The sequence below is a fragment of the Amblyomma mixtum genome, chromosome 10, assembly GCF_055824585.1.
Source record: "Amblyomma mixtum isolate Tamu chromosome 10, ASM5582458v1, whole genome shotgun sequence".
In the NCBI taxonomy this organism is placed as follows: domain Eukaryota; kingdom Metazoa; phylum Arthropoda; class Arachnida; order Ixodida; family Ixodidae; genus Amblyomma; species Amblyomma mixtum.
The window spans coordinates 8,710,202-8,771,149 of record NC_143021.1 but is presented as its reverse complement, the minus strand read 5'-3'; the positions used below and the strand labels follow the sequence as shown (position 1 = coordinate 8,771,149).

Here is a 60,948-nt window from a genome sequence, read left to right as displayed (position 1 = left end):
TGCTAACAGAAGATAAATATTCATACGAAAATCGAACAGACAGGAATCGAACACTCGCGACAACCTCTCTAAAGTAACCAAAAATACGTCCCGAGAACCTTTCGGTTGTGACAACAAAGTCCGGCAGTGCATTTCCGAGCCTTAATTGGCACACAGTGCGCAAAAACGGATCGCTTACATCGCGCACAAAACAAAATCTGCTTACAATCTGCCGCAGAAATAAGTGCCCCAGACTCAGGCCGCCATCCTTCACCCGCCTAAACAAATTGGTCCGGCTGCAGCGTTCCCAGTCCGCAGCCCACACAAAAACGGCAAAGATCCGGTGCAGTCTCTGTACGTTCATCCTTGCACAATGCAACACTTGCATCACGTACCACACAAGGTTTGAGCATGAATAAAGGCGCATCTAGTGAATTCATGGCGCTCATAAATGAAATTAAAAGAATAGAAAAAACAAGACTAAGGAAAATGAAATAAAAACATTGAAATAGACCAAACAAGGAAAAATAAATAAAGAAGTCAATAAGAATAAGGAAACACAGAAATAAAAATGAAATAAGAAATATGAAAGATTAAAAAAAAAAAGAATCAATAAACAAAAAGGAGCAACACTAAATAAACAACAACAAAAATAAAAATAAATGCAGTGTAAAAGATAAAATATGCAAAATAAAAAAGCTAGCAATGTGCAAGGAAACGCTTTCGCCTTGCAGCAATTAAGAGAGCCAAAGTTCCCCCTGAATTTTAACCGCGTCGATTTCCGTCTCCTGCTCCGACACCGCACAGGCAGTGTGTGGACGGCCGAACGTTCCACCGTTATCGTGGTGCTCCCAGTACATTGTGCGCGAACTGCGACAGCCATGACGTCAAACCAAGCGTAACTGAAGATTTTCATGATGAAGTTAGCGCCAAAAACGAGGACTAAAGTAGGAGAGAAGACACAACACGAGCGCTTTTTCGCAACTAAAACTTCAATGGAAGAAAATTTTAGTTGTGAAAAAGCGCTCGTGTTGTGTCTTCTCTCCTACTTTAGTCCTCGTTTTTGGCGCTAACTTCATCATGAATAAGATTCAACTCGCCCAACTTTCCACCTTACTACTGAAGATTTTCGCTTGTACACCCAGGCTTAACCAGTGCTAAGCCACTGCCAAATCTTTTCCTCGATTGATTTAAAGTGCGGGTACTGGCAGATTGAGGTTGATGAACGCGGCCGGGTAAAAACTGCCTTTATTACTCCCGATGGCTTATATGAATTTAAGGTGTTGTCCTTCAGTCTCTGTTCAGCGCCGTCAACGTTTCAGCGCATGAGGGAGGCAGTCCTCGCTGACCTCGAATGGCAAACTTGTTTAGTTTACTTGGGTGATGTGGTCATGTTCTCTGAATCCGTTGAAGAACTTCTTGACCTCCAGCGGACTGTATTGGGTGCTCTGCGGTCGGCCAGTTTAACGCTCAAGCCCGAAATATGCCACTTCGGCTACGAACAACTCCGTTGCTCGGCCACGTGTTCAGCGCCGCCGGCGTCCAACCCGATCCCGACGAAACTGCCGCCGTGGCCGAATTTCCGGTTCCTGCCACAAAGAAAACGCTGACACACTTCCTGGGCCAGCGCGCCTACTACCGTCGCTTTAGCGCTGACTTCTTTTAAACTGCCGAACCTCTGACCCGCTTGACGCGTGACGATACCCCGTTCGTGTGTACTACCGAGCAACAGGAGGCTTTCACAGAGCTACGTAGACGCCTGCACACAGGCCCTGTTCTTGCTCACTTTGATGAGGAGGCTGCCACCGAGATCCACACCGACGCCAGGAACATCGGCTTGGGTGCTGTCCTACTCCAACACCAAGATGGCGTGGAACGCGTGATTGCATATGCGAGTCGCGTTTTGTCTCGCGCCAAAATTAACTACACTACATCGGAAAAGGAGTGTCTCGCGGTTGTTCGGGCCACGATGAAGTTTCGACCCTACCTCTACGGCCGCCATTTCAAAGTCGTGACAGACAACCATTCCTTGCGCTGGCTGGCCAATCTACAGGACCCATCAGGCCGCATAGGAAGGTGGAGCCTCCGCCTCCAGGAATTTGATTACACAATTGCATATAAATCTGGACGCACGCACGAAGATGCCGATACGCTCCCCCGCGCCCCGGTCGAGCTGCCTGATGATAGCAGAGAGGACGACAGTCGTTTCTTTGGAGTAGTTAGCGATTCCCATGTCATAGCGAGGCAGCGAGCTGACATCAGCTTACGATCTGTAATTGACCATTTGAAGGGCCGCACTGCTACCACTCCGTAACGATAGCTGTGAGATTATCGTTAAGAGTTTCAACATTAGGGTCGCCTTCTTCAGTAAAAGCGGAAAATCTGTTCTGCAGCGAAATCCTGAATTCCTTTTGAGACAGAAATGGTAATAGCGCTGCAATAAGACGTACACAAGAAAGACTGATACAGGACATGCGCTAACTTCACCTGATTTTATTTACTGCAAAGCCAGCAAATATATGGAAAATTCAAAGCATGCGCAAAAAACACCGATACAACAGGCATCAACAAAACCGTTCAAGATATTGCCACGTATCATTGTAGTGTTTGTTCGTTCACGCTGAAGGCTGCAGGAAAGGGCTGTTATCATTTTTGTTCGTGACGCGAGAAGCGACCAGTCTAATCTCGATTGATCGCAGCCATGAAAGGCTGCATCTAGGTTTTTCCAGATTACTGTAGATGATCTTGTCCTGCTATCTGGAAGTTTCCTTGCCGGCTTTAAATTGAACGATGCCGCGAGCAGCGGGCATTCATAGTTCGACGACCGACGAGCACGTTTGTTGCTTACGCCGCCGCCGAGTGATTCAGTTCTTTTGCGGGCGCAAGTCAGCCCACATAAAGAGCTTCGTTTCCAAGACTGGCTGGTGTCTTCCTGACCACTGGACTGCCGCCACTACAACGTGACATCTGCTGGAGGTGCTGGGTAGCCTTTCATGTTCCGGACACCCCCTACAAGCCGTGACGCCAGCCCTCTGAGTCATCAACCGCAGGACCTGAGTCCAGTCCACCACGATAGCCGACGCCTGCAAGGGGACGCACCAGAGTTCGGGAATCTGCCGGACCCTACCCGGAAGCGAAAGCCAGCAGCAACGTCCATCATGAGCTTGCCCCAGACGACGACTCCAATCATTCTGCAGCAGCCCCGGGTGCCACCAACCTTCGACGCTTCGCCTGGCGCCGACCCCGAAGAATGGCTGGAGCAGTTCGACCGAGTGGCTGTCTTTAACAAATGGGACGATGCCATGAAATTTAGGTACGTCTTCTTTGCCCTGGAGGGACCAGCAAGAGTCTGGTTTGAGAATGAGGAAGCCAGCCTCGCGAATTGGGCAACCTTCAAAGAGCAGCTTCTCAAGACTTTCACAAACGTCGTGAGAAAGGAGAGAGCCCAGCAGCTGCTACAGTCTCGCATACAACACCCAAACGAGACCGTTGCAGTGTACACTGAGGAGATGAAGCGTCTCTTCCGGCGTGCCGACTCGAACATGAAGGAAGAAGAAAAGGTCAAGCTGCTTATGCGAGGAGTTAAAGAACAACTCTTTGCCGGCCTCGTACGGAACCCACCGAAAACCGTGGCGGAATTCATAGAAGAGGCCTCCACGATGGAAAAAACACTTGACGCCCGAGCCCGCCAATATGAGCGCCAGCAGCGTGTTTTTTCAGCAAACTGCCTGGACGCCGCTAACAACGATAACCTGCGGGAGGTTATACGCCAAGTAGTACGAGAAGAGCTCCGACGATTGCTGCCAAATGGAACGCAGCCGCAGGTTTCACCACTTACTGACGTAATCCGGGACGAAGTTCAACAGGCCTTGGGTGTGACGCCGACACCTATGCAGCCTCTGCAGCCCCCAGCCATGACTTACGCCGCAGCTGTGCGCCGTCCTGCACCTCGACGACGGGACCCAAGCCCCTATCGCCATCAGTCAGCTGCGTTGGACCGCCGCCCACTCGCCCCAACCCGCCCGTCCTACGAGCGACGCGCGCAGCCGAGGAAATGCGACGAGTGGAGAACTCCCGACCAGCGCCGCCCACTATGCTTCCACTGTGGCGAAGCCGGTCACGTCCTCCGGCGCTGCCCATACAGAAGACTGGGCATCCGAGGGTTCTCTTACGACGCTCCACGACCCCGACCTGGCCAGCGACCAGCCGAAATCGAGGAGTTTTTGCGTCGGGAAGAATGCTCACCGCCCAGCCGCCTATCACGTTCCCCGTCACCATCGTCACCGCGCTTTGTATCTCCTAGCCGACGCTACGCAGTGCGTGGACGCTTCCCCAGCCCCCGAAGGTTAAACTGAATAAAGCAGCCTCTGGAGGTGAGGTTGCTTCTGAGCGCAAGAACTAAGATCCTCCATCGACGAAAACAGAAGACCATGCCCCCTACGACAACGACGACTCCTACGACAACGACGACCCCTACGACAACGACGACCCCTACGACAACGACGACCCCTACGAAGACGACGACCCCTACGACGACGACGACCCCTACGACGACGACGACCTCTACGAAGACGACGACCCCTACGAAGACGACGACCCCTACGACGACGACGACCTCTACGACGACGACGACCCCTACGACGACGACGACCCCTACGACGACGACGACCCCTACGAAGACGACGACCCCTACGACGACCCCTACGACGACGACGACTACTACGACGACTACTACGACGACTACTACGACGACTACTACGACGACTACTACGACGACAAATACGACGACAACACCGACGACAACACCGACGACGACACGGCCAGACTAGAAGCTTTTACCGCTGCCCTTACACCTTATTAGGAACGCTAAAGGACTCTAAGTTTTCGAAGCATTCTCCGTGTTTAATTTCATTTTAAAGCATCGAGACGATGCTTCTTTGGAAGGGGGGTAATGCCACGTATCATTGTAGTGTTTGTTCGTTCACGCTGAAGGCTGCAGGAAAGGGCTGTTATCATTTTTGTTCGTGACGCGAGAAGCGACCAGTCTAATCTCGATTGATCGCAGCCATGAAAGGCTGCATCTAGGTTTTTCCAGATTACTGTAGATGATCTTGTCCTGCTATCTGGAAGTTTTCTTGCCGGCTTTAAATTGAACGATGCCGCGAGCAGCGGGCATTCGTAGTTCGACGACCGACGAGCACGTTTGTTGCTTACGCCGCCGCCGAGTGATTCAGTTTTTTTGCGGGCGCAAGTCAGCCCACATAAAGAGCTTCGTTTCCAAGACTGGCTGGTGTCTTCCTGACCACTGGACTGCCGTCACTACAACGTGACAATATGATATCTCATTCTTGAAAAGGCGAACCGAGGTATCACTCACGAAATCTAATCCCCTCTTCCTAATGTGGAATGCTTCCAAAAGCTCCCTCGCCTTCGTATCTCCACTCCTGCCCAGAATCTTTATCTCCCGAAGCCGTGGCTCACACTTCTTGCATTGCTGGCATCTTTTTTTGCCCCGGCCCATGTTCTGCCGCACGATTACACACGAAGCACTCAGCGCAATGCTGCGAAAGATGTGCACCTTCTAGATTTGTTAGCGATCTTGCTTGCTCAGCCGCGCGGTCATTAACGCACCGCCACGTTTGGCCCACATAGGCTTTTCCGCAGGTCAGTGGTATTTCATACACCACACCTGTGCAGCACTTCACGTACTGCTTGTTATGCTTTTTGTTGCAGGAACTCTTTTTATCGCTCCCAATGCGCGCGCATAGCTGGCCAAGCTTTCGTGGGGCAGAAAACACGACCGGCACGCCATGTCGCTTTGCCACTTTCTTCACATTGTGCGCGACGATATGCACATAAGGCACCACTTCTGGTCTCACGGACTCTTTGTTCGACTCAGTCCACTTGTGAAACATCGCACACTTTACTTTTCTTAGGAGGGCTTAAGCAACTGCTGTGATAACCGTGCATAGGAACTCCGCCGAAACCAACCGATCAACTTGCGTATCAAAACTCATCTGCATAGCATGGTGACACGACTTCAAGAGAGCCGACTCAAGACAGAGGCGAGCAATGGCACGTTTTACAGTTTTTGAATGTTCTGATGTGTAAGGCAAAAGCTCCTTCCTGGCACGAGGGGAATAACGCCAACAAACATGATCCTCGCCCAGGGTAATATTAAGATCTAAAAACTGTAACCACCCCCCTTTGGGTAGCTCATGAGTGAACACCAACCCCCTCCCCTCTTTTTGGAAGTTGGCTAAAACTGTGCTTACAGAATCCGTGCAGGTGAAGTTTTTTGTTATTTAAAAACAACTAGAAAATCGTCAACATACCTAAATACTTTTAGTACTCCCTTCCCTGTTAAACTTAGTTCTAGGGCGCGGTCAATAAATGCTAGCAAAATGTTAGTATGAGCTGGAGCTACGCAGGATCCGATGCAAATCCCTTGTCTTTGGCGGTAAAATTTGTTGTCAAATGAGACAAACGTCACACTAAGACAAATTTAAAGGAACTTGATAAAATCACAAATTGACACGCCTGATGAGTTCTGGAATCCAACAGCACCGCTACTTTCTATGGCTTCCCTCACGCAAGTGAACAAGGCATCATGGGGCACCGAATAAAACAAGTCTTCTACATCCACTGAAGAAACATAACCAATAGAGGCATTTCCCTATAGAAACCTAACAACATCTTTTGAACTTTTTGTAACAAAAGGATCATGAACACTAAGTGAGCTCAGATGCTTCTGTAAGAATTTACTAAGAACCACCTGCCACGTACCATTCTCACTGACCACAGTTCTAAAAGGTATCGACGGTTTGTGCGTTTTTGCTGTAAAAAATACAGAAAGAGCATTGCATTTACTGTTACTGATGAAGTTTGCCAGCCTACCTAATTCTAAGTCCTTACACAACAAGATCGCCTTCCCTTTTACCCTCGTTGCGCTAGCTTTCAAAGGAACAAAGTTCTTGGCAATCGCTTCATCTCCTCTTGTTCGGAACTCTCCTTCGGGGAGCACCACGAAGCCACCATCCTTGTCGGCTTGGAGAAGCCGGAGGCTGTGCTGTCTGAAGTAGGACACAACTTTTGCCATGGGATACTTGCCTGGTCCAGTAAAGGAGCGACTTGTAGATCTGGTCAGTGCATCCACACCATCAAGGAGGCACCTTTCCTTGTTTTCTTCTGCAGCCTTTCCTGCGATGCGTCTGTTTAGGGCGAGGAACTCATATGCTTGAACCCATGGTTCATGGCTGAACTTCGGGCCATGGTTCAACGTGTTTCTTACGTCGCTGGGAAGCTCTACTTCCCCGATGACAGTCACACCTTTTGCCGTTGGCTTCTTAGTCTTCTGTAAGGCAGTAGACTGCAACACTTCGTTCAGAGTGTGAGCCCACCAAAACTCTGTCAATCTTCCTGTAAGGCGACCAATCGCACGAAGATTCTTCTCCGCCAGCCACCACGGATCCAGGTTGTAACATAGAGCCCGCACATGATCTTCACATCTTCTAATTTGTCTCCACAGCTGTTTTCAGAAACTTGCATATGCGCTTGAGTAGCCCTACTGGTGGTCGCAAATACCCGCAAATACCCGCAAATACCCGCAAATACAAATATTTCTATGGCCTATCCCATAGTCGCCTACCGCCTAGTCTCCAGCCAGCTTCTTGCCTACCTTCGCATTGAAGTCGGCCATCAGAACAGTGTACTGTGATTTTACCGCGGTCATTGCCGATCCCACATCTTCATAGAAGCATTCAAGGACCTGGTCATCATGCCTTGATGTAGGTGCGTAGTCCTACACCACCTTCAGCTAGTAGCTCTCATTATTTATTTATTTCATTACTATCAGGGCGGTTGAGGCGATACAGATAGGAGTGGTAAGTATATTTATACAAATACAAATTCAAAAAAGAGTTAATTAACACAGGTGATCAAAAAGCGGAGACTTGAAAGCTTCTGGGTCTGAAATGGAGACGGTGGAGGCGGGCAGGTGCTTCCAGTCTGAGCTGGTCTTTGGCAGGAAAGAACAAAAGTACCGGTTAGTTCTGCAACTTGGAACATTCACTTTGAGTCGGTGATCAATACGAGATGATACATAACTTGGAGCCGTGAAAAGACTTCAGTTTAGCCATTGATTTGTGTAATAATTTCTGTGGAAAGTGAAAAGCCTAAAAAGATGACGCCGCAGTGAAAGATCTGGAAGGTCTAGATTTCTCTTCATGAGTATGACGCTAGACGAACGCGAATAGTTAGTCAAGATAAAACGGGCCGAACGATTCTGAACTGATTCTAAAGTATTAATCAGTGACTTGATGTTAGGGTTCCACACGGAAGACGCATATTCTATTTTAGATCGGATTAGAGCCTAATTACGATAGCTGCCACCCTTTTGTTAATACTATAAATTCCTCGGTGGTTCCAGCTATATCCTGATTTATGAGGAATCCCACACCTAGTTCTCGTCTATCTGCTAATCCACAATAACACAGTACGTGCCCGCACTTTAGGACTGTATATGCCTCATCTGTCCTCCTAACCTAACGCAGCCCTATGACGTCCCTTTTAATACCCGCTATTTCCTGCAAAAGCACTGCTAGGCTAGCCTGATGTTACGGAGTGTGCCGCAGAGGTAGGGGGTAGGATGGTTCGACAGGGTACCGGCAAGCTATCTCAGGAGACTAAAAGATCTGATAAAGAAACACCAAAGCATAAGTGCGTCTAACTCCACAGACCGAATAGAACTACCAGGCCTATCAAAGTTAATAAATAAGCGCAAGGTAGCCGTCGTAAAGAAGTTAAAAATTAACGTGCCGGAAACCAAAGTAATGTTCAACAGCTTAGCAAGGGAACTGCAGTTCGCAATTGGTAGCCAGGTGCTGGAAGTAGTGAGAGAATATGTCTATTTAGGGCAGGTAGGGACATCTGATCCAGATCATGAGAGGGAAATAACTAGAAGAATAAGAATGGGGTGCAGCACATATAGCAGGTTATCTCAGATCATGAATGGCAGTTTACCAATAACCCTAAAGGGAAAAGTATACAACGGGTGTATCTACTCACCTATGGGGCAGAAACGTGGAGGCTAACAAAGAGGGTTCTGCTTAAGTTAAGGACAACGCAGCGAGCTATGGAAAGAAAAATGATAGGTGTAACGTTAAGAGATTGGAAGCGGGCGGAGTGGGTGAGAGAACAAACGCGCGTTAATGATATCCTAGTTGAAATCAAGAGGAAGAAATGGGCTTGGGCAGGGCATGTAATGCGAAGGCAAGATAACCGCTGGTTCTTAAGGGTAACGGAGTGGATTCCAAGAGAAGGCAAGCGTAGCAGGGGGCGGCAGAAAATTATGTGGGTGGATGAGATTAAGAAATTTGCGGGAATATGGTGGCCGCGGCTGGCGAAGGACAGGGTTAATTGGAGAGACATGGGAGACGCCTTTGCCCTGCAGTGGCCGTAGTCAGGCTGATGATGATTATGATGAAGCGGCTAAGGCTATCATGCGTCATGCTCAAGGTATGGAAAAATTGGTTTGAGCAAAGTTTTAAAATAAAGTGTATAAAAACGATGGTGTAAACGGCCTGAAAGTTAATTTTACTACCTGGTTGATGAAAGACAAAGATTTTAGAAATGTCTGTTTGCAGAAGCCTTTAAATGTTGGTTAACCTCCGTGGACATCCTTGGCTTGTCAAGGATCTCGAGGCTCCCAATAACTCGTATGAAGATCTCAGCCTCCTTCTTAGGACTGTGAAAGTGACTTAGGTGTATCGTTCGAAGTAGCGAAGCACAGGGTCAGAACATAACAGTTTTAAGCATGAACTGCTTTTAGCTCCCGTTGTCGGCAGTTTGTGACGTCACGCCGAGACCGAGAGCCAACATCCGGGCACTGAATTCCACTCATCCGGGCACTGAAAAGAGAGCATCCGGGCACCGTACGAGATTTAGCAAGACTCTCTAAGAGAGAGGGCCGCTTAGAGCAAGAGGGGAGCTCCAGAGCGAGAAGGGCTTAGGGCGGGAAAGCTGCTTCCGCGTCGTCCCCAAGGATGGCGCTGCGGTCCCACTCACGCACGTAAAAGACCGGCCGCTGAGCCTTCAGCTAATGACGTTGACCCTTTGGCAGGCAGATGTATACACGCTCGCGGAGTATTCGAACGCGCTGCATATACATTCTTGTCAGGCCTGCGTCTCGTCGTCTCCACGTACGCTTCTGCATCGCCCTGCATTTCCATGCCGCCACCGTCACAGCTGCTTAAGCCGAGCAATGGAGCCTGACAGAAACCGGATACAGCTGACGAGGCAGGGCGGAAGAGATTCCCCAGACACTCACAGGAAACGATTGCGTCCACATGGACCAGTGCACAGTATGTGTGGTGTGGTGTGGTGTGTTGAACACTAGACCCGTTTCAAGATTTTAACTAGCACCATCTACAATCAATGTGTTATGCCCGTAAACATTTCATGCTTACTCTACTCTCGGTTAAGGGAGAAGCAGAGATTTTTTTAAAGAATACCGGCCTGCCTTAAAAAGCCAAAAACATCGAGCATACCAAAAAGTGCATGTTCAGCTAAAATCAATGCTGGATGATATGGAATATGTTCTTTGTAAAATGTAGCAGAGTATTTTTTCCTTAGCGATTCAAGTTTTGTGCATGAGAGTAATATATGGTTTACGGTAAGTTCATGTCTGCATTTATCGCAAACAGGTTTGTCTTCCTTTGTGAGTAGGAAGTTGTGTGTGAGATGGGTGTGTCCAATACGGAGAGGACATAATATTGCCACGCGCCTAACGCGCCGCGCGGCCTCCGCGCTGAGTCGAAGACGACGACGAAGCGGCGGTGGGCTCTCGTGACGCGCTGTTCTGTTCTGTGTCGTGGAAGCTGGCTCCATAATTAAAAGAAGGCTCCCGGTCTTGGGTTCTTCCCGACGTCTACCTTCACGGCCCCACTGGTCGTGACACTGGTGGAGGTGCGGCCGATGCTCCCTACTCCTGAGGACGACTCGACGCGTCCGCCTCTTGTGACCACCCCTGTCCATCGTGCCAGCCGGAGGATCCGCGGCCTGTCCCCCGAGGCCCTTCCTATTGTCAGCGCGCCTATAACTACCACTCCATTCATGGCGACGCCACTGCCCGCCCTGCCTACGACTGTCCCTCCAGCCAGCCCCACCTATCTCAACCTTCAGACTCCACGCACGCCTAAGCCATTTCACGGCGACCTGTTTGAAGATGCTGAAGACTGGTTGGCTCACTACGAACGGGTCGCGACCTTTAACTGCTGGGACGACGCTACAAAGCTGCGTAACGTTTACTTCAGCCTTGAAGACTCTGCACGAACGTGGTTCGAAAACCATGAGACTACTTTCTCTACGTGGCCGGACTTTCGACGTCAGCTCCTGAGTACGTACGCCAACAGCGACCGCCGGGAGAGCGCAGAGCGTGCACTGTCCTCTCGAATTCAGCTTCCCAATGAGGGTGTTGCCATGTACGTCGAGGATGTGAAGCGTCTTTGCCATCTGCTGCGGCACATGATGCGCGGCGTAAAAGACCAGCTCTTTTCCGGCCTCGTGCGGAACCCGCCCAACACCGTCGCGGAGTTCCTGGCCGACGCCGTGCACATGGAGAAATTGCTGCAGCAAAGATCCCATCAGTACGACCGGCAACTGCGCCTAACGTCGACTCTAACAACGTTGGACCGGTTCGACAATGATCCCAGGACGAATCCGGACTCCCTTCACGAACTCATCCGTTCCGTGGTCCGCGAGGAGCTGCAGCACCTTCAAGCCACCTTTGCCCCTCGCGTCGATTCCGTCACCAGCGTCATCCGCGAGGAAGTCCGACAGGCACTCAGGGCACAAGACGCTGCAGCTGTGCCGGCGCCGCAACCGACCCCAAACGATCCCGCGCCGTATCCGACTCCTGTCCAGCCAGTCACGTACGCGGACGTCGTGCGCCGCGCGGCCCCATCTCCTGGGCCTTAGCCTTACACCGCACCATTGGTCGCGGTGCACTCTGCCCAGCCGACTCCTTACTGGGCGGATCGGCGCCAGGCACCACGGAAGACTTACCTCTGGCGCACTCCGGATCAACGCCCGCTCTGCTACCACTGTGGTGAGGCCGGCTATCTCTACCGGCGGTGCCCCTATCGCGAAATGGGACTACGCGGTTTTTCTGTCGACAGCCCCCGTCCACGCCCTGGAGAGCGCCCTCAAGACATCGTCGAGTATGTCACCCGCCAGCGTAGTTCACCATCTTCTCCGCGCCGCGAGTCGCGATCGCCCTCTCCACGCCGGTCTTCGCCCTCTGGGTCCCGTTTCGCCTCAGGACAACGTGGTTCCTCGAGCCCTCGTCGGTAAAACTAGCTCCGGCGGCCTTTGGAGGCGAGGCCGCCGAACGCCGTTCCGACACAAAGCTTCCACCGCCGCTGCAACTGAATCGCCCCGACGTCGCACGCCGCATCGCTGCACAGTTTTACCCCGACGCGCCTTTCGTATCGCCGCGATGCCGCAACCCCAATCGCCGACCCGCTTCCGCCGCCGCACCGACCCAATCGCCCTGACGCCGAACGCCGCATCGCCGAAGAGTTTCCGCCAACGCGCCGCTTGAATCGCTCCGACAGCGCAACCCCAGTCGCCGTCCAGGTTCCGCCGCCGCACCGACTGAATCCTCCACAACAGCCATCGACGGGCCGTGCTGAAGGCAGGGTCTCCTTGGATATCCCTGTTCTCGTCGACACAAAGAAGGTCAACGCGTTGGTTGATACGGGCGCAGATTACTCTATCCTTAGCGGACGGCTTGCGACGGCCCTGAAAAAAGTGACGACACCCTGGGACGGTCCCGACATACGCACGGCAGGCGGACATCTTGTCGCACCACTCGGCATGTGTGCGGCCCCGGTTACGGTTCGAGGCCGCACATTCGTTGCCACTTTTCTCGTTCTCCGCGAATGTTCTCGCGATGTCATCCTTGGCATCGACTTTCTTCGCGAGCACGGTGCGATCATAGACCTTCCGAACCGCTTGGTGACGTTTTCTACCGCAATGGCCACAGAAGAACCTGCGCACCAGGGTTCTCGGTCCGCCCTGCGAGTCGCCGACGATAACGTTATGGTGACACCACGTGCCAGCATTCTCACGAGAGTTACCTGCGACGAGCCACATAGGGGACTCCGGGTTGTCGAGCCTAATGTCTCCCTCGTACTCACTAAGGGGGTTGCGGTGGCACGGGGCCTTGGATCCTTTCATGACGGTTGTGCAGAGGTCCTTGTCACCAACTTCTGCAATGAACATCGACATCTGTTCGTGGCACAGCCGTCGCTTACGTCGACCATGTTCAGGAAGTGGCCGAATGCTTTGCTTGTGCGGAGGACACACCTGGAGCTGACGCCGAAGCGGTCAGCAGCGTAGACATAAATCCTGGCCTTCCACCCACTGAAAAGAGCCAACTCCAGGACCTCTTGCGGGAGTTTGGTGCGTGTTTCACGTCGTCGTCCAAAGTGCGCCAAACGTCGATAGTTAAACACCGCATTATCACGCATGAAGGAGCCCGACCCATCCATCAGCAGCCCTATCGTGTGTCCCCTCATGAGCGAGATGCTATTCAAACACAGGTCGAAGAGATGCTCACAGACGGCGTCATCCAACCGTCAAGCAGTCCGTGGTCGTCTCCTGTCGTCCTCGTGAAAAAGAAAGACGGGACACTACGGTTCTGCGTCGACTACAGGAAGCTGAACAGTGTGACCAAGAAAGACATGTACCCGCTCCCGCGTATCGACGACTCCCTCGACCGACTTCGTCAAGCCAAGTAATTCTCTTCGGTCGACCTCAGAAGTGGTTATTGGCAGATATAAGTTGATGAGAGGGACCGTGAGAAAACCGCCTTCATTACACCGGACGGGCTGTATGAATTTCGCGTCCTCCCATTCGGGCTCTGCTGTGCTCCTGCCACGTTCCAAAGAATGATGGACACCGTTCTCATCGGTTTGAAGTGGCAGACCTGTCTTGTTTATCTTGACGATGTCATCATTTTTTCCGCAACGTTCACGGAACATCTGCACCGCCTCAGGACTGTCCTCAAAGCCGTCCGATCCGCCAACCTCTCCCTCAAACCAGAAAAATGCCACTTTGGGTTCACCGAATTGAAGTTCCTCGGGCATGTCATTAGTGCTGACGGAATCCGCTCTGACCCAGAGAAGCTTGCTGCCGTTGCTGCCTTTTCGGTCCCCTCCCACAAAAAAGCAGTCCGACGTTTTCTGGGCCTGTGCTCCTATTATCACCGCTTCATTAGAAACTTCGCCCAGCTCGCCAGCCCTCTGACGCTCCTAACCCGTGATGACACGTCATTTTCCTGCGGCAACGAACAACAGACTGCCTTCGACGAGTTACGACGCCTACTCCAATCACCGCCCATCCTGGCACATTTCGACGAAGATTGTGACACGGAGGTGCACACGGATGCGAGCAACGTCGGTCTTGGCGCCGTTCTAGTTCAGCGGCAAAACGGTGTCGACAAAGTAATTGCCTACGCCAGCCGCGCACTGTCGCGTGCTGAGTTGAACTACTCTACCACGGAAAAAGAATGTTTAGCGGTACTCTGGGCCGCCGCCAAGTTTCGCCCATACCTCTATGGCAGACCGTTTCGTATCGTCACCGACCACCACTCGCTGTGCTGGCTGAAAAATTTAAAGGACACTTGCGGCCGCCTAGCACGTTGGGCATTACGCCTGCAGGAATTCGATTTCACCGTCACCTACAAGTCAGGCCGGAAACACACCGACGCTGATACCTTGTCACGCGCTCCCGTCGAACCTCCTCCGCAAGACACCACCGACGATGATAGCTTCCTTGGAGCGGTCAGCACATCTGAGCTCGTTTCCAGACAGCGTGCCGACGCCGAGCTCCGTCTGCTCATCGAACATCTCGAAGGTGGGTGCCCTGAAATACCACGAAACCTAGCTGGTGGACTATCGTCGTTCTGCCTGCGGAGAGGGGTGCTTTATAAAAAGAACTCCACTTCAAGTCCGACAACTTACCTGCTCGTCGTACCGTCTGATCTGCGGGATGAAGTCCTCCTTGCCTGCCATGATGAACCGACTTCCGGCCACCTTGGAGTTACCCGCACCTTATCCCGAATCCGGCAGAACTATTACTGGCCCAACCTAACTTCAAGTGTCAAGCATTATGTCCGGACATGCCGGCAATGCCAGCGGCGAAAAAAACCCGCGCTCAAGCCTCCTGGACTGCTTCAATGCATCGAGCCGCCACAAATACCATTCGACAAAGTCGGCATGGACCTTTTGGGGCCATTTCCTCTCTCGTCTTCCGGCCACAAGTGGATCGTAGTCGCCACAGACTACTTGACCCGCTACGCTGAAACGAAGGCCCTTGCGCGAGGTACTGCCGCCGAAGTTGCCCACTTCTTTATGCCCGACATCGTGCTTAGACACGGCGCCCCATCGGCCATCATTACTGACCGAGGCAAGGCGTTTACAGCCCGACTCCTACGCGACATCTTAGCACTTAGCCATACTGCTCATCGACCAACAACTGCGTATCATCCCCAAACCAATGGTCTAACGGAACGGCTCAACAAAACATTGGCGGACATGATCTCGATGTACGTCGACGTTGAACACAAAACCTGGGATGAGGTCTTGCCGTACGTCACCTTCGCATATAATACCGCGACGCACGAAACCACCCAGTTCACCCCGTTCCGTCTCGTGTATGGCAGAGAGGTCCGCATGATGCTAGACGCCATGCTGCCGTACGGCGACGCAGAGCTTCCCCCTGAAGCTGGCCACTTCGTGGAGCAAGCAGAGCAGGCCCGTCAGCTGGCCCGCTTGCACATCAAGGACCAGCAATCCGCCGATGCCCGACACTATAACCTTCGGCACAGGGACGTGCACTACGAGCCGGGCGACCACGTGTGGGTGTGGACACCAGTGCGCCGCAAGGGATTGTGCGAATAGCTTTTAAATAGGCATTTTGGCCCGTACAGAGTCCTGCGCCGCCTGAACAGCGTCAACTACGAAGTTGTCCCCCATGGAACTGTGGTCGTCGGCCCTCAGCGTCAACGGCCTGAAATCGTGCATGTAGTGCGCTTAAAGCCGTACTTTTCGCGTGACTGAGCGCTGTGTTCACGCTGTTTCGTACCTTTTCCCCTTACCCCACGTGTGAACTTGACTCTCCCTGCATGTCATCTAGCGCGCACTGTATAGTTCACCTCACCCCCAGTCTTTTTTTTTGTTCCTCCTACCCTCACTGTACATATTCCATTCCACATCGAGACGATGTTTGCTTTCGCGGGGGGGAATAATGCCACGCGCCTAACGCGCCGCGCGGCCTCCGCGCTGAGTCGAAGACGACGACGAAGCGGCGGTGGGCTCTCGTGACGCGCTGTTCTGTTCTGTGTCGTGGAAGCTGGCTCCATAATTAAAAGAAGGCTCCCGGTCTTGGGTTCTTCCCGACGTCTACCTTCACGGCTCCTCTGATCGTGACAATATAACTTCCGTGAAGCGTTCTTGGTGGGAGCATGACTTCCATTCTTCCATAGAGTTTTACTAAGTGGAACTTATTATTACCTTCAATATTCCATTCAGACTGCCATTTATCTCTGAGCTTGTGCTGTACTGACTTCATGACATCTTTGTAGGGAATGTTAACTTTCTTCCGAGCTTTCGCAGCGCATTCATCCGCTTTCTCATTTAAAGTGATTCCACTGTGGCTAGGGACCCAGCAAACTTTTATGTCTTGTCCCTGTATTGTGGCGCTTGTTATGCTGTGTATGATATCACCGATTAGTGGTGTCACTGCATTTCTATGATGAAGTGTGGTTAGTATGCTCAGAGAATCAGTGTAAATGATACTGAAGTAGAGGGTTGGACGGAAACCCGTCTGGTCGGGGGCGCACATGAAGAAGAAGAAGGCAGAACACCGACCGAAATAAAAATGAATACTTTAAACGACGTTTCGGCTCCCACACGGGAGCCTTGTTGACAAAAAAGTACAGACGTGAAAAGGCTGGCTATTTATGTCCTAGGCAGCCGGCGTATGCACTAGGAAGTGCACCGTCAGTGCGATTAAGAGTGTGTGCGATTGTCTGATTGATTAAGGATTCCAGATATAGACGGCTTTTGAGATTCTTTTCTGTTTTTAAAATGCGCGTTGCTCCAATCTATGTCATGCTGCCTGCTTTCAGAATGTTCGGCGAGTGCATTTGACGAAGCTTTCTTGTTTTCAACATCATACTGGTGTTGTTTCAACATTTTAACAAAGTTTTCACTTTCACCCACATACACATGGTGACAGTCTCTACACGGTATACTGTACACTACGCCCGGAAACTTTTCCTTTGGCAGGCAGTCTTTTACGTTGACGAGAGCTCGCCGCAACTTTTTCGACGGCACATGTGACACCTCGACGTCGTAAGATCGCAGGATGCACGACAAGGTTTCGCTGATCCCGGGCACATATGGCACAGGTGCACGTTTTTTGTCAGCTGGGCCACTGTCAGATCGTGGGGGTCGCAACAGTTTGCGTTCCACAGCGTTGACGAAAGGCAACGGGTAGCCACATCCGGAGAGGTCCTTGCGAACTCTTTGACGGTCGGCTTTGGCGTCCTCTGGCTCTGTGCAGATGCGGTCTGCTCGGCGAAAAAGCGAGGCAACCACTGATCTCTTGTGAGAGGCTGGGTGAAGGGAGTTAAAGTGAAGATAGCGGCCAGTATGAGTGCTCTTTCTGTAAACTTTGAATGACAGTGCGGATTGGCTTCGTTTCACTAAGACGTCCAAAAATGGAAGCTGTCCATTCTCTTCTTTTTCGACTGTGAACTGGATGGCTCTTTCGATGCTGTTAAGATGCGCTGTGAAATCAAGTAAAGCATCCTTCTTGATAATAGAAAAACAGTCATCGACGTACCGCACAAAACTCTTTGGTTGTGGGCTGAATGAATCTAGTGCCCGGCTTTCCAGCCATTCGATTGTTAGGTTTGCAGCGGTAACAGAAACTGAAACACCCATGGCTGTGCCGTGAACTTGTTTGTAAAACACATGGTCGAAAGTAAAATAAGTGTTACTCAGGCAGAAATGCAGGAGTCGCCTAAGATCCGGCACATCGATTGGAGACCTGCCTGGCAAAGTGGCATCAGGTTCCAGGGCTACCGCGCAAACCTCGACTGCTAAGTCAATTAGAACACTCGTGAAGAGCGACTTGACATCAAAAGAGACCATCATGTCACAGTCGTCAAGACGCACGTTTCGAACTTTTTTTATCTAAGTCAGCAGAATGACGGACATTGGTGGGGGTTCTTCCGACGAGCGGAGCCAGTATGCGATGCAGGAAGCCGGAGAGCTAATAGAGGGGTGAACGGATTAAATCTACGATAGGCCTCATTGGAACATCGGTTTTGTGTATCTTAGGAAGGCCATACAACGCCGGAGCTGAGCCATTGTGACATAGTAGCGCGAAGTAGAGGGACTTGTGCTGGGGTGGCACCACGCGAAAGACGCCCGATAGAAGCTTTTGCAACTGTGTCTGTATCTTTGCCGTTGGGTCCTTCTTGAGACGCACGTAAGTGCTCTGGTCATTCAGCAAGGCCAGCATTTTATTCTTGTAGTCGACCTTCTCAAGAAGAAAAGTGGAATTTCCTTTGTCAGCTGGTAGAATGACCAAATCGGTATTAGCCCGGATTAGCCCGGCATTAGCTTCGAAAAAGAAGAGAATGGACAGCTTCCATTTTTGGACGTCTTAGTGAAACGAAGCCAATCCGCACTGTCATTCAAAGTTTACAGAAAGAGCACTCATACTGGCCGCTATCTTCACTTTAACTCCCTTCACCCAGCCTCTCACAAGAGATCAGTGGTTGCCTCGCTTTTTCGCCGAGCAGACCGCATCTGCACAGAGCCAGAGGACGCCAAAGCCGACCGTCAAAGAGTTCGCAAGGACCTCTCCGAATGTGGCTACCCGTTGCCTTTCGTCAACGCTGTGGAACGCAAACTGTTGCGACCCCCCCGATCTGACAGTGGCCCAGCCGCCAAAAACGTGCACCTGTGCCATATGTGCCCGGGATCAGCAAAACCTTGGCGCATCCTGCGATCTTACGCCGTTGAGGGGTCACATGTGCCGGCGAAAAAGTTGCGGCAAGCTCTCGTCAACGTAAAAGTCTGCCTGCCAAAGGAAAAGTTTCCGGGCGTAGTGTACAGTATACCGTGTAGAGACTGTGACCATGTGTATGTGGGTGAAAGGGGAAACTTTGTTAAAATGTTGAAACAACACCAGTATGATGTTGAAAACAAGAAAGCTTCGTCAAATGCACTCGCCGAACATTCTGAAAGCAGGCAGCATGACATAGATTGGAGCAATTCGCGCATTTTAAAAACAGAAAAGGGTCTCAAAAGCCTTCTATATCTGGAATCCTTAATCATTCAGACAACCGCATGCACTCTTAATCGCACTGACGGTGCACTTCCTAGTGCATACGCCCGCTGCCTAGGACACATTTTAAAGCATAAATAGCCAGCCTTTTGACGTCTGTACTTTTTTGTGAACAAGGCTCCCGTGTGGGAGCCGAAACATCGTTTAAAGTATTCATTTTTATTTTGGCCGCGGTTCTGCCTTCTTCTTCATGTAAATGGTACTGTTCTGCATGTTCTCATTTATTATTTTTTCTGCAGCCACCGAAACTGCCTAACACTCGGCGGTGAAAATGGATGCACACTCAGGTAGCCGTACTATTTTTCCCAATTATTCTCAACCACAGCACTTCCGACGTAGTGTGCTGATTTTGAGCCATCGGTATAAAATGCTTCGTATTCTTGGTATTTTTGGTTTAGTGCTAAATGTTCTTGTAATATCTGCTCATGCGGTGTGTGTTTTTTCCGAAACTGTGTTAATGTGAAGCTGCACACAGATGGTAGGCAGTACCAAGGCGGGAGTGGATCAGGTTTGCGGGCAATGTTAAGCAATGTGTCCATTATGTTTAGTTCTTGGCATTTCTCTTCAAGGCGGAGAAGAAGTGGCCTGGTTGCGAGTGGTTTCTTAGTAAATAGTGTTCGAGATGGGCACTTTGTAACGAGTGGGTAACAGATGTGTTTAGGCTGGGAACGGATCTATAAAATATATGAGCATATGAGCATTGTTCTTTTGTCTGCAAGTGGTGGTTCATTGGTTTCTACGTACAGGCTTTTTATGGGTGACGTCCTGTAAGCCCCAGTTGAAAGACGCAATCAAAAATTGTGCACAGGGTCCAGTCCCTTCAAGTACGACGGCCTTGCTGATCCATACGCTATGCAACCATAATCTAAAACGGAACGTACTACAGAGCGATAAATCTGTAGAAGGCATACCCGATCAGAACCCCAGTGTTTGCGTGAAAGGACTTTCAGTATGTTCAGTGCTAGCGACGCTTTCTTTTTTAGTGCGTTTATGTGAGGCAGGAAATTAAGTTTTTTGTCGAAAGTGGTGCCTAGAAATTTGTGTTCCTTTTTTGAAGGCATTTCGGTTTGGTTTAGGTGTAATGTGGGATTTGTGTGCAAGCCTCGTTTGAGTGAAAAAAGTACGGCCACTGTTTTCTGTTGTGAGAACTGGAAACCATTTTGTCTGCCCATGTTGCCATTTTGTTTATTGTAAGCTGTACTTGTCTTTCGCATGTAGATATAATGGAAGATGTGCATGCTATCTGAAGATCGTCAACATAGTCTGAATACATAATAGACCATGGGATTATTCTCTTAATAGAATTCATTTTTACAATGAAGAGAGTTGTGCTTAAAATGCACCCTGAGGCACTCCATTTTTCTGAATAAAATTCTTCGAAAGGGTAGAGCCTAGGCGGACCTTAAATGAACGGTTAGACAAAAAGTCTTCAATGGAGTTCAGAATTCTGCCACGGATGCCGAGCTCAGCTAAGTCTTGAAGAATCCCGAACCTCCAGGTAGTATCATGCTTTTTCTAAATAAAAAAAGACGCCAAGACAGTGTTGTTTGTGTATAAAAGCTTCTCTGACAGTATTTTCAAGGGGGACTAGGTGATCTGTAGTGGAGCATCCCTTTTTAAAACCACACTGATGGATATCAAGACGTTCACAGGATTGAAGAACAAAAGTTAATCTTATATTAAAGACACTTTCAAAGATTTTGGCGAGGCAACTGGTTAAGGCTAGTCTATAACTGCTAGGAGAGGTCGGGGGTTCACTAGGTTTAAGAAACTACAATAATAGCTTTTTTCCAGGCTTCAGGTTTTCCAAACTGCATTAAAAAACATTAAAAGTGCTTCTATGGCAGGTTCGGAAAGATGGGCAAGCATTTGATTTATTTATTTATTTATTGAACCTCACAGGCCCGAGCGGGCATTGTGTGAGGGGGGTTACAGTATCAAAAAGGATTTCAGCAACAAGAGGCAAACACTGGGTATATAAGTATCAAAACAGAACATAATTCACAAGAACTAACAGAAAACTAAATCGTACCTACACAGCGTAATACTCACAGGTGCATACATACATATACACAGAAAAATAAGGCTAACATGGTAACACATGTACTATCAGCGTCAATTGAAACCCGAACAGGCCAATTGAAACCCGAACAGCACAACTCGCAGATATTATACTAGGGAGGCAAAATTCATGAGCAGTTGATTTTCCCATCGAAGCCGAAAAGACCGCTCTTCTGAAATGTTAATAGCCCACGCCTGTATTTCACCTCCAGCCTCTAATATGCTTGATTTTTTGTGCTCGCGTTTCAGGTGTTTTGTTCGCATTTCATTTGACGCTGATAGTACGTTGTACAAAATAACACATGTACTTAGCGCTAGCAGTATAAGTTTAACACGTGTTCACGGAATGATGCAGGGTTAGGTAACGATGCAATTGCATCAGGAAGATCATTCCAGAGTGAAATGGCACGAGGAAGTGCAGATGAATTGAACGCTTTTGTACGGCCGAAAATGCGAGAAAAACTAAGATGATTATGCAAGCGTCGAGACGTGCGCAGTGGATTGCTGAGTGGCAGAGGTGATGGTCTATCTGTGTACACGTACTTGTGGATCAAGCATAGAAGCGCGACTTGGCGGCGTTTTTCTAAGGGCGGGAGATCGTGTTCTTTTTTCATTTCAGACACACTTGATTGGCGGGTATAATTGTTAGAAATAAATCTCGGCAGCTCTGTTCTGTGTCAATTCTAATTTTAAGTTCAGATAGTTTTGATGTGGTGACCATATCGGAGATGCATATTCAAGCTGGGGGCGAACGTAAGTCACGTAAGCTAACTTACGAACATGCGCAGGCGCATGTATTTCGTCGGGTTCTGGAGCAGTTTTTCTGCCAGCAGATAGTACTCTATTGATTTCTTGAAGGGTAATTAGACTATTGTATTTTTCATTTGCACATCCACTTGTTAAGAGCCTCTGTTTTTAAGCTGTATTTTTGTATTTAAAAAAAAGACTGCGCATAGCGTGATGAATTCGGAACTGCACCAAAATGTTCCCCCAATATGTCTGCCTGTTTCCCTCTGCTTGTTTGTGTGCCACGTGTTGTTAAATAAGGAATTCTGAATGGTGAAAAGTTGCCGTTCAATTTCCAAACCTGCTCCCGCATTTTTTTGAGACATGATTTGACTATTGATAGATGAAACATAACTCTGCCATGATGCTTTCTCGGCACTGCGATGGACGTACCGAGCTTTAGCTCTTGGCTTCTTAAAATTTACAAGATTCTCATATGTGGGATATTTGAGAAATTTACCCCAAGCTCTCTTTTGTTGTTTTTTTGCTTCCTTACAGTCTTTTGCCCGCCAAACATTGTGGCCTTGTCGCACCACTCCTGTCGACTGAGGAATAGCTGGGAGTCATGATACAATGCGTGAACTCCTCATTTATTTGATTGATAGTGAGACCCTCTGGAACTATATTGCCGCACTTAGTTTAGACATCACTCTACCGGCGCCCCCGTGCGGTCTGTCTTCGACCTTTGTCGCGCGCCGGACTTCGTCCTCTTCTGCTCGGTGCTAGGGCCTGCCGGCTGCGCTCTGCCCAGTGTGCTCGCCAGGTACTGTTCTGCCAGGGATAGAACGTCCTACCGGCGTCCGTGACATTTTTGGTGGAGGTGCTGGGTACGATCTATGTACGAAGAGGTCCCAGGAACCTCCAGCGCTCAGCCACACTCCCTGGACACGACACCTGTCCACAAGTCAAGCCGCCGCTTGAAAGGCTTAGCCCCCGAGTACAATCCCCTCACCTCGCCATCCCGCAAGATGACCTCTACGGTGGCCAGCCAGACCTTCCAGCAATCTGTGAGTTCGCCACCGCTGCTTCTTCATTCGCCTCGTACGCCCGCGTCATTTCATGGTGACAAGTTTGAAGATGTGTAGGACTGGTTGGACGGGTATGACAGGGTCTCTGAATTTAATCTGTGGGACGAGGACCGCAAGCTTCGGAACGTCTACTTTGCCCTCCAGGACGCCGCCAAGACCTGGTTCGAAAACCACGAATTCGCCATCCACACCTGGCAAGACTTCCGGCGCCAGTTGCTGGATACGTTCAGCAGCAACGAACGGAGCGAGCGTGCTGAATCGGCCCTGCAATCGAGAGCGCAGCCGGCAGGCCCTAGCACCGAGCAGAAGAGGACGAAGTCCGGCGCGCGACAAAGGTCGAAGACAGACCGCACGGGGGCGCCGGTAGAGTGATGTCTAAACTAAGTGCGGCACAGCAGGACGCCTTCGAAAAGCTCCGCAAACGCCTACAAACAACGCCCATTCTTGCCCATTTTGACGAGGAGGCGGATACAGAACTTCACACCGATGCCAGCAACATTGGCCTTGGTGCAGTCCTCGTCCAGTGGCAAGATGGTGTTGAGCGCGTGATTGCTTACGGCAGCCGCACGCTGTCTCGGTCCGAGGCCAATTACTCAACCACTAAAAAGGAGTGCCTAGCTGTTGTGTGGGCGATAACGATGTTCCGGCCCTACTTGTATGGTCGCCCGTTTCGGGTCGTGAGTGACCAACACTCACTGTGTTGGCTCGCGAATCTTAACGACCCCTCGGGCCGGCTAGCTCGTTGGAGCCTTCTCTTGCGAGAATTTGATGTAACAGTTGTCTACAAGTCGGGCAACAAACACAGCGATGCAGACTGCTTGTCCGGTGCTCCTATCCCGTCCAGCTCTGATGACCTCGAAGATGACCCTCTATTTATTGGTGCTCTGACCACGTCCGCCCTCGCTCAACAACAGAGGGACAACACGGAATTACGGCAACTCATCGATTATCTTGAGGGTACCGCCTCGTTACCGCCTCGTCTATTCGCGCGTGGCTTGTCGTCGTTTTGCTTGCGAGATGGCGTCCTCTACAAAAGAAATTACGGCCCGACGGACTCTGGTTACCTGCTCGTGGTTCCAACGGCGCTCCGCACTGACGTTTTGCAGGCATGCCACGACGAGCTTCCTTCCAGCCACCTCGGATTTTTTCGAACGATGGCACGAGTTCGTCACCGTTATTACTGGCCCAGGCTTTCTGCGGCTGTCAAGCGTTATGTACGCGCCGCGAGTGTCAACGTCGGAAGAAACCACCTTTCAAACCGGCTGGCTTGCTCCAACCCATTGCTCCGCCGAGAATTCCTTTCCACCAACTCGGCATGGACTTACTGGGCCCATTTCCCACGTCATCATTGGGTAACCGGTATATTGTGGTTGCCACCGACTACCTAACCCGGTATTGTGAGACGAAAGCCCTTCCCCGCGGCACTGCTGCTGAAATTGCTGACTTTTTCATCATCAGCATAGTCCTCCGCCATGGCGCCCCTTATGTTGTTTTAACTGACCGAGGCACAGAGTTCACGTCCACGCTTACTCAGGAAGTTATGCGGCTCAGTGGCACAAGTCATCGTAAGACCACAGCTTACCATCCTCAAACCAACGGCCTAACCGAGCGCCTCAATAAGACTATCGCTGATATGATTTCTATGTACGTCGACGATGACCATAAGAACTGGGACGAAATCCTTCCGTACTTCACGTTTGCCTACAATACTGCCCTTAAAGAGACGACGGGGTTCACGCCATTTCGTTTGGTACACGGTCGTGAAGTCGTGACTATGTTGGACACGATGTTGTTGCCCGATATTGCACGCCCATCCCTTGCTGACGCTGATGCATTCGTTCGGCATGCAGAGGCTGCCCGCCGGCTGGCTCGGCAACGAACCTGCCTGCGGCAAGAAGTCGATGCTCACCGCTATAACCTCCGTCACCGCGAAGTCATTTTCCAGCCTGGCGATCAAGTGTGGGTTTGGAGCCCCATCCGTCTGCGCGGTCGCTCCGAGAAGCTTTTGCGCCGTTACTTCGGCCCCTACGAGGTACTCCGCAAACTCAGCGACGTTACGTATGAAGTGCGCCCGCAAGGGAGTGTTCGTTCTTCCAGACGCCCGCCGACATCCGAAATTGTGCACGTCGCAAGACTGAAGCCATACCATGCCCGCTAGGACAACTCTCACCACGTTCAGTGCCTGGATTTCTGTTAACACCCACATGAGCTCCCCCTCACTTTCAGGCATCGAGTCGATGCCTTTCCAGAGGGGAGGGGCAATGCCGCACTTAGTTTAGACATCACTCTACCGGCGCCCCCGTGCGGTCTGTCTTCGACCTTTGTCGCGCGCCGGACTTCGTCCTCTTCTGCTCGGTGCTAGGGCCTGCCGGCTGCGCTCTGCCCAGTGTGCTCGCCAGGTACTGTCCTGCCAGGGATAGAACGTCCTACCGGCGTCCGTGACAATATTTTGCAGAGTTCATCATCATCATCATCATCATCAGCCTGACTACACCCACTGCAGGGCAAAGGCCTCTCCCATGTCTCTCCAGTTAACCCTGTCCTTTGCTAGTTGCCGCCACTGTATCCTCGCAAACTTCTTAATCTCATCCACCCACCTAACTTTCTTCCGTCCCCTACTACGTTTGCTTTCTCTTGGAATCCACTCTGTTACCCTTAAGGACCAGCGGTTATCTTGCCTTCGCATTACATGCCTTGCCCAAGCCCACTTCTTCCTCTTGATTTCAACTAGGATGTCATTAACCCGCGTTAATTCCCTCACCCACTCCGCCCTATTCCGATCTCTTAACGTTACACCTATCATTTTCCTTTCCATAGCTCGCTGCGTTGTTCTTAAGCTGAACCCTCTTTGTTAGCCTCCACGTTTCTGCCCCATAGGTGAGCACCGGTAGGATACAGCTGTTATATACTTTTCTCTTCAGGGATATTGGTAAGCTACCATTCATGATCTGAGAGAACCTGCCATACGCGCTCCACGCCATTCTTATTCTTCTAGTTATTTCCCTCTCATGATCCGGATCTGCGGTCACTACCTGCCCTAAGTAGACATATTCTCTTACTACCTCTAGCACCTCGCTACCAATTGCGAACTGCTGTTCCCTTGCAAGGCTATTGAACATTACTTTGGTTTTCTGCATGTTAATTCTTAGCCCCACCGTTCTACTCTGCCTGTATAGCTGATTGATCATGCTTTGCAGTTCTTGTCCTGAGTGGCTTAGCAAGGCAATGTCATCAGCGAATCGCAAATTACTCAGGTATTCTCCGTTAACTCTTATCCCCAACTCTTCCCATTCCAGTCCCCGGAATACCTCTTGTAAGCAGGCAGTGAAGAGCATTGGCGAGATCGTGTCTCCCTGCCTGACACCTTTCCGTATTGGAATTTTATTGCTGACTTTATGGAGAACTATAGTAGCTGTGCAATCGTTATAAATATCTTCCAATATTTTCACATAGCACTCTTCCACACCCTGATTCCGCAATGCCTGCATGACAGCTGAGGTTTCCACTGAGTCGAATGCTTTCTCGTAATCAATGAAGGCTATATATAGGGGTTGGTTATATTCTGCGCATTTCTCTATCACCTGATTTATAGTGTGAATGTGGCCTTTTGTCGAGTATCCTTTACGAAAGCCTGCCTGATCATTTGGTTGGCTAAAGTCCAAGGTTGTCCTGACTCTATTAGCCATTACCTTAGTAAATACCTTGTAGGCAACGGACAATAAGCTGATCGGTCTGTAATTCTTCAAGTCCTTGACGTCTCCTTTCTTATGAATTAAGATAATGTTCGCGTTCTTCCAAGCTTCAGGTATTCTCTAGGTCACAAGGCATTGCGTATACAGGGTGGCTAGTTTTTGTAGCACAATCTCTCCTCCGTCTTTCAGCTAATCTGCTGTTACCTGATACTCACCAGCTGCTTTCCCTCTTTGCATTGCTCCTAAGGCTTTCTTTACTTCCTCCTTCGTTACTGGCGGGATGTCCCATTGCTGTGCTCGACTGCCTCCCTCAGTAACTTGATGATTACATTCGCTACTGTATAGATTTGTGTAGAACTGTTCGGCTAATTCAACTATCTTATCCATATTGCTGATGACATTGCCCTGTTTGTCTTTTAGGGCATACATCTGGTTTTTACCTGTGCCCAGTTTTCTCCTCACTGATTTTAGGCTACCTCCGTTCCTTAGAGCATGCTCGATTTTCTCCATGTTAAACTTTCTTATGTCGGCTACCTTGCGCTTATTTATTAACTTAGATATCTCTGCTAGTTCTATCCTGTCTGTGCAGTTAAACGTCCTCATGCTTTGACGTTTCTTAATCAGATCTTTAGTTTCCTGAGATAGCTTGTTGGTATCCTGTCGAACCATCCTACCACCTACTTCTGCGGCGCACTCTGTAACGATAGCTGTGAGATTATCATTCATTGTTTCAACACTACGGTCGTCTTCTTCAGTTAAAGCGGAAAATCTGTTCTGCAGTGACAATCTGAATTCCTCTACCTTCCCTCTTAATGCTAACTCGTTAATAGTCTTTCGCTTCACCAGTTTCCTCCGTTCACTCTTCAAATCTAAGCTAATACGAGACCTTACCATTATGTGGTCGCTGCAACGGACCTTACCGAGGACATCCACATCCTTTACGATGCCAGGGTGTGCACACAGTATGAAGTCTATTTCATTTTTAGTCTCACCATTGGGGCTCTTCCACGTCCACTTCCTGTTTGCTCGTTTGCGGAAGAAGGTATTCATAATCCGTAAATTATTTCTATCTGCGAACTCTACTAATAACTCTCCCCTATGTTCCTAGAACCTATGCCATAGTCACCTACCGCCTTGTCTCCAGCCTGCTTTTTACCTACCTTTGCATTAAAGTCGCCCATCAGTACAGTGTACTGTGATTTTACTTTGGTCATTGCCGATTACACATCCTTATAGAAGCTTTCTACTATCTGGTCATCATGGCTTGATGTAGGCGCGTATGCCTGCACCACCTTCAGCTTGTACCTCTTATTAAGACTATTTACGGTAGCTGCCACTCTCTCGTTAATACTGTAAAACTCCTCGATGTTGCTAGCTATATCCTGATTCATGAGAAATCCCACACATAGTTCTCGCCTATCTGCTAATCCACGATAGCACAGTACATGCCCGCCCTTTAGTTCTGTATACGCCTCACCTGTTCTCCTAACCCCACTAAGCCCTATGACATCCCATTTAATACCGGCTAATTCCTCCAGCAGCACTGCTAAGCTAGCCTCACTTGATAAGGTTCTTGCGTTAAACGTTGCCAGGTTCAGTTTCCAGAGTTGCTTGAGCTATAAAAGTGACCAGACAGTGAGGTGAAGCTTCCAGCGTCGTGGTTTTGTTGGAATTATTAGAACCATAGCCATTTTGGGAGCCATGTTTTTTTGGAAGCAGGGTTCAGCTTAAGGACAACGCAGCGAGCTACGGAGAGAAAAATGATATGTGTAACGTTAAGAGATTGGAAGCGAGCGGAGTGGGTGAGGGAACAAGCTCGGGTTAATTACATCCTAGTTGAAATCAAGAGGAAGAAATGGGTTTGGCTAGGGCATGTAATGCGAAGGCAAGATAACTGCTGGTCCTTAAGGGTAACGGAGTGGATTCCAAGAGTAGGCAAACGTAGCAGGTGACGGCAGAAAGTTAGGTGGGCGGATGAGATTAAGAAGAAGGGTTGAAATGCGGGCCAGTTGGTACATTGCCTTTGTCTCTTTTGCTCAGTGATTAGTGATGATGCTGCTGCGCATGCACTGCTGGCCTTGCTCGGACCATGTATTTTCCAATAAACTTCAGTTGCTAGTCCAGTCGTTGTGGTGTGTACACTCTTCTTGTCCGTCGTCTTGTGTAACTGGTTTTTTGAGATTAAGAAGTTTGTGGGGATACAGTGGCCACAACTGGCAGGGGACATGGCTAACTGGAGAGACATGGGAGAAGCCTTTGCCAGCAGTGGGTGTAGTCAGGCTGATGATGATGATGATGAACTGATGCTTACGTTACGTGACTCCAGGTGCATGGGCGTTGCCACGAAATCCAATCCTATTCAGCAATGTTCGCGCCAAAATGTCTTTTGTAGTCTTAAAAACACAATGCAGGTGACAAAATGCAGAATGAGTTCCGGCGGCGGTGGTTGTTTTGGTCAGCGGTGCTTGACAGTTAAAAAAAATTTCGGGGGGGGGAGGGGAGCTGAAGCCCCATAAGCACCCCGTCCCCCTGGCTATGCCCCTGCCCCGGACGTATGCTCTTATTTAAAGACAAAAATCTCTTTGGTCCTTCCGTTCGCAGTTGTTTGCGCTGTTCTCGTGCAACATTTGCTGTTTTACCTAGTGTATAAGCAGGCTGAAAGCCAGAGCTTTGAGCATCGTCTGGAAAATTGTAAAATTTCCGCGAAACCCAGTCAAGCTGCGAAAGCAGCTTTTTGCCTGGAAATCCTTCTAGTTGTTCTGGAAAAATAAATTCAAATTCAATTCAATTCAATTCAATTCAAACTGGCATCCAGGTTTTATCCTGGTGTGGTCAAGGAATATATACGTAATACAGAGCGTTTTTGTCTTCCGAGCTTAAACAGCACTACTGGAATGACGATAAGCTGAAGTTAATCTTATAACGGAATTGTCGGGCAGCAAAAAAAAAAAAGAAAATGGCCAATGACGGCTTTCATTGTGGGGAGCCCGGTCACCTGTTCCGGCGGTGCCCACATCGTGAACTTGGCCTGCGGTATTTTTCCTCCGGTGCGCCAAGACCCCGATTTGGTCAACGGCCCCCTGCGATTAAAGAGTACGTGACGCAGCAACCCCTGTGGTCCATGGCGCGCCGTCAGTCCCGATCACCGTCCCCTCTCCGATCATCATTTTCACCGAATCCGCAGAACTTTTCGCGAGCGACAGCGGACCGCTCGCCCAGTCCTCGCCGGGAAAACTGAGGACAGCCACCTCCGGGAGCGTGGCCGCTGGATATCGATGCTGTAAGGACCCCCTGACGACGCCGACATCCGATGATAGAACTTTGTCGACGTCGACGACAGCAGGTGAACTAAAGGAGCGATTCTCACTCGACATACCCGTGCTTCTCGACGGTCACAGCGTTAGCGCGTTGGTGGACACATGAGCTGAGTTTTTAATTATTAGCGGCAAATTGGCAGTGCTTGTAAAGAAAGTTACGACTCCCTGCTCTGGCGTGCAGATCCGGACGGCGGGGGGCCGTATCATTACTCCGCTTGGACAGTGCACGGCTAGGGTCCAGATCACCGACTCGACGTTCATAGTTAGCTGCCTGGTGCTCCGCAACTGTTCTCAAGACCTAATTTTGGGCGTAGATTTTCTCCGTGAGAATGGTGCCATTATCGACCTGCGGAACAAAACGGTTACATTTTCTACAGCGAAAAACGACGACGCCTCCGGCGTTCGCCAACGCAGCTCCGCCCTTCGTATTTCCCCTGAGACTGTTGATCCCGCCGGGCGCCAGTTTTTTTCCAAGCGTCGAATGCGATGATGGGCTACGTGATGCACCTGCAGACGCCGAGGGCAACCTTTCCTTTCTACTGACACACGGCATTTGCGCGGCCCGAAGCCTTGTCCACCTCCACAACGGTCGGTCGGAGCCTCTGATTACTAATTTTACGAACGAACCTCGTCTCCTTTTCCGAGCTACTACCATCTCATGGGCTGACCGATTGGCCGATGTTACTGAGTGCTTTGCGTCCGAGGCCATGGTACCTCCGGACACGTCCCTGGATCGCATCGATATTAGCTCCGGGCTCTCAGCGACTCAACAGCGCGACCTGCGTGCCCTACTGCTCCAATACAAAACCTCCTTCGCATCCTCGTCGAATGTGCGGCAGATGGCGGTCACGAAGCATCGGATCATCACTTCCGATGATTCTCGCCCCATACGACAGCAGCCGTACCGCATTTCGCCGAAGGAACGCGACGCCATCCAAACGCAGGTGAAGGAGATGCTTACAGACGGCATTATTCAGCCTTCTAAGAGCCCGTGGTCGTCGCCTGTTGTTCTGGTAAAGAAGAAGGATGGGACACTGCGCTTTTGAGTTGATTACAGTAAGCTGAACGCCGTAACGAAAAAGGACGTCTATCTGCTGCCTCGCACCGACGACTCACTCGACAGACTTCGCCGCGCCAAGTATTTTTCGTCAATCGACCTAAAGAGCGGATATTCGCAGATTGAGGTTGATGAATGAGACCCCAAAAAAGCTGCATTCATCACACCCAACGGCCTATATGAATTTAAGGTGTTGCCCTTCGGCCTTTGCTCAGCGCCGGCGACGTTTCAGCGCATGATGGACACTGTCCTGGCTGGCCTCAAATGGCAAACCTGTTTAGTTTACTTAGATGACGTGGTCGTGTTTTCAGAAACCTTCGACCAATACCTTGAACGCCTGCAGACAGTGCTGGACGCCCTGCGATCGACCGACTCGACCCTTAAACCCGAGAAGTGTCACTTTGGCTTCAAAGAGCTCAAGTTTATCGGCCATGTTGTGAGCGCCGACGGCGTAAGACCAGATCCCGAGAAAACTGCCGCTGTAGCCGACTTTCCCCGTCCTACTACAAAGAAAGCGCTCAAGCGCTTCTTGGGTTTGTGCGCCTGCTTCATCCCAGACTTCTCCAACATAGCTTAACCACTGACCCGTTTAACGCGTGAAGATACACTGTTCGTCTGGACTGCCGCGCAACAGGCTGCTTTCACAGGGCTGCGACGGCGGCTGTACTTTACCCCTGTGCTTGCTCACTTTGATGAAGAGGCTGCTACCGAGATACACACCGACGCTAGCAATATTGGGCTTGGTGCCGTCCTCGTTCAGCATCAAGAAGGCGTGGAACGTGTGATCGCGTATGCGAGTCGCACACACTCGCGCACCAAAATCAACTACTCCACCTCAGAAAAGGAGTGCCTCGCTGTCATCTGGGCCACGATGAAATTTCGGCCTTATATCTACGGTCGCCATTTCAAAGTCGTCACAGACCACCATTCCTTGTGCTGGTTGACCCATCTCCGGGACCCATCAGGCCGGCTAGCACGTTGGAGCCTTCGCCTTCAGGAATTTGATTTTAAAGTTGTCTATAAGTCCGGACGTCAACACGAAGATGCAGATACGCTCTCGCGCACCCGGCGAGCAAGCTGATGACAGCAGACAGGATGACAATCGTTTCCTAGGCGTGATCAGCAGTTCGGACTTGGTGGCAAGGCAGCGTGCTGACGCTTACCTGCGGTCTGTCATGGATCACCTAGAGCGCCATGCTTCCAACGTACCTCGACCCTTTTCCCGCCACTTGTCCTCTTTTTGCATTCGCAATGGCGTACTGTACAAGAAAAACTCAAGAAACGGCGACCGGACCTACCTCCTAGTCGAGCCATCAGACCTCCGCGACGACATCCTTTCCGCGTGTCATGATGAGCCCACCTCTGGCCACTTGGGATTTGCACGCACGCTAGCTCGAGTGCGTCAGGCCTATTATTGGCCTAAACTTGCAGCGACCATCCACCGCTACGTCAGAGGTTGCTGTGAGTGCCAGCTTCGTAAGTCGCCACCGCTAAAGCCTGCAGGTTGGCTCCATCCAATTGACCCCCCTCGCACACCTTTTGACCAAGTCGGCATTGATCTTCTGGGCCCGTTGCCTGTATCATCTTCTGGCAATAAGTGGATCATAGTTGCGACTGATTATTTGACGCGCTACGCGGAAACCAAGAAGGTGCCGCGCAGTACACCCTCTGAAATCGCGCATTTCTTCATACACTACATCGTTTTAGGACACAGCGCCAGGTCCTCCGTAGTGACCGATAGGGACACTGCGTTTATAGCGCAGCTCCTGCACGAGGTGTTCCAGCTGAGTCACACGACCCACCGCAAGACTGCTGCATACCACCCGCAGTCAAACGAGCTCACGGAGCGCCTCAACAAAACCTTAGCGGACATGCTGGCAATGTACATACGTCGACGTGAAGCACAGGACCTGGGACGAGATCCTCCCATACGTGACGTTTGCCTATAACACAGAGATTCAGGAAACGACTCGGTTTACGCCGTTTCGCCTCGTCTACGGGCGTGACGTACAAACCATGCTCGACGCCATGCTACAGTCCACCCCTGCCGACCACGCACTCACGTCAGACGCCGAGGAATTTACCCAGCACGCAGAGGAAGCCCGGCAACTGGCCCTTACGAGGTCTGTTAGAAAAGTATCCGACCTTTGGCCGAAGAAAAAAAAAACTGGCATAACTGGAGCGTTGGAAACCTAATAACCTTCAAAGTAGTGTCCTTGGGGCTCCATATACATCTCCCAGCTCTGCTGCCATTGTTGGAAGTATTCTGAAAAGGCCCTTTTCGGAATGGAATTTAGCTCTGCTGTCGTTGCAGCCATAATGTACTTTCTTTTCTGAAATCGCGCTCCTTTCAATGGCCTCTTGATTTTAGGAAACAGCCAGAAGTCGTAGGGGGGCATATCAGGAGAGTAAGGAGCCTGTTGAACTATAGGAGTCTGGTTTTTCGCCACAAAAGTCTGAATCAAATGCGAGGAATGTGCAGGAGCAATGCCGCGAGGGATGCCCCAATTTCTTGTGGACCTCAATTCCGGTCTCTTGCGCCGCACAGCACCAACTAGGCGATGGAGGACATTCCTGTAGTACTCTTTAGTCATTCTTTGATCCTGTGGGGTGCGTACTCGTGGTGTGCCACACAGAGGGAGTCAAAAAAGCAGTCAGCATCACTTTGACATTGCTGTTCACTTGGCGGGCCTTCTTTGGTCTTGATGACGTGGAATGCGTTCTCTGTGACGGCTGGGATTTGGTTTCCGGGTCGTACCCGTACACCAAAGACTCGTCACTAGTGATTACGGCGTCGGTGAAGTCAGGGTAACTGTTTGTGGAATCCAGCATCTCCTGTGAGACTTCAACACGAAGCTGCTTTTTCTCCACCGTCAGCAGCTTCGGCACAAATTTCGCCGCAATTCTCTCCATGGCCAAATCTTCGGTGGTAATGGAATGCGCAGAAAAATTGCTGATGTCCACCTCTTCCGCAATTTCTCGGATAGTCACACAAGAGTCCCGCATCACCACAGCGTTCACTTCGTCAATTACCTGGTAATTTAGGCGTGTTGATGGCCGACCGGAGCGTGGCTCTCTCTCCACAGATGAGCGGCTGTCTTTAAACCAGTTGCACCACTGCTTAATCTGTGTGCTGCTCATAGCATCATCCCCGAAACCCGTCTGAACATTTCAAATGGTTTCCACTTGGCTATCGCCAAGTTTCTAGCAAAATTTGAGGTGGTAGCGCTGCCCCTCTGGCTCCGCCATTTTCCTTGCAACAAAAAACCGACGAGAGCACTGCGCACTGCCTCACTCAAACGCTGCTTCCCAGCGACTGACGCTATCGGCAGGCGGGAACAAATTCGTGCATGCGCACGAGGGCTCAAGGTCGGCTGCTGTAAGCGCGCTTGTTTCATATCCAACAGGTGTTCGCAAAAAAAAATAAAGTCGGATACTTTTCTAACAGACCTCGTATGCACATCCGACGGCAGCAGGCCACGGATGCACAACGCTTCAACCAACGACATCTACACGTAGAGTACCACCCTGACGACAAAGTGTGGGTCGCCCAGCACGTCGCCCAGGACTGTCGGAGAAGCTCCTGAGCCGCTGCTTTGGACCGTACACAGTGCTTCGCCGCCTCACGGATGTGACGTATGAGGTTCTTCCCGATGGCACTCTGCCGAGTTCGCGTCGTCGACCTCAGCCTGAGGTCGTGCACGCGCTGCGCATGAAGCCTTACTTTACGCAGTAACGGGCGTTGCCTCTTCCACGTTTCCTTTTTATTTGTGCCTGCAGCCGTTGAGCGGCACGTGACCGTTTGTTCGCCTGATTACTTACTCCCGTTCGCTCAAAGTGCGCCCACGTTTTCGCTTTCTTTTTCTGGGGGAGGGGGAATAATGCCGCCAGGTGTCCCCGGGCGGCGCCTAGAGGAGGAAAAAGTTTGGGACTCGCGTGCTGTCGCAGCTGGGACTCTGCTTCTCTGTTTGGGTCCTGTGCCTAGCACTGTTATTAAGGGCGCATCTGTGACAATATCAATGAGCGAAAAGAGGTAGCTAGAGAAAAAGCAGCTCGCTCCGCAGCTTGACAACGCTCCAGCCTCTTTTTCATCAGCAGCAACGACAACGGAAAGAAACTTGTCGAAAAAAAAGCTTTTTTTTTCAGAACAGCAACTTTCTAAAATGCATATTGCGTTTAACACGGTGATGAAAAGCAACAAAGTCTTAATTACAATGCAAGGTACGAAAGGAACACTGAGGAAGACAAAAAGCATCATAAAATGGTGGCGCTGCGCTATAATTGTCACAAAAAGGTTGGAGATGTGTCTATGCGGCATTCAAACAGCATCACTGTGCTGCAGGTCTAGGTTATTCGTAATAATTGCTTAATCCTTTTGACCCAATAGCTAGCGCATGAAAAAGGAACAAACCATGGTGGTTGGTACCGAAAAGTGTGGGTTTTCGTATTTCTTGTTACGTGTGCTAAATATATAATGGTTTCTGGTCTTCTTTGCACTGTTTTCTTGTAAGCACAGAACAGTTTGTAAGCGCAAACATTATCCGCTGTCATGACAATGTGTTTTCGTAAAAGTAGTTTTGTGTGTTCTAACCTGGAAGTGTTCTATATTGCACGGACGGCTTTATTTTGTAGTATTACAAATCTGTTAAGGTTGTTCACAAAAGTGTTCGACCACACTAAGGCGCAGTGACAAAGTTGCGAATTGAACAGAACATTGTATACCAGTTTCTTAATATTAACCGGAAGTATGCTGCGACTGTGACTCAGAGTACTTACAGCCCTGCTAAGGGTTGCCACGGGCTTAAAGAAATTTTTTTTAAATTTTCGTTTTATGACATATTTTCAGAAAAAAAACTTCTCCCAGTATTTTGACATGTTTTACTGTTTGCATGGACTACGGACCTAAAAGAACGCTATCAAGAAGTGGAATTCGAGTTCCAGGTGCGCGGAATAAAACTTAGTGTTTTCCTTTAAATAATCATTAATGTATTTATTCAGCACCATTTCTGAAGCCCATAACAGATAGTGTCTGCTATTTCTTTGATTTGTGTTAGGTCCTTGACAGAAATCAGAGCTGTGTGGTCCTCTACATAGATTATAAACCTGCAGATTCCTGAAGTTCTTAGAACATCATTTACATAGAAAAGGAAGAGGATAGGGCTAAGAATACTGCCCTATGGAACGCCGAATTTTATAAGGTTTACATTCGGTTTAATATGGTTTAATTCAACGTACTTTTAACGGCCCTGAATATAAGATTGAATACGTTCCTCTGAGATTCCGCAGAAACGATAGCGCTCCAATTTTTCAAGAAGAATGAGATTATTAACCGAATCAGACGCTTTGCTAAAATATATGTATACTCCTAATGCCACCAATTTATTTTCAACCTTTTCCAATGCCGTTTCCTTATGAACTAAAAGGGCTTCTTACGCCGGGCAGAATTTCCTAAATACATATTGATGTTGGGTAATCAAGCTGTACTTCTGTGCAAAGTGGAGAATTCGCGAATTAATAGCCTTTTGTAACCTTTTCATAATCCTGGCAGTATAGACATGGGACGATAAATAGTCAAGTGATTTTTTTCTCCTCCCTTGTGCATTACTATGATCCTGGCAGTCTGCATCCTAAGTGTTTCTGATTGAGCGTGACACATTGTCATTGTGCGTTAAACGGGGTACTATTTCGTCTATATTGTTACGAGGAAGACGAAGCTGGCAGTGGCGCGGGACGGAGCGCTCGCGCTAGGCCAGCGGCCATTAAATCATCTCGTATTCATCGTTCACCACGCCTCATTCTTCGGCTGGCCGCCACGTTACATTTGGTGTGAGGTGCTGGGGTCCCTTCATCGCCATCCTGGTCCCGGAGCTTCGGTGTGCTGCGCCTGCCGCGGACGTGGTGAGTACCTGGTCCGCGCCGCCCGGCCATGCCCCAGCACGCCCGACCTGAACCGACCTCGCCGCTCACCCAAGCCCCGTCCCCCGCCCGGACCACACGACACGACGACCCAAGACCCCACCGACCTGAGACCCCACCGACCCGAGACCCGACCGACCCAAGACCCATACATGAAGACACCGCCCCCCTGCCCCTGCCGTCCGGTGCGTCCACGGACCTCGGCCGTCAGCTCCTGGCACCCTCCGGCCCGGATGCTTCGTGGACCGGGGCTCATCCTTCTATCATCTCATCCACTGTGGCAGCCAGCACTTCATCACCTCGCCACTTCTTTTCTGCAATGAACACCATCGCTGAATCACGCATCCCTTCGTCCACGTCTTCCTCAGTTTACGATCGGGACGATCACTCGGGGGCCCCGGGGTAATGTCACGAGGAAGACGAAGCTGGCAGTGGCGCGGGACGGAGCGCTCGCGCTAGGCCAGCGGCCATTAAATCATCTCGTATTCATCGTTCACCACGCCTCATTCTTCGGCTGGCCGCCACGTTACAATATGTTTGATCGGTTGAATTTCGATATCATCCGCATCGTGGGCTCTCCCATTTGTAAGACCATGAAAGAGAATTACCTCCGATACATGAGTGGGGCGGAAAAATAGGGTGTTTTGCCCGTCTTCAATACTTCTGGCGGCTTCAGAGCAGTATGTGCTGTAGCCAACCTCCACAAAAAATTATTTTATTCATTAGCAAGATCCATTGCGCTTATTCCTGTACCATCATAACTAGGCTATTATATTGTAATTTGTTTATTTTTATTTACTACGTTGTTTACCCTTTTGCACACTTCGTCGCTTTTCTTCAGGCAGCTGCTCAGAAAAATGTTCCGATAGAAGTCGCTCTTTGCTTGCTTTGTACTCTTACTTAAGTTATTTCTGAACGATTTGAATTCCTCCCATTTTTTCGCTTCGCGAGACTGAATAAAGGAGTGATAAAGTTTGTTTTTCTGTTTAATAAGCTTGAAATGATGGCTCGTGACCCAAGGTTTACGTGCCTTTTTATGTTAACGATTTGATTTGATTTGGAAGGAGGTGCAGTAGAGTTTATTAAAAATTTCAATAGACCTCTCATAAGCCGCATTTCAATCATTAAGCGCAAAAACATCGATGCAGTCTGTTGTAATGATGGCGCGCAGAAAGTTGTTTATTGTGTCCGATGTTGTATCACGATATGTTATTACATTTGACTTATGAGGGTCAGAAGGCTCATCGTACTTTGTAATGAAGAAAACTGGCAAGTGGTCACTAATATCACTGCTCAACCTACCCCATATAATGAGTTCAGATTTGTGGTTTGCGATAAACAGCTCAAGCAGATTTGATGCTTAGGAAGTGATTGTTGTCGGACCCGTAATGACATTGCGGAAACCGCTGCTTTGCGTTGTCAATAAAAACTCAGTAATAATAATAATAATAATAATAATAATAATAATTCTTTATTGCGCCAAATATTTAAAAAAATGTACAGAAATCCGGCCTGCCAAAGCCTCATAGGGCTTGAGCGGCAGAGCCCGACAGGCAGCGGAACCGCGCAGACATACACACAGGCAAAAAAAAAAAACACATTCAAAATAACGGACATCAAATTAGTATGACGGTGAGAACAAAATAGACACAAGACTCATGTTACATGAAGGAAAAAAAAAATCCTCATCAGATTAAATCCCAAGGAAGAAAAACCAAAGTGGCATAACAATACCTCAGATCAGTGCAATAAATACAGCAGTAACCAATGACATCACAAGATTTACTTGACAGGTGGTAAAGCACATGCATGATGTCGTAAACCCTCTAATTAATGTAACGCAGCATCTTTTTTATTTTGTATTTAGTCTTTGCCCGGCGAACACTTGGAGGTAACCTGTTAAAGTGAAAGGGAACGTAATAATCTCTTAAACGCCTTCCATATCTTGTAGACCGTCGGGGAATAGAAAAAGGCTCCTTCGGTCTAAGAGACCGTGTGGGAACATACGGAATCTTATAGTCACTAAGCCAAAAATGTTTTAGGACGATCGTTTCCATCAAAAGGCGATCAAAATCAGGTAGAGAAAATACCTTAAAGAGATCAGAATTGGAGGGAAGGCCTAAATCATAGCCGATATTTTTTAATAAAGATCGTAGGAGAGAATTAATCCTGCACTTCCAGCGAACTGCACAGTGACCATAAATCGTTATGCCATAGCGCAGTATGCTATAACCAAGGGCGTTTACGATAACTTTGCGTATTGAAAGCGGCATGTAGTACCTGATGTTGTAAAGCACACAGGAGACATTCGGAGCTTTTTACAAACGTGGGACAAGTGATCATTCCATGAAAGAGCACTGTCAAAGTATAATCCTAGGTATTTCACTGTATTTGTATAGCTCAAGGGTATACATTGACATTGGGAACAATCAGATCCGTGCAAGAAAAGGTTATGGTTTAAATCTACCTTCTTCATCGGGCTGTGAAAGCATATAAGCTGAGTCTTAGAGCTGTTAACTTTAATTAGGTTGTTTGAGAACCAGTCCATAGAAATTATTGCTGCAGCTTGAAGAGAAGAAATTGAGTCAGAGTAGTTCGGTGACTGGGTTACAAGTACAGTATCGTCAGCGTACTGGTACAGGCCTACAGGAACAAAGTTTGAAAGGTCATTCACGTAGACGTTAAATAACAGGGGACTAATTATAGAACCTTGCGGGACGCCAGCTTTAATTAACAAAGAAGCGCTCTTTGCCCGGCCAATGGAGATATATTGCGTTCTCTGCAGTAAAAAATTTTCCAAAAGCGAAAGAAACGCTCCACGGAAGCCTAACTTGGACAGTTTACACAATAACACACTGTGACACACGCTGTCAAAAGCCTTGCTGACATCCAGAAACAGTGCACACACCACTTGGTTACGTTCAAAAGATCGATTTAACATGTCAGAAAAATCCTCCAAAAGCATTTCCGTCCCTTTACCTTGTACAAAACCATATTGACACGGTGACAGGATTTTGTGCTTATCTAAAAAACTTGTCATTGTAAACAGCAGATGTTTTTCTAATATTTTATTCAAACAGGGCAAGACTGAAATAGGACGATAATTCTCATACCTATTACGTGCACCACCTTTGTGAATTGGGGTAACTATAGCCGCTTTCATGTTCACCGGGATCATGCCGCTTGAGATAATGCTGTTGAACAGCGACAGCAACACGCCTTAATTATGTCGAACAAGGTTCGCAAATCATCAACTGAAATGCCATCTATTCCCACAGATCTATTGCGTTTAAGACCAAAAATAATTGAACAGAGGTCATCCTCACTTAGCAAAGGTAGGTGTGCAGATTCAACTGTGCTGTTCTTCAGAGTACAAAATAAGGGATTCTGTTGCGCACTGCCCGAAACTTGCGAGAAGAACCTGTTGAATTCATTAGCTATTTTTTCTTCATCAGTGCCGAAATACGACACAAAATCTTTGCCATCATTGCCACGCCTTTTGACACCTCGTAGATTGTTAATCAAAGACGACGTTTTTCTAGTATCAGAGCCTGCATTCTTGAACTTGTTACGAAAATGTACTTTTTTAGCCTAACGAATCATTGCGTTTACTTTATTTCTTGCAACCTTAAACTTGGACCGTAGCAGGATAGATGCAGGTGCCCTTTTCGACTGGGCCCAGAGCAAATCTTTTTCTTTTATAGCTGATAGTATATTTAAGGTCATCCATGAGTTTTCCTTATTGCGCTGCCTGATTTCAACCACGCGAGTAGCCGCTTTCTTAAACTCTTGTAATAGCTCAACAAGCTTATCATAAATGTCTTTCGGGGGCACGTTTTCCAAGAACACTTCCCAATCGTATTCCGATGCCAGTCGGTAAAAGATTTTGGGATCGCAGATGGAAATTTCTTTTTTACCGCTATCTGCTCTTGGAGGGTTCGATTTCCGGGCTAAAGAACAACAGACAAAGTAGTGGTCTGACAGCTTTGCCTCGACGATAGCAGATTGTAGGGCACAATTCGGAGCTCTTATATTTATGTGGTCGATGTAAGAGACGACAAGTTGCCCTGACAGAAATTCTTCTCGCGTAGCTTTCTGGATAGTTGGTTGCAGTCCCCATTTTGATAACAGATCAAGATAATCTGAGACCAGAGCCCTAGAAGGGCGAAAGGTATCTATGTTAACATCGCCTATAACACAGATATAATCTTCATGCGAGTGGGCTGAGAGGGCGTTGTCAAGTTCGGCCAAAAAGAGCCTGCCATTGAAGCAGGGGGGTCGGTATACTGAAAAGAGTATCAGAGCTGTTGCAGCGCGTTGCAGGTTCAGGTCCCGGGAGGCAAGCCAGATGGGCCACGGTGGGGGTGGCGGGAAAGGATAGGAGGGAGACTGGAAGGCTACGTGGCACTCAACATCAATACATAGAAGAAGACCTCGCGACGTGAAGGTTTAAAGCTCGCGAACAGTAAAGAACGACAGCTTCACAGTCCATGCCATCCGTCGGAAAGTGCACAGTATGTATGCGAAGAGGGAAGTACGGACACTGGACGGTGTGCTAAAGGCTGTCAATGAGGTCGACGACCTGCCGAACTTCAAGAAAACGACGTTGTGGAAGTTGATGAAGGACATCGGATTCACATTTGAAAAAGAAAACGGAACCTTGCGCTGATCGAGCGAAGTGACATCATTGCCTGGCGTCGCAGGTAGCTGCGGGCGATCAAGGAATTCCGAGAACAGGGCAAGTAAGAGTCGTTCCTTGCTTGTTTTCTTACGCAGCACGTTTAGACTGGCTTCACATAGAGCTGTTAGCGTTGCAACCTCGTAGTCGTAACAGTGAGTGCTGTATCTGAATGACACATTTAAAAGAAATCGTCATAACCACGTTGCTGCTGTGGACCTTTTGCGTAGAGGTAACGTTTCACGGCCAGTTTTGCGCTACTTTTGGGTGTTGCACGAGTCTGCATGGGTCAGATGTAATTGGTAAATCCCAATTGGTGCGGGAAGCAAAACAACAAAACTGCCAAAAATGTCGTAGCACCGCAATGGGTAGTGACAGCTTGTCGTCACTGTAGGAGCGAATAAACACCCACTGTACACTGCCCGTTGTTCCGGGGGTGCGAGTTACAGGCGCTACTGCTGCGAACGTTGGGAATTTTTGTTCGCAGTCGCCACAAGCGATGAGATTTCAAATGTTGCCGAATTAGTCAAGTACCCCATGCAAACATGCAGTCAATATAAAGTGGCTACCAATGCCGCCTGGCCGCGGAATATAAGACCTAAAAGGAAGCAATAAAGCGGGGATAATTTTTTTCTCGATTGTCTTTGAGCGGCTGTTTGTGAGACAGTCGTGAGCAGTGTGTTTCTTGCAGTGCGTTGCCTGCTTACATGCTGCAGTGTGTTTGTTTACTGAGAAGCACTAACTCGAGCACTCGGTTGTTTCGCATTTACAGGTGCATCATCTACCTAGATGAAACCTGGGTCAACGCAGGGCACACAAAAGAATACGTCTGGCAGGACAAGACCGTGAAGTCATCTCAGGATGCCTTCCTGAAAGGTTTAACAACGGGATTGGCTGCGCCTTCGGGCAAGGGGGCCCGTTTGATCCTTGTACATGCTGAGAGCAGTGCAATAGGATTCGTGGAAGGTGCTGCTGACTTCTTCAGAGTAAAAAAGGGAAACCACACTGACTACCACTCTGAGATGGATGGCAACTACTTTGAGAAGTGGTTCACCGACAAGCTTTTGCCAAACATTCCGGCCAATAGCACTGTCGTCATGGACAATGCTCCATATCATAACGTGGCTCTTGAAAAAGCACCTACCAAGTCTACACGCAAAGCTGATATTAAGCTTTGGCTCACAAAGAAAGGTGTTCCGTGGTCACAGGACATGGTGAGGGCAGAACTGCTGCAGCTTTCTCAAAAGGTAAGCACACCCAGCGTTGTGTACCGCATCGACACCCTGGTGGCTACCCATGGCCACGAAGTGCTTCGTTTACCACCATACCACTGCGAGTTCAATCCCATAGAACTTGTTTGGAGCCAGGTGAAGGGATACATTGCAAGTCGCAATAAATGTTTCACTTTGGCTGAAGTTGAAAAGCTCCTGCCGGCTGTAAGCCAGAAAAACTGGCAAAACTTTTGTGTTCATGTGGATCAAGTTGAGGCTGAAGCATGGCAACGGGATATGATTGTTGACGCTGAAATCGAACCGGTTAACTTCAGCATTTCTGACTCGTGCAACTCCTCCTCTGATTAGTCGAGCACTGATTCCAGTGATGAAGATTTAAGTGGCATCGACGAACTTGTCTGACTTCGAATTGACGGGTAATACACATGCTACCGAGGAAAGAGAGAGGACTCATCGGCTTGCTGTGATCACCTTTGTGCGTGTGCGGGCGGAAATGTGAAATATGTGTGCATGTGGGTGTGTGTGTTGATCAGTGCACCGAGGAAATTGTAAATTTCCATCAAATCATTGCACCATTTCCATCAAATCATTGCATCAAATTGTATCGGGCAGTAACTTGTAGTGTTGGTGGTGAGGTGGTCGTGTTAATAGTGTGTCTGCTTTAAAATTGTCTGCTAGTGTGTCTGCTTTAAAAACTAGAGCTAACTTACCCAGCCTTGAAACGCGACGTAAAATTTCTCGATTGTGCCTCTTTCATATGTTTTATCATTCATCTTTAGGAGAATCAGTCATATCACCTGCTTATGGCCTCTCAAGCCCTATAAACCACCATAAGGCCGTCTACGCCCCCGCCGCAAGCACTACCGCTCATTCCCGACCTTTTTTCGTCACGTCATCTCGGGACTGGAATGATCTACCACAGTACACCGTGCATCACATCAACGCCATCCATTTTAAGAACGCTATCAAGACCATAGTTGTTTAACTGTCGTGCCCATCCCTCATGTAATGCCCCATTTCAGGGGCCTTTGAGGTATCAAATAAAAAATTATAGTGTCTCTATAGAAGTAGAATATGTAAGGGAGTGCAAATAGTACTTTTTCCAATTAGAATATGAATACTGGCACACGTCGTCAATGTGTGCAGTTTTTGGAAGATTCGTTGCAGAAAAATGCGGTGGCGCTTAATCAAGCGTTGTGTCAATTATTCGAAAAGTATCGGAAAATTTGAGTGCAATTGGATTCATTGAAAATAATTCTGAGCATGTACTGTTTGATTCGTTCGCCTAACTGAACAAAAATTTATTAAATGTGCTGTCCAAAAAGTTCGAACATTCACAAACCCCTAAAAATGGGCTCATTTTTGGGGGTTTGGGAATGGTATGTATGGGTGTCTCATCTTCATGTCCTGAAAAGGGATTCTTGGTTTGTTGTTGTCTTGCATTACTGTCAATCTCTGGTCGTTTGGACATGTTATGCAGTGCCAGTGTTGTAGCCACTACTGTATGTTTTGCCCTTAATTCTTCGGAGATGTGAATGATTTCAAGCTGGCTCTTGCTCATTTGAGTGTGAATTTGTTTCTTTCGAGTCATGTCTTTGTTAGTACATTGGTCAGTTTTTCGTTTTATCACAAAGTGATGTTCTATGGCTGCACATTTTTTTTTCAATTTTTGAGCACTTGACTGTGTGTTGGAGTACATCCACTGCACGTGTCCTTTAATTGGTATGCACTGTGATCCATGCCACTTCTCGCAAACACTGCGGGGTCAGCATTCTTTATTGTCCAGTCTAATTTATTGTTTGCTCTTTCGAAATATTTTTTTTCCTAGCGTTGTACAACTTTTTCTGCGCTCTTACTTGACGCTCCCACAGCTTGGAACTCTTTTTACCTGGCTGCATGAAAATCCTGCCTGAGCAGCTTCTGCTCTTCTAGGAGAGCAGGGAAATGGAGACAAGCTGACTTGCCTCTGTATTACCTTCATATACATTTGTGCACGACAACAAATCTAACTCTTGAGGCAGTACTATTTTCTGTCACTGTGTGAATCAACACTATGTTCTAAATTTAACAATTAGCACGGGGAAAACAGGCCATATCGAGGTTGTGTGTGTAAAAATAATTTGACCCATCAGTTTAAATATACTGCTCTTTTGCCGCATATAATAGCCAAGTTATTGAGCTCTCTTCAATGACAAAGGAAAACCCGCTTTGCTTAAGAACGAAAGATATATTAACAAAAACGAAATAATTGCAGATATGCACAAGAATGTGACACATATACACTCAGAAAATAGGCGATTAAGAAGTCCAGAATATGTTTTCTGTGTTCCTGCATGATAAACCAGCATTCTAAATTAACAGACATCTTGCTTCTAAACTTTGCGATCAGTAAAAAATAATTGCTGTCGCCAAGTCTTTTGGGCTACTCTACAGCACAGTGCCAAAGTCGGTCCCAGACTCTTTTGGCGAACACTGGATCAGCCGCTAACCGGTTGCACAGAACGATTCATAACATGCCAGGTACCTTAAGAGAGGCGCACAAAAAAGTGGGCTCCTTGGCAACGGCGAAATCGAAAGTTGCAGACGGCCACTTCTTAATCGGGCCACTGCAAAGCACTAACCACTGTGCTAAATAATTAAACCCGACGAATGAATGTTATCTTTCGCAGAAACCTCTCGCTTGCATCTAAAAGGTATAGTCACAATGGTGCAGAAACGGGAAGAAAACCGCCACTGCTGACCAAAAGCCGGTGCGAGCTCACTTACAACGAACTTCGGACCGCTCACATTAACGCGGTATGCATCAAATGAATAGATGCATGCAGTTCATTTCAGAACACGGCATAATATTTAAGCGATTCTGAACAAAAGGAGTTTTCTCATTCAAGTCACGCGAAATTCAACTTGTGAAGAAAAAAATGTGCAAATAAAAAGGTTTCACCATGCGGAATTTGAACCCACGCATTCCCATTGCCTGTCGACTCTCCGGAGCGACGCGTTAGACCACACGGCCATAGAACAGCCCGGAGTGATACACCTATCTTTATATTTTTTTGCATACTACTTCTGTAGGCTTCATAGCGTTGCACATGATGTATTAAACGGAGTATAGGCGCGCGGCAGCGGCGGCGGCGCAGCGACGGTCCTGCCGCCTGGTGGAGCGCGGCTGAAACGGTTGCTATCGCAACGGCGCTCCATCTGTATGACCTCGCTGTGGCGCAAGGTCGACTGTGGCCACCACCGGGAGCTATGCGACGGCTCGAAACCTGGCGCAGTATTGCTTACGCAATAAAAGGTTGCTACCATTTCTAGTACATAGAAATTCGTTATTTTCGCAGATCGTGCTCTAGTTATGTACTCTATCATAACCGGGCATGGAATTAAGAAGGGATACGCCGCCGCCTGCGCTCTCTGTATGGTTCATGTCAAAGCGATTATAACCTGGTAGTATCAGGTATTCTAAGTCAGTGTTGTACCTTGCTTCCGTGAACATTATTCTGTCAAATCTCACCTCGCAGGATTCAAGCAGGAAAAGTATGTCGTCACGTTTTGACGCCACTGATCGTGCAATAACGTGGAAAAGTTTAAGCGGTTTGCTTGCATTGCTTGCTACCACAAAGTTAGCTAGTAATTCGGGAAGTACACAGTTGCCTGCTATAGTGATAAAATGTAGCGGTCGATGCCCGGACGCCTGCATAGCTTAGTGGTTTCTACTCGCCTGAATTTACCTTATCGGTGTCACTTTCGCGCAATATTTGTACCATGGTTGATGTTTGAGTGCGGCGTGCAAGTACGGTGCCATTTTTGATCCATACAAACTTTCACTTCTGCTCGCGCTTTCGAGCGATAGCCTTCCCTAAAAGTTTCTTGCTCAGAGGGCATAGGTGGTCATTGATATAGACTGGATGTTTTGTTGATTCATCTGAGGAGTTTGTGTACAATCCAACGTCATCATTCGTGATTTTTTTCTTGGGAGCTTTTTCAAGAAATTTATCGCGTTTCTCACGCTTCTGGAATTGGACTGGAATGTTCTTTTTATATTTGTCTTTTGTTGCCACCCTGTGACAGACGTCTATGGCAGTCCCACATATCGGTTCACCGATAGCATTGCCAATCTTTCCAAGGACGTCCGTGAGGCTTTCATCCTGTTCCTGAGCGACGCCCTTAATCCCTTAATTTCGACATGTCGGTTCCTTGTGTACTGTTCTGATTTCCCAAGATTAGTTTGACGGGCCTCAACTTCTTTTTTTCAGGAGAGCGCATTGGCAGCCGGGTGGCGTCATTTTCTTTCTTCAGCGACCTATTTTTAGTAGCGCTTGCTTCAAGTCTCCGGTTTGCCTCAGCTAGTGTTAAGGAGAACGTTGCGAAAACACGGGACGATCCACAACGAAGAGACAGTGAAACACACAGGCGTCCCGTGTTTGCGCACCCTTCACCTTAACAGTAACATGTACCAACTAGGCTCAGCGAAAATGTTATTGAAGTGCCTCATCTAGGCTCGTACTGATGAAGTTTATGCTCTTTTTCATTTCTTCTAGGTCAGTTAGAACCCGTCTCTCCTCCGTAATAAAGTTACGCTCAATTTTCTCTTTGAAAGCCTTGAGTTCAGTCTTAATATCTACCCGTAAATCTTGAAAAAACTTTCGAACTTATTTGGTGATTTTGACAGAAAATCGGAGCTTGCACAAAGTCAGGTAAACAGAGAGGATCCAAAAACAAAAAGCTCAGACGGTAGCAACAGCGGCAACAGCAGCGGCAACAGCAGCTAACAGTCAACGAACTCCTGCACTTATAACGAAATACTCAAACGCGCTTCCAAACATAAACATAAACAATATCCTGCCGAAATACCACCCCATTTTAACTGGTAACGACCGTCTCAAGAAAATATTTCCCGACGCACCAAGGGTAACATACAGACGTAACACAAACCTGAAGGACATCCTGGTGCATGCTAGGCTCGGTAAGAAACCACCACCGACAGTAACTTCATGCTCTCGACCTAGATGCAAGACATGCAAACATTTACAAAGGGACACTACGGTTAAAAGTGCGGCAAGCGATTTCAGTTTCGATATAAAGACCAGTTTTGACTGCACATCGTCCAATATTATCTACATGCTCCAGTGCTCCTTCTGCCAGAAACAATATATCGGAGAAACCGGGCAAACAATGAGTGTCAGATTAAACGGGCACCGGGCTGATACAACACGGAATGAACAGAAGGCAGTGTCGACCCATTTTAATCAACGCCATCACAAATTCGACGAACTCAAATTATTCATTCTTCAGTCAGGGTTCAAATCGACTAGGGACAGAAAATACAGAGAAGCATTCCTGTTGTATAAATATGCCTCCTTTCCATGCAATAAAACAGTTGGTAGTGTGCGCATGTGGTGTCCCCTCTCTTGTTGTGTTCTTCTTGTTGCGCCGCCGTTCATTTCATCATGCACCAACTCGCCCCTCAGGCCATTCTTCTGAAGCATTCCTAATCCACAAATTTAAAACACTGCAACCAACATGGATTAACATGTCCAGAGGAAACCTGTAATCTCTCAGGTACATTCCAGGGTTAGCATAATTTTCAATTAACAAATGTCTTGCACGTACTCAGACCATTTCCTAGAACCTCGCATAAGTATATTATCTTTTCAGGAGGACACAGGGGCGCGATGGGAGGCGCGGGCGTGGAAGTAGACAGGGACAAGCGCTTGTCCCTGTCTGCTTCTATGTCCGTGTCTTTTGTTGCGCCCCTGTGTCCTTCTGAAAAGTTATGAACCAACACGCCCAAATACAAGTACTTCTGAGTATATTATCGCTCTTTGCACCCTTCCCACGTCATATCTTCCACCACATTTCCGGCCTTTTCACCTTCTCCCTTTGTTCACTTTTTTTTTCTTTTTCCTAATCCGCTACTATCAGTTCTCGGAAACCATGACATTCTTGTTACCCCCTCCGCCCCCACCTTTTGGCTTTCTCTGAACTCGAGCCATTCCCCCCCCCCCCCCTGCCTTGTCCTTCTTTGGAAATGCCCCCCCCCCCTTTCTTTCTCCTTCCAGCGCCAGCCTATTGTGTTTGCCTTGTTCTCATTTCCCTGTACCACGCTGACTAATCCTCTTATCTGAGTTTTTCAGGTCCACCCAGCGCCAACCTCCCGTCGCAGCCCCTTTAAAGCCTTTGTTCATTACACACCCCCGCGATATAAGTTTTTCCACAATTGCCGCTTAACGAATCAAGATTCACCTCCCTCCCCTTCCTGCCACGCATCCCCTCTCACACCACTTTCCTTCCCCACCCCCGGGGACTTCCTCCTCCGAGCGAAGGCACTATTTAATCCCTGCCAATGATGAACGCTTTGCCCAGACGAAGACAAGTCCCCTTGTCGAAACGTTGGCTCAAGCAACCTGAGGTTTTCCCCTCCCTTGTTCATTTTGTGATCGCCAAGGACCATCTACCACACAAGTAAGCTAAACTGGGCTAGTCGGAGCAATTGCATCTTCGAGCCTTTCGGCCTTAGAAATTGATGACCCGTTCCTAGTACCTAATTCGGAGAAGATCGTCCAGCACCTACAGACGTCCGACACGAGGGGGCTCCGGGCTTTCAGCATTGATGTGGAGAATCTTTACTATGATATACCCCACGATGCTCTTTTGCAAAGTGTTCGGACGTGCATCTGCGACTGCAATGATGAGGCGCGGTTCATCAATCATAGTGGCATGCCCGTGGATTCCTTTTTGGAATTGGTATCATTCTACCTGAAGTCCACATTTGTGGGTTGGAAAGGGTCGTTTTTCCTGCAAAAATCGGGGATCTGTATCGGCTCACGGGTAGCTCCGGTTCTGTCAAACATTTTCCTTAGCCATATCGACAAAACAATTGAGAGGAATCTGGACGGCCTATCATTGAACATTTTTCGGTATGTTGATGACTATTTGGTTCTTCTTCCCTCTGATCGTTTCAATCACTCTGTCGTTGACGTTTTAAAGGTGTTTAAGACATGTGGTCAAGGTTTGAGTTTCACTTTGGAATTGCCTAATGAAAACTCTCTTCAATTTCTTGACTTATCTCTTCATTCTGGCAATAAGCATCTTTGCTGGGGCTACCACCCTAGGTCTTCTAAACCTTTACTCCATTTTCACTCCGGGCATTCTAAAGTAGTAAAAAATGCAATTGTCTCCTCATGCTTACGCTCTGCTTTACTTAAGTCTTGCCATGATAAAATAGCCACAAGTTTTCATGAACAAGTTAATAGATTGACTAAGTCCGGTTATCCGCTTTCGTTGATTAGCACTAGTTGTGAAAAAACTCCTGTTGTGGCTCAAGGCAAGGATGCCAAGAGGGCTATGTTATTCGACGCGAAAAAGAAACCTGTCGTTTTGCCCTATGTACATCGTTTTTCACATGGGTTACGAAATTTTGCCAATCGATACGAGGTGGGCACAGTAATCTCAGCTCCCGTGAAGTTATCTGGATTGTGTGCGGTGGTCAGAGCGAAAGCAGAGGGATTAAAAAGTGATCATCGTTGCCATGTTAATCACAAATCTAGGTTTGTGCCATGTAAAAAAGAGGTGATTTACAAGATTCCTCTTTCGTGCGAAAAATTCTATGTAGGGCAGACCGGGCGCTGTCTAAATGTCCGGCTGTTCGAACGCAGAAATTCTTTAACCCCAACAGCTCTTGAAAATTTACCGAAGCATTGCAGGGATTGTAAATGTCGCCCCCTTTTCGATAAGACTGTAGTTCTTGACAGAGCATATCATCAACGTACAAGGGAGATTATTGAAGCGTTCTATATCGCGAAAGGGGGGGGGGAGTGTATTAGTGACGCATCGATCGCCTTAACAAAAAGTGAGATTGTCTACCTCCAATCGGTTGTCAAGTAACTGTGCACGTGTTTTATGTTGCTATGCTATGTACATGCTTCCATCGCCGGCCTCTTATCTCCTCGTCTTGTTCTTGTTTTTTGAGTTGTTATTTTGTTTTTTCCTTCTTTCTCTTCGCCTCCATATCTATGGTATATATTCTGTTATCCTTCCTAATAAAAAATTTAGTCGTGAGAAGCGCTCGTGTCCTGTCTTCACCTTACCTGTGTCTTGTGTTTCGCGCTACGTTTTTCGAAGATACCATCTACCACACCCTCTCTCTACCAAGCGCTAACCAATGCTCGTTAAAGTGGCGACTGAGAAAGTCGTCAGTCCAAGATGGTTTCCAGCTATCCCTTCGCACATTCAGGCCCATTGATGATTTAACTTGGTCTTGGAACACGGCGGCGTGCATTACAATAAAGCTCAGCGTTGTCCACACTAACGCTGCTGGACGACATAGAGCACAGCAGACAAGGCTCCCTACGTTTTGTGTTTGGCGGTGAGCTGTCGTCTGCTAGTGTCGTCCCATTCGGCTGAAAAGAACCCTGCTTCCTGAAACGTCTTTCCATGAGAATATTCTGGTTTCTTGACGCATTTGACGTCGCAACAGGTAGGCATATTTACGAAAACGAAAAAGATTATGTAGATCAGGAAAACACGAAATGCGACATGTAACTGAAAAACAACGCTAATATCCCATTTCATGCACTGTCAAAGGCTGACTTCCGGGAGAAGGCCGCTAACTTCCGGCGGCTTCACTTCGCTCGCGCAATGCGCCACCCATCCCCCTAGCGGAGACTGGTGGTACAAACACATGAAATCTGTTCGGAGGGTTTCCAGAAGTTGAGCGCGATCATTCCTTTATTAAGCCTTTGTGAATACAGGTGTAGTTCTTTACTTTGTAACAAATGTTCAGTATTCAAACAGGCGACCCAGCAGTGTGTAGGTGTTGCGCACACGAGGCATGCATTCTTCTTCGCAGTGCTCCTTGGTATAGAATCTGTTCTTGACTGGCCAAAAAGATTTTTTTTAGTGAATGTCTCGGTTTTCTTGCATTCGTCTTCATCGGTGTCATAAAAGTAGGATACGTAGAATCTCGAACTATGCAGCTCTGTTTCCTTCAAGCACGTTGATCTTGCTGCAAAACATAAAAAGAAAAAAGGGGAAATGAACCTCTGGTACATTATTGCCACGTATCATTGTAGTGTTCGTTCGCGCAAGGCCGCACAAAAGGGGTGTTATCATTTTTGTTCGTGACACGAGAAGCGACCGGACTTATCTCGATTGTTCACAGCTATGAACAGCTGCATCTACGTGTTTCTAGATTAGTCTAGATGATCTCGACCTGTTATCTCGAAGTTTCCTTGCCGGCTTTAAATTGAACGATGCCGCGAGCTGCGGGCATTCGTAGTTCGACGATTGGCGAGCACGCTTGTTGCTGCCCGAGCTCGTCCAGAACCAGCGAAGGTTTTTCGGCGCTGGCTTGCTGAGAAGTTTTGACAAGTGCAGGCGGGCCTCGGATCCACTGCGACCCCGAGGATCCGCAACCAGCCTCCCAGCCCAGGCGCCGTGCCTTTGCCGGTGCTCGGGCAACTTCCTGGCCTTCAAGCAGCAGCCCAGTCGGCCGCCCGTGACGTCATGGGAGGCCCGGGACCTGCTGCCCCTCCGGTGTTCCGTGCGCCGCCCCCAAAGGCGCACTGTTTTTCGTTCACAGTTACATCCGACGCGACAGCTGACGACATCGTCGACGGCATCGAGTTGGTTGTCGGCCCGAAAGGGCTAGAGAGCCTCCAGCACCAAGGAGGCATGAAGTTCTGCGTCGCCATGGCCTCGGCTGCGGCGGCGGAGAAGATGCTCGTGGAAGGCGCCTTCAACGTGAACGGCACTTCCGTCCCAGTAGCCTGCGTGGGTCCTGCCGTGGTCCACGTGACGGCTTTTCGTGTGCCGCTGTTCGTGGGAGACGCGGCGCTGGCAGCGGCACTGAGCTCTTTCGGCAAGGTGCTGGACATCACCCACCCCGTCCTCAAGGGCCGTCGTCACGTCGGCAACGGGACGCGCGTGGTCCGGATCGAGATGAAGCAGGCGGTGCCGAACTTCTTGACCGTCCAGGGCCACCGCGTCATGTTTGACTACCGAGGCGTCCGGAAGGTGTGTTCCCGCTGCGGGCAGGACGGCCACATCGGCGCGGCGTGTCGAACGCCGCGGTGCGCTCGCTGCGAGGTGTTCGGCCACGACACGGCCGGATGCGGAGCGGCTTGCAGGCGCTGCGGTGGAAGCCACGCCACAGCGGACTGCCTGCGGCCACGGTCCTATGCGGCGGCCGCCGCCTCGAGGAAGGAACCGAGTAAGGACAACGTGGCCGCAGAAACGCGGAGCCCACCAACCGTCCGGACGCCTGTTGCCGACGAGCACCCAACGACCAGCCGCCCGAGGGAGCCCGAACCCGCCCCCGCGACGGAGGTGCCCGTGAAGGAGCAGCTCGAGGGGACGCCTTCAAACGAGGTGGAGCCGTTCGGTGCTGTTTTCGCGGAACCCTTGCCGCCGCTATCCCGCACAGCTTCCTTCAACACCGAGAGCAGCAGCGGCGATGAGTCGAGCGTGGCGTCGGGCGACCTGGTGGACGTACCGGACAAAGTCACGCCGCTTCGCCTGACAGGCGACTTGACGTGCGGCCAGGTGTCAGGAACGACGACTCCTGGAGGTGCGGACGACGCGCGCTTCCCGTCACCAGCCAGCCACACCCTCCCATCGGCGACCCTGGCGTCGGCATCGGCTTCAGCTGCGAGCGTCGCCAAGACCACGCAGCAACCGGTGAGCGAGGCCACAAGCGCCGACGGGCCCGAAAACATGGACTTTTCCCGACCAGACTTCAAACGTGCCCACCCCCAATCATCGGAATCCGAAGGGACTGTTAACGAACGTTCTAGCAAAAAAGTGCCGCGCGCGCCAAGCGCCGCCCATGGCAGCGCTCTTTAGGTTGTATGCTATGCCGTCGGTGCTCTTGGCAGTCATGGCGGTTGTGCATCTCCTCTCCCTGAATGTTCGGGGATTTCAATCCGTAGACAGACAGAGAGAGGTGATGCACTTTGCCAGGGCTAGGGGCGTCGACATCCTGTTTTTACAGGAATGCAACTTCCGTACTTCACTTGATGTGCTGAATTTCACCACCCGGTTTTCTGTTTTTGCTTATTTTTCGTTGACTGATTTTCATATGTGCGGTGTTGGTGTCGTTTTTGTAAACCCCTGCCTGCGCGCGGGTGCTCATTGCACTTTCGGGCTGGACGGCCGCACTCTTGCGGTCGACTTCACACTAAACCAGCGGCGGGTACGTGCGTTGGTTGTATATGCGCCAGCACGGCGGACTAATAGTTCTGATTTTTTTGAGCGCCTCGACTCATTCCTCCTTGATCCCTACCCCACTTTCATCATCGGTGACTTCAATTGTGTACTTAACATCGACCGTGACGTCCGCGGACAGGGTCACGGTCGCCGTTATTGCGGTGCCCCCGCGCTCCGCGATCTCGTGACTCAGTTCCGCTTGTCTGATGCGTGGGTGCAGCTTCACGGGGATGCCTTTGGAGCGACGTTTGAGAAAGCACAGTCAGCGAGTCGGATAGACAAATTCTATTTTCCACCAGAGCTCGCTTCTTTTGTCGTTAGCTGCGAAGTTCTCGCGTTCCCTGCAGGCACGCCGGTGATTTCCGATCACCACCCCTTGTCAGTCAGGCTCGACTTTGGTGAGGACACCCCACGTACTGTTACGTGGCGCATGGACACGAGCCTACTGGCGGACCCGGAAAGCGTGGCGTCGCTGCGTACGGCGTTGGCAGCATCGTGCAGGAGCTTCGTTGCGACTGATTCATGGGACACACTCAAGGCTCGTTGGCAAGCAATCCTGGTGGCGGCCGGTCAAGACCGCAGACGCCGGGTAACTCATGCACTGAATGACACCCTCAAGCGCATCCATATAGTGCAAAGGGGAGCACCCTTAACCTTTGCCATGAGCGATTACCTGAGTCTACTTAAAGCACGTTACCACGTGTTGCTCTGCCAGTCATCACGGGCAGCTAGTCGTGCACACCAGCTCGGGCGGCCGATATCAGACCCGGCTGTGCTACGACACGTACGCGCAGGCACGGCAGAGGAATTCGCTCCCGCTACTGTGCCTTTCGTGACACTCCCAGACGGCACCCAAAGCAAAACCACGGCCGATATCTGCACGATCTTCGCAAGCCACTTTTCGAACCTGTTCTCTACGGACAGTTGGCTACATCTTCAAGATGGTTATGACGGGCTTCTACAAAGTTTTTTTGGAAACTTGCCACGAGTAGCTGAAGAGTTGCATGAAAACCTTTGCGCACCAGCCACAAGCCAAGAGCTGCACGCCATCCTGCAGAGTATGAATGCAGCCTCTGCCCCCGGTCCAGACGGCATTCCAACAAGTTTTTATTCAAACTTTTTTTACGAGATCCAAGGAGCGCTCCTGAAGATGGTCAACGGCTTCCTCGCGGATGGGTTACGTCCAAACTCTTTCCGCGAATGTCGCATCATACTCATTCCGAAAGCGGGCGGTGACCCCTCCGACCCGCAAGCATGGCGGCCCATAAGCCTCTTAAACGCAGATTACAAAATAGTCACATCTTTACTGAACACAAGAATGCGGACGATCCTACCTCACCTAATCCACCGGGCTCAAACCAGCAGCGTGCCTGACCGCTCTGTGTTTGATGCATTGGCACTCACTAGAGACCTGTTCACATTTGCCAGCAGGACGGGCTTCAGCGGGTGCTTTGTTTCACTAGACCAGGCGAAAGCATTCGATCGGGTGGAACACTCGTATCTGTTCGGAGTCCTTGAAGCCTTCGGATTCCCTCCGCAAATTGTCAGCAGGCTGCGCTTACTTTACGCAGACCTGAATGCTCGTCTCTCCGTAAACGGCCACCAGAGCGCTCCCTTCTCAGTCACCAGGGGCATAAGGCAAGGATGCCCTCTCTCCCCAACATTCTTCGTGTTGTGCCTGGATCCACTCATCCGGCGCATTAACGACAGCCCATCCATACGCGGCTTCCCTCTGCCTGGCCAGGGCCAAATCAAGGTATCGGCCTACGCCGATGACGTGTCGCTTTTCCTCAAGGACGAGGATAGCTACGCCGCTTTTTCGCGGCTGTTTCTCGAGTACAGCGAGATATCTGGGGCCCTATTGAACAGGGGAAAAAGCAAGGCACTAAGGTTTGGCACCTTCACACCGAACCTTGCGGGCGAGGTGGAGTGGGTGCAGGGAGTGAAAGTCCTGGGAGTAGTATTCCTCGCCAGCGGAGAAGTAGCCCGCGAAACCTGGACTAACCTCCGCACGAACGCTGAGAAACGCCTCTCGGTGGCGTCAACTTTCCGCCTTTCAATGGCAGAGCGCTGCTATATAGTTAAGTCCACAATCCTAGCCGCATGTTTTTTTGTCGCCCGCGTCGCAAACCCACCGCGCACGTTTGCGCGCAGGCTAACCTCGGCCTGTGGCTCTTTCGTTTGGGCGGGCAAAACCGAACTTGTGTCACGAATGTTCATGCGCCTTCCATCGTACATGGGTGGGTTTGGTATACCTTGTATCCGCACCATGTGCAATGTGCTCGCCTTGCGAGGAGTACGAGATCTTGTACGCAACCCAGACTATCCCGGGAGAACACTCCTCACATATTCTCTGGGTACAGCGCGTAACGTGTTTTTTTCACAACACGTGGTTGGCCCTACAGCCGAGCAGCCGCCGGCATTTTTTGTTAATGTGCGTCGCACACTGACGTCGTTGACTGCCAGCGTGCCCGATCTGGATGTTGATGAAACCCCACCCTCCAGAATGTGTGAAGCACTAACGGTCGCTGCGCTGACCCGCGAACAACTCCAGAAAACGAGACGGGCACGCTGGCGCCAACTGACCTCAGCTACGCTTCCTGCAGATGTCAGGGACTTCGGCTGGCTGCGAGGCTGGCGGGTCCTGCCCACAAGAGACCGCCTTGCGGCGTGGGGCGTGGCGCCCTCCGCCCGATGCCCGCAGTGCGGTCTGCTTGAAACTTTGCAGCACGCAATGTTTGAGTGTGTAGTTGCGCGCACTTTTTGGACATTAGTGTCACGCATGTTTTTAACCCGCCTGGAAGCGCGCACTAGTTCTCCCGAAGTGTTTCAAAATATGCTCTTGTGTGTCGGCATGTTCGTTTTGTGGCGGCAGCGTGGAGTGGCATCCTTAAATGGGCGTCCGCAAATAACAATGTTCCCAATGTTGCAGCGCCTGCGCACGCGCCTCTTTGAACAAGCATGCATGGACGCTCTGTCAATGAGCGAGGCTGAGTTCTTGCGCAAATGGTCGACATACTTTATCGTCCTGCGCGGCGGTCGAGTATCGGCATTTTTACTGCATTACTGACATGCTCAGTGCTGCGTCACTGCGCATGTGCTTGAATGATCAGAGAATTAAGTTCATCTGTTTTGTTGTATTTTCTATGCTATGACAGATAAAATAAACTTCTCTTTCTACGCCGCCACTGAGTGATTCAGTTCTTTTGCGGGCGCAAGTCAGCCCAAATAAAGACCTTCATTTGAAAGTATTTCTGGTGTCTTCCTGACCGCTGGACTGCCGTCACTACAACGTGACATCTGGTGGAGGTGCTCGGTAGCCTCCCATGTTCCGGACACCCCCTACAAGTCGTGACGCCAGCGCTTTGAGTCATCTACCGCAGGACCTGAGTCCAGTCCACCGCGCAAGCCGACGCCTGCAAGGGGACGAACCTGAGTTCGGGATTCTGCCGGACCCTACCCGGAAGCGAAAGCCAGCAGCAACGTCTACCATGAGCTTGCCCCAGACGATAACTCCAATCATTCTTCAGCAGCCCCGGGTGCCACCAACCTTCGACGCTTCGCCTGGCGCCGACCCCGAAGAATGGCTGGAGCAGTTCGACCGTGTGGCTATCTTCAACAACTGGGACGATGCCACGAAACTTAGGTACGTGTTCTTCGCCTTTGAGGGACCAGCAAAATTCTGGTTTGAGAATGAGGAAGCTAACCTCACGAACTGGGAAACCTTCAAGGAACAGCTTCTAAAGACCTTCACGAACGTCGTGCGAAAGGAGAGAGCTCAGCAGCTGCTACAGTCTCGCATACAACACCCAAACGAGACACTGAGGAGATGAAGCGTCTCTTCCGGCGTGCCGACACAAACATGAAGGAAGAAGAAAAAGTAAAGCTGCTTATGCGAGGAGTTAAAGAGCAACTCTTTGCCGGCCTCGTACGGAATCCACCGAAAACCGTAGCGGAATTCGTCGAAGAGGCAGCCACCATGGAAAAAACTCTCGATGCCCGAGCCCGCCAGTACGACCGCAAGCAGCGCGTTTTCTCAGCCAGCTGCCTGGACACCGTTAACAACGATAACCTGCGGGAGGTTATACGACAAGTTGTGCGTGAAGAGCTCCGACGATTGCTGCCAACGGGAACGCAGCCGCAGCTTACTTCGCTCACCGACGTCATCCGGGGTGAGGTTCAACAGGCCTTGGGTGTAGTGCCGGCACCCACGCAGCCTCTGCAGCCCCCAGCCATGATTTACGCCGCAGCTGTGCGCCGTCCTGCACCTCGACGACGGGACCCAAGCCCCTATCGCCCTCAGCCAGCTGCGTTGGACCGCCGCCCACTCGCCCCAACCCGCCCCTCCTACGAACGACGCGCGCAGCCGAGGAAATGCGACGAGTGGAGAACTCCCGACCAGCGCCGCCCACTATGCTTCCACTGTGGCGAAGCCGGTCACACCCTCCGGCACTGCCCGTACAGAAGACTGGGCGTCCGAGGGTTCTCTTACGACGCTCCACGACCCCGACCCGGCCAGCGACCAGCCGAAATCGAGGAGCTTTTGCGTCGGGAAGAATACTCATCGCCCAGCCGCCTATCACGTTCCGCGTCGCCATCGTCCCCGCGCTTTCTATCTCCTAGCCGAGGTTACGCCGTGCGTGGACGCTCCCCCAGCCTCCGAAGGTTAAACTAAATAAAGCAGCCTCTGGAGGTGAGGTTGCTTCTAAGCGCAATGACAAAGATCCTCCATCGACGAGTACTCAAGACCATGCCTCAACTACGACGACAACACCTAAGACGACAACACCGACGACGACAACACCGACGACGACAACACCGACGACGACAACACCGACGACGACAACACCGACGACGACGACACCGACGACGACGACGCGGCCAGACTTGAAGCTTTTACCGCTGCCCAGTGAAGTAACGTCGCAGTACGATCACCGCAGCCTCACTACTCGACGAAGCCGAGATCGGACACCGAAGACAACGTACAATACGAGAACGCGAACAAGTGACCTTGAAGTTACGGTCGACGGTCACGCGGTTACTGCCTTGGTGGACACGGGAGCTGACTACTCTGTCATGAGTGGCCCATTCGCTGTCCGACTCAGGAAGGTAACAACAACCTGGGATGGCCCGCTGATCCGCACCGCAGGTGGCAACCTAATTACGCCCTCAGGACGCTGCACCGCGAGAGTTACTGTAAATGGGAGAATCTATGCGACAACCTTCCTGATCCTACAGCAATGCTCCAGAGACGTGATTTTGGGAATGGACTTCCTGAATGAACATCGGGCGATCATCGACCTTCGAAATAAGTCGATCAAGCTTTCCACGGAAAAAGCCATACCTGTTGCGACGAGCGCGACTCATCACGTTGCCTTAAACGTCCTCGATGAAGCATTGAGCGTGCCGCCCCGATCAAGTGTTCTCGTCGGCATAGGTACTGGAGACATCGAAAATGCCGAAGGCGTTATCGAGGGGAACACCCAGTTACTCTTGGATCGAGGATTGGGCATCGCGAGGGGAGTCGCCGAAATCCGAAATGGCCAAGCCCAGGTGTTGCTAACCAACTTCACCGAAGAATACCGGCATCTAAACAAAGGTACGACGATCGCTTTCCTCGACGAGCTGGCAGACATCAGAGACGTATTCGCCCTACCCGACCAGCCCTCAGAACTATCTGAACAAGGCCATCAACCCAGTTTCGACATCAACCCGGCATTACCCCGGAGCAGACAAGACCAAATACGCAGTCTTCTTCAAAGGTACACCGACTGCTTCTCATCAGCATCGAATGTGCGACGAACCCGGCTTGCCAAGCACCGCATTGTCACAGACGAACACGCACGACCACTGCGACAGAGCCCCTACCGCGTATCGCCGCTAGAACGCCAATCTATCCGCAAGAAAGTTGAGGAAATGCTTCGTGACGACGTCATCCAGCCATCGAGGAGCCCCTGGGCAGCACCGGTCGTCCTAGTGAAAAAGAAAGACGGCACCCTTCGCTTTTGCGTCGATTACCGCCGCCTGAACAACATTACGAAGAAGGATGTCTACCCCCTCCCCCGCATCGACGATACACTGGACCGGCTGTGCAACGCTAAGTACTTCTCATCGATGGACCTGAAGAGCGGCTACTGGCAAATTGAAGTCGACGAAAGAGATCGCGAGAAGACTGCGTTCATCACGCCAGACGGACTCTTCGAGTTCAAGGTGATGCCATTCGGCCTCTGCTCTGCCCCAGCGACGTTCCAGCGAGTAATGGATACGGTGTTCGCAGGCTTGAAGTGGCAGATTTGCCTAGATGACGTGGTTGTCTTCTCCTCAAGCTTTGAAGACCACATCAGAAGGCTTCGGATAGTGCTAGAAACGATCAAGTCTTCAGGCCTGACACTGAAACCAGAGAAGTGCCACTTCGCCTACGAGGAGCTGCTGTTCCTTGGTCACGTCGTAAGCAAGGATGGAGTTCGCCCAGACCCCAAGAAGACGGCTGCGATCGCTGAGTTTCCACAGCCTAATGACAAGAAGGCGATACGCAGATTCCTTGGATTGTGCTCTTATTACCGGCGATT

The 60,948-nt window shown here is 49.7% G+C and overlaps 1 protein-coding gene and 2 pseudogenes across 1 annotated transcript; 1 reads left to right on the top strand and 2 right to left on the bottom strand.

The window, feature by feature from the left end:
* Window positions 1-1,761: 1,761 nt before the first annotated feature.
* LOC149325091 (uncharacterized) lies at window positions 1,762-7,711 on the bottom strand (annotated as a pseudogene).
* Window positions 7,712-17,054: 9,343 nt separating this feature from the next.
* On the bottom strand, window positions 17,055-17,993 carry LOC149325090 (uncharacterized). Its single transcript, XM_089564185.1, has one exon. The coding sequence runs from the start codon at window positions 17,991-17,993 to the stop codon at window positions 17,055-17,057; it is 939 nt and encodes a 312-aa protein (XP_089420311.1).
* An 11,944-nt stretch (window positions 17,994-29,937) lies between these two features.
* LOC149325089 (uncharacterized) lies at window positions 29,938-35,146 on the top strand (annotated as a pseudogene).
* Window positions 35,147-60,948: the final 25,802 nt, after the last annotated feature.

What these genes read in the sequence shown, in the direction of transcription:
- LOC149325090 (XM_089564185.1), bottom strand. Translation starts at nt 17,993, where the DNA reads ATGGGTGTTTCAGTTTCTGTTACCGCTGCAAACCTAACAATCGAATGG.